The 60948-nt window shown below is 40.3% G+C and overlaps 1 protein-coding gene and 1 pseudogene across 1 annotated transcript; one reads left to right on the forward strand and one right to left on the reverse strand.

The window, feature by feature from the left end:
• Window positions 1–18915: 18915 nt before the first annotated feature.
• LOC105087194 (GTP-binding protein SAR1b-like) lies at window positions 18916–21239 on the reverse strand (annotated as a pseudogene).
• An 11301-nt stretch (window positions 21240–32540) lies between these two features.
• Window positions 32541–48890, forward strand: BIRC3 (baculoviral IAP repeat containing 3). The gene is made up of 9 exons (XM_031460640.2): window positions 32541–32661; window positions 36075–39156; window positions 39422–39521; window positions 41421–41499; window positions 42292–42340; window positions 43920–44162; window positions 47379–47633; window positions 47896–47937; window positions 48209–48890. Exons 2-9 carry the CDS (start codon window positions 38304–38306, stop codon window positions 48400–48402), a joined length of 1815 nt encoding a protein of 604 aa, XP_031316500.1. The 5' UTR covers window positions 32541–32661; window positions 36075–38303; the 3' UTR covers window positions 48403–48890.
• The last annotated feature ends 12058 nt before the right edge of the window (window positions 48891–60948 follow it).

Below are 60948 nucleotides of genomic sequence, written 5' to 3' on the forward strand. Positions count from 1 at the left end.
TACTCAGTTTCCCTGGGTCTCCATGTATATATAAGGTGTACATGTTGATAAACTCCTGCATTATTTTTTCTCTTGTTAATCTGTGTTTTGTTACGGAAGGTCTCGGCCAAGAACAAGGCTAGAGAGAAAATTCTTTTTCTTCTTCTACAGGTGTTTACAAAATGCAGTCCAAAGCACGGTCACTATCCTTATTTGTGACTCTTCTTGGAGGATTTGCCCCAGCCTGCCCTGGAGCGGGGTAGAGGTTAGCCTTGAGCAGAGTCTCTGCCTGGGATCACGCAGGATTCCACTACAGGCAAGCTGTTTCCATGAGTCTCTTTGTGACAAGCCTTTCTTTCCTTCTGGGTGAAGGCAGTGACTTCCTCTGGGATGTGATTTCAGAAGTGGGAGTCTACCTGAGGTTCCTGGAAGAAAGGCTTTTGCCACCTGCTGGCTCCCTGAGGTAAATCTTCATTCCTTCTGTTAAAATGCAAATCCACCCTACAGAATAGTTAAAACTGTTTGCTGCTATAAGTCTTTTACATTATAGTAAGAATGAGGCTCTTATTTACCCTGCATATATGCTTTAGTTAAAAAGTGGAAGCGAAAGGAGCATGAAGGTATTGAGATCTTGGCAAGAGAAAGAAAGGGAAAAGGTTGGTTTACAAACAATAATAATGGTGAATAGACTACCATGTAGAGAGAAAAAAAGGCAACTGAGTGTGTGTTCAAGATCACTTTCATTACAATTTTGCCTAAGATGATGCCAAATGCAGTGTTTCCCTTTCAGCAGAAGGGTTAATGCATTCATTCAACAAGCATTTATTGAGCCTTCTAGAGAAAGAATGATAATTCGATTTTTAGAAATTTTATAAAGGCAAATAAAAACCAGTACTAAAAATATATGCCATTTCCCCCCCAGTGGTTCAGTTATCAGAGGACAATCAGAACTGTGAGTGCAGAGTTAAGCTCCATTTTTCTATCAAGAGGTAGTTATAAGGCGCTAAGTCTAACAATGTGGTGTTTTTTTTTTTTTCTGAACAATCTTTCATCTGCTTCAAAGATATTTTCTGAATATGACTTACAACCACCTTTTCATTTGTTTGTTTGGTCAAGACACCAGCACTGTGACTTTAAGCAGTGTATCATCAGCATGCATTTCAAAGAATGTACTGGGGGAGGAGTCGCTCAGTGGTAGAGTACCTGACTGGCATGCAGGAGGTCCTGGGTTCAATTCCCAGTACCTCCGTTTAAAAAAAAGAAAATAATAATAATAAAATAATGTATCAGTTAAGGAAGAAATAGGATAATAGCGCATCTTTCTAAAGCCAGGGTTGGCAACATATAGCCTGTAGGTCAAATCCAGTCCCCTGCCTGTTTTTGCATGAGTTAAGAATGCTATTTACATTTTTAAATAGTTTTTTTCAAACTCAAAAGAAGAATAACATTTCATGACAGGCAAAAATTGCATGAAATCGAAATTCCAGCATCCATTAACAAAGTTTTATTAGGACACAGCCACACCCATCCGTTTACATGCTGTCTATGGCCGCTTTCAAGCCAAAAGGACACAGGTAGCTGCAACAGAGCCTAAAATATTTTCTCTTTGGTCCTTTGCAGAAAAAGTTTACCAGCCCCTAGAGTGGTTCCCCAAGTGCGTTCTACGAAATAGTCTCACCAGGTGCTCTGCATAAAAAAGACTTCGACGGTCAAATAAGTTTGGCAGAGTCTGCATCCTACCACTCGCTTTCAGATAATCATGCCTACGTTGCCATAGTAAAGGATCTGAGAAGTCCTGAAGGAAAGAAATTCTGCTGAACTATTTTAAGTCCGTTTCCAAAGCTTATTTGATCTCGGAGCAATCTCTCCACTCCCTTCTCTTTTACACCTATAAACTTCCCATGGGACTAAGAGAAATTCTAGCCTAGAAGATTTGCATTGGGACCTCCTGACAGGTAGGAAGTATTTCCAGGCAAGGTTCCTGGTGGTCCCTTGATTTCACATGCTCCCACGTCCTCATTATCTTTCTAAGAGACTTGGAGATCATTTTGTCCATCATCTCATTTTACAGATTGGAAGGTGGAGGTGGATCACGACCCTATGGCTTGCTATTTCTTTTTCCTCTGTCTTGATCGTCTGTCTCTTCCAGGTTGTTGGTTCAGATGTCACCTTCCTGGTGTGGGGTCGGGTGGGGCGGGTCCTCTGACCACCTCAATGAAAACTGAAACCCCCTTCCTAGCACAACCTGCCCACCTTGACGGTGGCATTTTGTTCCACAGCATTTATTACAATCACACCTGATACTGGCATATTTTTCAAAAGTTTTATGTCACCCCTCATTAGAATATAAACTCCCAGGGGCTCTGGTCTGTCCTGTGGTATCGCAGGGCCTAGAATAGCGTGTGACTCATGTGGATTGCATTCAGTGTGTATCATTCGTATGCAGTAGTGGCAAAACCAGAGCTTGTTCCCAGGCCTGCTGCATCCTCAGGCAGGAAAGCGACTGGGCTGACAGAATGCATGTGAGAGTTTAGCTTCATGTACGTTCAGATTCCAGTCCTAATTTGGCACTAGGTGGCGGTGGCAGTTTGGACGCAGTTTTACCCGATCGCAGGGATAAAACAAGGCACGGTTTTATTTGTTGTTCTCCTGTGACAACGAGGTCAGGGCTGATTGGCGGCTTGCAGCCATCAGGGGCCCAGGCTCCTTCCACCTACTCGATTTATGCCCCTTTGGACATGGCTTCCCTTCCCAAGGTCCCCCCACTGGCGTGGGAGCTCCAGTCACAACATCCGCTTTGCTGGCAGGAGAAACTATGTAACTTTGGGCAAGTTACTCAGTGAAACCTACCTTGTGGAGGGTGTTCATTTCCTGGGCCGCCATAACAAAAGGCCAGCAACTGGGTGGTTTCAAACAACAGAATTCATTTTCTTGCACTTCAGGGGACCAGAAGTCTGAACTCAAGGTGTCAGGAGGAGTGTCAGTGGGGCCGACTCCTTGTTGGAGGCTCTGAGGGAGAAGCCTCCTGGTGCCTCTCTCCCAGGTGCTGCTGAGGGCAGGAAGATCTTCCCTCCACCTTCATGGCGTTTCTGGCTGGGTCCGAAAATTACACTGACAAAGCCAGATGCACAGGAGGAAAGTGTACAGATTTGTTCACTACAAGTTTTATGTGACTCAGGAGCCTTCGTCTGGAAATGAAGTCCCGAAGAAATGATTCAACTCGTGTGTTTTTACGCCAGATTTGAAGAGGAGGGAAGATGTAGCAGGAAAGAGGATGAGGCACGTGCAGTAAACTGGGGCAGCTTGGCGAAGCTGCTGGTTTGGATCCTTGGCGTCCCTTGTGTTTGGAGAGAAGGCTGTCCCTTCCCTTTGAGTCTAGAGAGGGCGTCGCTTACAGGAGAGATTTATGATTTGCTTCAGGGGAGAAGGGCCTGGTGGTGGGGGCAGGTCAGAGTGGCCTTCCTTTTCTGCTATTTTCTCAAAGTCCTTCTGTTTACACCAAGGTGCTGGATGGATACACGAAAATGTGGGGCGAGAGGATGGCCGTGTCCCAGGTCTCGGATGAGCCTCTGGCACAGGCTGTGCCACGTGGGTCCTTGGATTCGTGCAGGAAGGAATTCAAGAGCGAGCCACAGTTGAGTAAAGGTAGATTTATTCCAGAGAGATGCACACTCCATAGACAGAGTGCAGGCCGTCTCAGAAGACTAGAGGAAGGCCATGAAGCGTGGGGGTCGGGTGCTCCGTTTAAAGTAAGGTGTACGTACTCCGTGGTGAGGTCCGACTCGCTCAGAAAGGAAAGCGGTCACGAGGTGGGCTGTTAGTTTTCATGGGCTCCGAACTTCCTGCGCTAACAAGTGGGAAGATTATTCCACCTCCTTCGGGGAAGGGGCTGGGATTCCCAGGAACTGGGCACTGCCCACTTTTTGACCATTTACGGTCAGCCTCAGAGCTGTCCTGGCGCCTGTGGGAGGGCCGCCTACCATGCTAATACATCACAGTGAGCGTCTGAGGCAGCTCAAGGCCTCCTGGAAATCAAATCTCTGGCCCTCTTAGGCTTCAAGGTCTGTTGGGAGGTGGATTTTTCCGCCACCTTGGTGTTAATGGCTGTGTCATTCCTTGAATGGCTGTGCCCTGCCCCCTCGCTTCCTGTCTCAGTCTTTTGGAGCAGTGTGTCCTGGACCCCGTCACAGACCGTCTTTGGTGGGCAGGCCCGTTGCTCCAATCTCTGCGACATCTTTTCTTCTTCTGTGTCTTCAGTGTGTCTTTCTCTGTGCCTTGTCAGGACACCCTCAGTGCATTTAGGGCCCACCCTGCTCCAGCATGATCTCATCGTGATCCTCACATCTGTAAAGTCCTGCTTCCGAACAAGGTCATATCCTGAGGCTCCAAGTGGACATGGCTTTCGGGGGGGACACTGTTCAGTACACTGCAGAGAGTCATTGCACTAATTAAAGATTATGGATATAAAATGCTGGCACAGGCCATCATATCAGGAGAATAAATCTTTTTACTGAGGCACGAATATGAAACTACATACGTATCACAAAATTCTTTTTGGAAGTTACAGTATGAGAAGGGATTACCTTTTCTGCCTTTCTTGTGCTTATTTATAGAGAGTTTCATGCACATATCACAGGCTTTTAGTTTTACCACATTCAGGTCTATAATCCTGAGGATTAAACCTGGGGAAAATTAGCTGTTGGACTTGAGAAATATCGTTCATCTGTATCATGTAAAAGAATTTAGGGAAGTTAGTGGGCGTGCCGTGGCAGGCAGGTGCTTCTTGGGTGAATGCCCTGCTTAGAATCATTCTACCCTTTCTAGGAACTGCCAGCAGCTGGCCCAGTGCTACAGGACTACCCGACTCTAAGGATGAATCCTGATCCTGGCCTATCAGATTCCCTTTTTAAAGTATCTGGACTCTTAAACTGCAGATGTGAGTAGGGAGTGAGTGGAGCCGAGCCTTGCTGCTGCAGCCTTCTGGTCCTGCTTCCTACTTGCAAACCCAGATCTTTGCAATTCATTTGTGCTTGAAACTGGTCTGCTTCATTTTCTGCAACTCGAAGAATTTTAATGCACTGAAGTTTCAGGATATTAAACCCAACATACAAAGGACAGTATACAAATTACAGGTTATATCTGCTCTCATAAGTTTTCTATTTAAATAACCCAATCTATTTAGTTTTTCTGACCTTGAAATCACTGATAAAGAATACAAACCTGATTTTAAAGCAATCTTCATTTTTTTTTGGAGAAACATTGGCACATCAACACTCTTAAAGGAGGAGGGTATATCTCAGTGGGAGACAGCATGCTTAGCATGCATGAGGTCCTGGGTTCCATCTCCAGTACCTCCTTTAAATAAAAGAAAAATACATAAATAAAATAAACTTAATTACCTCTCCCCCCCTAAAATAAAAACAAAAAACACACTCCTTAGAGTGTCACTGGGCCCTTAAATGTCAAGCCTTCCATTTTTCCAAACTCAGGGGAGGTGGAGCTAAAAGAGCCAGGGCAGGTGCAAATGGAACTGGTAGACGCTGGGATTTATACTCAGATCTGCATGTTCCTTTAACGTTCTATTATTTGGCTTGAAAAATCTGTGGCCCAGAACAGAAAGACAAAACAGAATGGAAGCTAAAGTGACCAAGTTTTATAGTAAAAATCTACACCAAAGTCTTAGTCTGACATTTCCTCAATTTGGAGCCAAGAAATTAAAGAAGAAAGGGCCACACAAGGTATTTTATTTCTTAACATACGTATGTATTTAAAAATACTTGTCACTGCATTTTGACTTAAATCATTTAACATAATGATATTTGTTGGTCTTATTTTTACTAAAGTAGAAATAAAGGTAATTTTTGCTTTGGCAACGTATTTCCTTCTGGCATCTCTGAGAGTGAGGGGAGGGAAGGTTACTAAGGATCTAAGAAAATTCTGGTGTGGAGTGCGTTCTCTTTAGCCTAGCCGCGTCCTTGAGAGCGCGCCTGCTGCAATGAATGCTTCTCAGGTTTACGTGTGATCGCCGGGGCTACGTGGTCTCTCCAACAGCATTTCCTTTCCAGTCACAGTTTTGTATTTTTAAAATCTGCTTCAGGTAGTGAGGATAAAGCTCCAAATCATTCTGTCAAAAGCATCTCCCAACCTTTTTAAACTGTTCCTAGAGAGTAGGTTCTTGTCTCTTCCCAGAAAGAATTCAGAGATGAGACTCAGAGGTCAAGAAAGTAAAGTGGTGATTTATTAAGGGGTGGGTAGTCCACTCTCAAGGGGAGAGCGGGCAGGCTCAGGGGAGCGGCTGCCCTGTGTTTCTTTGGCAGGTTGGTTACGTAGGGTGTAATAATGAAGGGGTGGGATATCCATCAGGGAGGGAAGGGTTTGGGGTCTTATTCCCTGATTTTCATCCTAAATCCACCTTCCCAAAGGGAGGAGGGATTTTGTCCTTATTTAGTCTGGATCAGTGCATGATGCGTACTTCTAATCTGCAAGGCTAATTTTATTGTAATGAGGGCATAATGAGCAAAAGTTTATGTTTGGATGCCAGAGATTCCTGTCTTTTCCCACCTTTCTTTGTTTGCCTCCAAGACACTTGTCATCCCCAAATATGTGGTTTCTTATCAGTCCAGAGGTTCCTGCTTTTCTTTGTCCGCCCAAGATATATGGTCTTCTGCCATTTGGCTGGTGGCCACCTTTCTATCGGCCTGCTCTAACAGAACCTCTTGCCTTACTGCTTTTAGTGGATACTTTTATTTAGATTATAAAATATATTCTGTAGATTATGCTCAGATTAGTATTTAATTATAATCATGTATAATATACTTTCATATTTTAAGAAATAGGTCTGTGGCCACCACACAGATGTGGGACAGACCCTTCCGGTTCCCCCAGATTTAATTTGGGTGTGGAGACTTTAATCCATTCCTGCACCAAGAGGGTAGGATAAGTTTTTTTTTTGTCTGTCTGTTTGTCTTTTTTATCACTAGGTAGCTTTGATGATGATGATGATGATGATGATGATGATGATGATGATTATTAATTATTATTAATTTTCACTGAGTTATAATTGACATATAACATTATATTAGTTTCAGGTGTACAGCATAATGACTTGGTATTTGTATATATTGTGGAATTTTCACCACAGTAAGTCTAGTTAACCTCTGTCACCAAACATAGTTACAAGTATTTTTTTTCTGATGATGAGAACTTTGAAGGTTTATTCCCATAGCAACTTTCAGATATGCAACACAGTATTATTAACTATAGTCACCACGTTGTACGTAACATCCCCATGACATATTTTATTTTATAACTGGAAGTTTGTATCTTTTGACCTCCTTTACCCATTTCCCCCATGATCCACCCTCCTTCCTCTGACAATCACCAATGTATTCTCTGTATCTAAGGGTTTTTGTTTGTTCGTTTGTTTTTTTAGATTACATATATAAATGAGATTGTATGGTATTGCCTTTCTCTGACCTATTGCACTTTGCATGATGCCCTCAGTCCATCCATATCGTCACAAATGGCAAGATGTCCTTGTTTTATTCAGTTAAATAACATTTCATTGTGTGTGTGTTTATATATACATATCTCACATCTTTATGCATTCATCTGCTGATGGACACTTAGGTTGTTTCCATATCTTGGCTGTTGTAAATAATGCTGCAATGAACATGGGAGGTGTATGTATATCTTTTTGAGTTAGTGTTGTCTTTTTCTTCAGCTAAATTGCTGTCCAGTTTTCCCAAAACCATTTATTGAGAAGAATGTCCACTCCCCACTGTGTATTCTTGGGTCCTTTGTCATAGATTAATTGCCCACATAAGTGTGGGTTTATTTCTGGGTTATCTATTCTGTTCCATTGATCTATGTGTCTGTTTTTTATGCCAGTACCGTACAGTTTCAATTACTATAGCTTTGTAATATAGTTTGAAATCAGGGAGTGTGATGCCTCCAGCTTTGTTCTTCTTTCTCAAGATTGTTTGTAATGGTATGTAAAGCACATAATGAGGCTTTCTGGGGAGAACTGAGTGGCTTCCAGGCAGGTCCAAGAACGGCTATCCCAAGAGAGCAGGGATAGGAGACTGACTGTGTTTTTATTGTGATCAGGAGGTGGGGTTCAGGGCTTGCATGCTTTGAATGTTCCTGCAGCTAAAGGAGGAAGTACCCGGGATTTTTTATAACTTGCCCAGATGTGGTGGGGCAGAAGAAGAAGGAAGTGGTAAGGCTTGAAAGCTGTCAGCAAACATAAAAAATGAAGTCAGACTCTTTATTATAAGAATAAAAGACAAAGTCTATGTTCATTAATAATAAAATACTTAATTTATAGTTTATTCTATTTTCCCATGATGTTCTATAAGATAAGAAAACCATTGAAGCACATTTAAAAATTAGTAAATGGTCTTAGAAATATTAAGAATCAAGGAAAAAGAAAGTACTTGAGATAGTATAAAGCAGTTTAAAAATGTCATACAAAGGGAACTTTCAAGCTGGCTCATTCAGAAGCTGTTTAACCCAATAGGTAACGTGTCTATCTTTTCTCTATTAAAAGAAAACTTTCCTTAACAAAAAAGTGAACAAGTAATGTATTATCTTTATTTTGGGCCTCCAAGATTGTGACATCTGAGCTGAATCAACTGCTGACGGCTACATTCCCACTGTGGGGCTTGGGACTAGTCTGTCCCCTATTAGACTGTAAGTCCCACTAGGGCTGAGTCTTTCCCGCTCACTGTTCACCGTTGAACAGTATTTGGCACCTAACAGACGCCTTAAAAATAATTGATGGATGGATGGTAAGTTCAAGCAACTTGCCACTAGGTGGCGATGTTTTCTAGGATCTGTGCAGCCAATCGTCACAGCATCGAAACAGTCCGAGGGCAGGTGGTGGTGATTCCTCCACAGGGTCAGACCAATCACACGTGTCCGAACCTCCGTGACCCAGCCTCCTCACAGCTGAACCGTCTGCCCTCACCAGCCCTCTAAGATGCTGGGGGCTGCAGAATCATACAAGAGCTTCTCATTGTAAATCATCTCAGATGTTATCTGTTCTGTTCCAACCCCGCCCCCCCAATTTTTCAAGCCAACATAAAGGGGGTCAGCCAGCCCTAAGCCCCACAGCGGCAGTGTAGCCTTCAGCAACTGATTTAGTTCAGGTATGTCACCTTCAGGAGCCCAAAATAAAGATAATACACTGACCTACTATATGTATGATGTATGATACATACATATGCACACACACACACACACACGCGTATATACAGATACACGATTTAGTACATTTCCTGGGCCACACTAGGTGTTCAAAAAATGCTACTTCCTTTCCCCTTCTCTGTAATTGAGGTAGAAACAAAATTTCATGGGGACAGAGGAAGGAGCAGTCACTGTAAGAGTTCATTGGTGGGGAGGGCAGAGCTCAGCGGGAGAGGGCGTGGTTATCATGCACGAGGTCCTGGGTTCAATCCTCAGTACTTCCGTTAAAAAATATAAATAAAGAAAAACAAACCTAATTACCTTCCCTCCCAAAAAAGAATTTAAGAAAAGAAAAGAGTTTCTTGTAACCTCTTCTAAGAAAGTGGTATTGCAGATTGGAAGACTGAATGGAATTTGGAGGCGCAGAAGGAAGAGAAATTTCTAGGCGGAGAACAAAGCAAACACAGTGTGGAGGGCCTCTGGGAAGCAGATGCGGAGTCGGGTTGGGAGCGCCCTGCCCTGCGGGCCCCTGGCCCTGCCTCGCTCCCTCCCGATACGGCTCGGTCCGTTATTTCGTTATTTCGGGTCTCAGCTCAAATATCAGACATCCTCTGAGGGGCTTCCCTGACTATTTCTCTAGAGCAGTCGCTGCCCTCTACCTCTCACCCTGGTCTCTCTTCTTGCCGCGCATGTCCGCTGCTTGTTTATCTGTGCATTGGTCTGTCTCCCCAACCACAGTGTAAGGTCGCTGAGGGCAGGACTTGGCCTGCCTTCTTCGTGGCTGCATGGTCGGTCCCTAAAACAGAGTCCTTAGTAACGCTGATGAATGAATAGGTGACCGACTGAGTCTGGGACACAGAGGAAGGGCCACAATGCCCGTAACAGAAGGGAGCACCCTCTGCCCAGCAACCACTGTCCTCTCTATCAGAAGCTGCCTTCGGGAAAGGAGGGGGCGGCTGGTACAGCCTCCTCCCCTACAAGTGGCCACCATGCTCTCTGCTGTGAAGGGCATGTTCTGAGCCAACTGGAGATGAACGTCTCATGTGTCCTGCGGGACCTCTCACTGCCTCCCTGTGGTGTCAAGGAGCGGGGAGAGGTTACCTGAGCTTCTGGCGAGGAGGCCCATGCTGGAGACAGACAGGACAGAGCTAGAGGCAGGGAAAACGTGCACTCAAGTCCACTCATGGTCATGGCCCTACCATCGTCCCAGATCCAGTTCTTAGGATAATACAACCCTCTTACGACATTTTTAAGGTCCTAAGCAACTAAGAAAAACTTAGGAGAAGGCTTCCCCACGCAAGGGAAATATCTGATTAATTATGCCCAGTGTCTGAACCGCGTCAGAAAGAACATCATCGTGGCGTTTAAGTCGTCTCACTGTAACGCAAGGGCAGACCTGGGGTGCTGTCCAGGGTGGGGGATGCTGCTGGCAAAGCAGGAGGAGAGTTCTCCTGCAGTACTTTCCAGTCTTAATAAGGCCAGATTTTCTTCCTTTTGTTACTAAACGTGCCACACCACATCTTCTATTCTTGTTGCCAGATGGATGTGATTTAGCCTAACACCATCCCGTCAGCATTTCTGTTCAAACGTCAGTCAGTCTAATGCCGAGCTGGAGGCGGTATAAAAAGTAGTTAACCACAAGGGCAATTACAGTTTAGGCAGTTGCTTAAAAATCTGAGACACTGTGAAAAGTTACCATTAAAAAAAACAGAACAACTACAATTTTCCGAAATATCTTGACCTTTTATGACCAAACTACAATATGTGATTTCATATTTATGATGAAATTATGCTCCGAATTGACTTCATACTATTTTAGGTTTTTTTTTTTTTTTTTTGGAGTTTCACAGTCTTTCTTTGCAGCTATATTAAGAAAAGGAAAGAAAAGTAAAAATACCATAAGTTATAAATTATGTTTGTTTTCTTTAACATAAACAAAACAAAACAAAAACAAAACCCCCCATGAACCATCATGGCTAGGTTTTGCTTTTTTACCACTAGTAGGCACTAACATCATCTTAAACAAAAATCACCATTTAATATTTCCAGTGTGACAAACTATGTGAAGCCTGGTGAACCCATGGAGAAATGAATTATTGTGTTTATTTTTGAAAAAATTAACTGATGGCAATGTGATTTGAAAAGACAACATATAAAGTTCTGTTTTTTTGCTCTAATGGGAAAAACACCTAATCATAAATGTTACTCGTGTTCAATCTAAAAAAGTAATATAAACAAGGAATACATACAAAATAAATAAAACCATCTCTTAGTCTCTCAAATATATTAAAGTAAACTGAGATGTATTCTTGGTACGTTGAGATGACTCTGTGACAACGCTTCTTGAATTTTGTAACAAGGTGAAACATCAGACAAGTGAAAAGAAAATAAATGAATAAGATGTTCATCCCATCATTGTTTAAAATCCTGTAGAATGGCTGTATTTTATATCTTCACATAGCGGAACACTGTGTCATCATAAACGTGGTGTAGATCTGTGCTGATTGTCATGGAAAGCTACCCTGCAATATTATTAAGTTAAAAATGCAGGTTGCAAAATAGTGATTCAGTATCTCATTGAAAGAATTTAATGATGGAAAAAGCATGGAAAATATTCGCCAAGATGATGATTGTCTCTAGATGACATGATTATTTGTTACAGTTTTTGGCTGTGTGATCTTGAGAAATAAATGTAGCCACTTCGTACCTCTCAGTTTCATCAGTAACCAGTGGAGGCAGCGCTACTTCATAATAATATATGTAAAACACAAGAGTGTTGAGCGTAGGATGGAAACTCAAAATATATTAGCTATCATACTCATTATCCTAACTGTATTTTATGATGTTGAGTGTGTATGTGTTAATGTTATAATCAGAAAAGATAAACTTTTAAAAAGATGACTCACATGGGGCAGGAGGGAACTGGATTTATTCCCAAGTATAAGAATAGTTAAGTCAGTTCCCATTTACAGAAAGTTAAATGGTCAGATCTTTTTAATGTCTAATCTTCTGACTCTTCTAAAGAAGAATGCACTTACCATTTGTGGATTAACTCCAGCATTAGGTTTTGTAGTATCAATCCAAGCTAAAGGAGACAAATTAAACATTGCTAAGGTCTGGCATACAGTAAGAGCTCAAAATACGTTGTAGGCGTAACAAAATGCAATTTAAAATATCACATTGACACTTTGCACCACAGCTCTTGATAGGGAAGGGGTCATTTTTGCTTGGAACAAAGGCACTTGGGTAAATGTTTGGGTAAATGATGGATAGCGAAGCTTGGGTTTGACTGGGTCAGTGCTTTGCAGGGGAAAGGAGTTTGGTGCTCTTCAGTGTGAGGGGAAAGATGAGAAAAGGGGAAAGTTAAGGGCAGGAGAAAAGGTGAGGGAAAGAGAGTGGAGGGAAGAGTGAGGGAGGTGAGATGAAGGGAGGGAAGGCGAGGGAAGAGGTTGGAGAAGGAGGCTGGTTGGAGGACTGGAGGAAGGAAGTCCGCACAGGACTTTACAGAGGTATCCAAGTCACCGTGGGCAGGTGGTGATGGGATGGACCCCCGTAAGTCTGTAAAGTCTGTGTACGTTGGTTGCTGGAAAGTGATGAAAAGGGTAGATTTCACACCTATGTGGATGCGGGGTGGACAGACTTAACATGTGTAGATGCAGGATTTTGGGAGCTTAAGGGATCATGAGACCACATAAATTTCCAGAAATTCATAGAAATCTTGGATACCCCTAAGGCTATGAAACTTGGGCTCAAGGCAACCAAATCTCCAGGAATGAGGGGTGGAGGGCTCCAGGTAGCTTCATCCAGATTACACAGAGGGGTGTGTGTGTGTGAGAGAGAGAGAGACAGAGAGAGAGAGACAGAGAGAGAGAGAGAGAGCAAGTAAGGACAAGAGACAGAGAGAAATTCACATAAGGGAAGAGAATTGGGAAATGGAGAGAGAAGTCAGTTGTGCTTATGAAGAACCCAACTACATTTCTCTCTGTAATCCTGTAAGAGTCATATTTCATGGAAATGGAGAATCTCCTCTGGTTCCCTCCCTGCTTCCGATTAGTAGTTGAATGTATTGCCCAATATCCCTGACAAGCGGATATCTCAAGTCATAAGAAACAAGGCTTTGTGGGGAAGTCCTTTCCATTTTGAAAAATGTCTGTGGTTACGAAGTTCTTCATATGAAACGAAAAATGTCATTCGTTCGTTCATCTAACAAATACTTACTGAGTGTCTACTATGCGGCAGGCGCTGTTCTGGGTCGTGGGGGTGCAGGGCAGCTGCTGGTTCAGTGTCCCGGCAGGAGTGGCAGCAACAGCAGAACTTGTCCCCAACAGCAGGGCAGAGGCCACGAGGAGGCAGAGCCAGATCAGTGCCGGCTCCTGAGGGGAACTTGACTGGCCACTGGGAGGAAGGAACGCCACCCCGCAGCTGCCCAGGGGAAGGGTCTAGAGTTCCAGTAATTGCAATAACCGGAGACTGCTCTTCCCATGTCCCACTTGCCAGAAACTGCACACCCTTCTCACACCCTACCCCACGCTGGTACAGCTGGGTTAACCCAGGTGACCCTGCAAATCACACCTACGCCATTGTATTCTTGAGCTGTTTTATGCCGAGGTAAGGTCAGTTTATACCACAGATCTCACCTGTTGAGATCTTGAGTTCCAAGCCTCTTGTCTAATGTACTGGCTATCAGTCTGAGATTTCCACCCCTTGTGAGCAGTGTCTTCGTCCAGTCTGTTCTTCATTATACTCACTAAAACACTGTGAAGGACAGATCTGAGATCAGACCTCAAGACGTCATACAGATCTGCAGGGAGGAAAAAAAATCTATTTGACAAACATCAAGTTGGATTGAACATCAGATACAGATCAGCACCACTCATGTCATCCTCCAGCTGGTCTCTGTTCGTTTTGGCACAAAGACATCACAAGAGACGCTTGCCAGGCTTTGATGAGATTCAGATGCCTCAGCTTCAGCCCTGTCTCCTGAGCTTATCAAAACAGGAAGAGGGCGTGTCGGGGCGCTGATCCTCTGATCGTCTCTTATGATTGCAGACTGTCTCACAGTGATCACGTCTCCATTTCCTAAAAGCTTACACACCACCCTTTGACTAATTTGTAGTAGAATTTTGCTTAACATGGGTATGACATTTATTTTCTCTGAGTTGCCCACAGAAGTACCTTTCTTCCCTTTTAGGAAAATTAGAATGTGAGCTCATTTCCAGTTCTTCCACTATTTTGTGTGATTTTCATCAATCATTATCTCAGTGGTTAAGTAATACGTTCTGTAAGGTTTTTTTTTTAATTGAAGTATAGTGTTGATTTATAATGTGTTAGTTTCTGGTGTAGAACATAGTGCAAGCTTTTTTTTTTTTTTTTGAAATTGTTTGTCCAAGATAAGAAATAGAATTATTGAGGGTTACTACTTGATTTTTAAAGCCTCCTCATTATCTTGACCTCTGTTTTCTTCTTACTAATATTCGCCCCATCCTGTTCCCAGCCTCCTGCAGGGGATTCAGTCTTGAGTGGGAGAACCAAGAAGCAAGCAGCTGCTGCCAGAGGATGGAACCGAAAAAATGAAGCGAAGGTCAAAGTTGGGACCAAAAGCAAGCCAGGACCAAGCAAATACGGGGTAAGGCTATTGTGTCAAATTCGGGGGCCGCTAACCACGTGAGCTCTCTAGCACTTGACATGTGGCAAGCACCACTGAATGTGTAATTTCAGTTTCATTTATTTTGAAATTTAAAAATTGAACCAATGTACAGTTGTCTTCATTGACTACAGCTCCATTGTTTTGAGAGGACTGCATGGCATGTTAGCTGCTGCATCGCGTAAGATGTCATGGTGGTGCTGTGGTGTGCGTCCCGGGCACGCGTCTTTTCAAGTATTTTGCAGAAACATCACCAGTCTAGTTGGTGTCAGGAAAATGATTTAAATGATTTTTCCTACACGTCAGTGTAACATTGCTATGTGATTATTTGGCTGTTTATGCAGAAAGCACACGTTATAGTGATACCTATGTAAACTGAAATGGATAATCAAATGGAAAGTTGTATTTTCATTATAACATAAGTATATTATTGTTCTAATTCAAAATTAAGTATGGACAAACTTAAAAGTTTAAAACTAGAGTGTGCTAGTGATACAAAATCAAGTGGAGATGCAGGGGCCAGTCCTACAACCAGAGCAGTAAAGGAAAAAAAAAAAAAGGAGAAGATACATCTCAAATTTCACAATGTGTGGCAGCTGCACTTTTTTGTGATCAAGCAAAATGAAAAAGCTCTTTGCTTGATGTATAAATTTTCTTTAAGATAATAAAGCAGACGATATTAGAGACATTATCAGAAAATACAAAATGAATTTGGTAAGTTTCCTCTCAGTAGTCAAAAAAAAGTTTTGAAAAGCATAGACTAAGTCAGTTGCCTGAAATCAGAAATAAATATCCAACACAATTTTAAAAAATTATGTTTACTAGGATCTGAGCTTGTACCCTTAGCTAGCTATTAAATGACTTAGACTCTTGCACAAAAAAGAAAATCAGTTTTAGGTAGTGACGTGGTAAAAGGAATTATTAGTTCAGTTATGGAAATGTAGTTATAAAATTATTAGAAAAAGAGTAAATATCATATTTTACAAAAAGTAAAGTATCTTCAGTGAAGTCAGCAAACAATTGCCCATTGAATACAAGCCCTTTTTAAGGATATCAAAGATCCTTCGATTCCGAATTGGAAAGATTGCAAGGACCTGTCTTTAGCACATTTCAAGTGCTCAGGAGGAGTCATGCCCGGTCAATATGTTCATTACCTTTAGTCTCAAAGGATTTCCAAACTTATGAAGAAGTGTTGTCAACGCATAGACTAACACATCAAACTTGTGGTGTAGATATATTTGAACTTTTTATGACTGTCGAAGAAGAGTTTCAGCCAAATATGAAAAAAATTAGTTTCTATCATAATGGAGGTGCTTTTGCTGTTAGGTCAAAAATCTGGATTTATAGGAATTTAAAATAAGAGACCAACGTTTCCCTTATTGCTTTGTTCCACGAAATGATACATATTGAAAATACTTGTGCTCAGCTTTCTGAATCAGACTCATGGAAAGCATCATGGGTACAGTTATTAAAAGTGTCCACAACATAGACACCAGTGCTATGAATCAGCACCAGTTTATGGAACTGTTGAAAGAAGTAGAGACACTGAATTTAATGATCTTGTGTTACTTTACCAATGCTCGTTGGTTGAGTTGTAAAAGAATTTTACCAAGATTTTCTTGAAGCAAAAAGAATGTTTGCCGAATTTTCAATAATGGAAGACAGGACTTGGCAGTTATGATTTATATTTTTTCAGTCATATCACACTGCATGTGAACAAGCAAAACTTGAAGGCCCAAGGAACAGAAGAGCTTATTTGTAACCAAGCTTTACAGAGATAAGAATTAATGTTGATATTGAAATTTTTCATAATACTAGTCAGTAATGATTTTACATATTTTCCCAACATGAATTAATGTACAGAATATTTTCATTATAATCAAGGGTGTTATGTAAATTGGTGAAAAGAAACTTTAAAAAATTGAAGAACACTTTGCTACTAATGATGAATTTAGAGTTTCTTTGCTTCCCCCCAACTTTATTGAGACATAATTGACAATAACACCGTGTAAGTTTAAGGTGGGCATTGTGATGATTTTGCAGGGATTACTGCAATAAGGTTGGTTAACACATCTATCACTTCATATAATTACCTTTTTTTGGTAGGGGGAGGGTGGTTTTGAGAACATTTAAGACCTAGTCTCTTAGCAACTCTCAATTGTACAATATAGTGTCATTAATGATAGTCACCACACTGTATATAAGATTCTCAGAACTTATTCATTTTATAACTGGAAGTCTGTACCAACATAGAGTTGCTTTCAATTTATGCAGTTCCCCTTTGAGTTTGAAGTTAACACTCAATTGTCTGAAGTTAGTGAATTTGCTAAACTTCGACAGACGTAGTTTTGAAATTGATGTGCTTTTTTAAAAGGATGCCAAATATTAGTACTTGTTTTATTGCATGATGTTTGCATAAGAAAATTATTGAAGACCGTGAGACATCATACAGTCATCACTCAGCTCATTATTAACTGTACACTTAAGACAGGTGGACATATAATCTAAAATGTAAAAACTAGTTTCAAGAAAGTACACAAAACGTTTAACATGATGAGCTTTGAAATACAGCTTATATTTGCAGTTTCATATTGTTAAAAAGTGCTTCAAATGTACTGCTGGAAAGTCACTCTTTATACTTTCAATGACGCTCGCTGGGAGCTAGGGCACTCCGTCACACCACGCACAAAAATCAACTCAAAATGGATCAAAGACTTAAACATAAGACAAGACACAATAAACCTCCTAGAGGAAAACATAGGCAAAACATTATCTGACATACATCTCAAAAATTTTCTCCTAGAAGAAACAAAAGCAAGAATAAACAAATGGGACCTAATGAAACTTACAAGCTTCTGCACAGCAAAGGAAACCAGAAGCAAAACAAGAAGACAACCTACGGAATGGGAGAAAATTTTTGCAAGTGAAACCGACAAAGGCTTGATCTCCAGAATATATAAGCAGCTCATACGACTCAATAAGAAAAAAATAAACAACCCAATCCAAAAATGGGCAGAAGACCTAAACAAGCAATTCTCCAAGGAAGACATACAAATGATCAAAAAGCACATGAAAAAATGCTCAATATCACTAATTATCAGAGAAATGCAAATCAAAACTACAATGAGGTATCACCTCACACCAGTCAGAATGGCCATCATTCAAAAGTCCACAAATGACTAATGCTGGAGAGGCTGTGGAGAAAGGGGAACCCTCCTACACTGCTGGTGGGAATGCAGTTTGGTGCAGCCACTGTGGAAAACAGTGTGGAGATTCCTCAAAAGACTAGGAATAGACTTACCGTATGACCCAGGAATCCCACTCCTGGGCTTGTATCCAGAAGGAAATCTACTTCAGGATGACACCTGCACCCCAATGTTCATAGCAGCACTATTTACAATAGCCAAAACATGGAAACAGCCTAAATGTCCATCAACAGGTGACTGGATAAAGAAGACGTGGTATATTTATAGAATGGAATACTACTCAGCCATAAAAACCGACAACATAACGCCATTTGCAGCAACATGGATGCTCCTGGAGAATGTCATTCTAAGTGAAGTAAGCCAGAAAGAGAAAGCAAAATACCATATGAGATCGCTCATATGTGAAATCTAAAAAACAAAAACAAAAACAAACAAACAAAAACAAAGTGTAAATAAAGGACAGAAATAGACTCACAGACAGAGAATACAGACTTGTGGTTACCGGGGGGCAGAGGGTGGGAAGGGATAGACTGGGATTTCAAAATTGTAGAATAGACTACACTGTATAGCACAGGGAAATATACACAAAATGTTATGATAACTCACAGAGAAAAAAATGTGACAATGACTGTGTATATGTCCATGAATAACTGAAAAATTGTGCTGAACACTGGAATTTGACACAACATTGTAAAATGATTATAAATCAATAAAAAATGTTAAAAAAAAATGATGCTCGCTGGGGTTCATATTACACTGTAAACTGTAAAAACTAATTATTTTAATGAAATTGTAAAGCTAACATTGTGATAATCAAACTTACCTGAATCAGTTTTCAATTCTCACTCAAAATAAGTTGATATACTATTAATAATCTGACTAATCTACCAACAAAAGTCAACTGAATTCAAGTTGAATGATTAGATCTCTGAGTAGGACCAAATGGTGAGACCTGGAACCGGTTCTGGTTGGTGTTAATGAACTCTGCTGTGATCGGACACCTGCTGGGTAACCTTATCTTCTGAGCACTCTGCACATGGAAACTTAAAGGGTCTGCATCCCGTTCTTTCAGAGGTACCTTGCCTTTCCTGCTGTCTGACCACATCAACCGAAACATCTCTTGTAACCTCTCTTAACTGGCTTCAGGCCTGCTGACTTTATTCCCAAGAATCAGGATAGACACATTAGAGATGGTTTCCTCCATCATTAGTGAATCAAGTTCTCCTGATTCTAACAACCTTTCTGATCGGCACAAGCCACCAGAAGTATGATGCCACTGACAGCAGGAAGGTGGTTTTTCCGTGCTCTTCAAGCTTGAATACGTTCACCCAGATCAAAAGTTGCAAAGGTCCTGCCAGCAATGGTTAGTTCTTCTGAAGTGGGATGAGACGTCGGGGCATGTGGTGCAAATCTGTCATCTTTCAGCCCGTACAGCAGTGGTGTTTTCCCCACATTATCCAATCCAAGAAAGACCAATTTGCCAGTTTTCCTACATCATTCTGAAAACTGTAGGGCTGTGTTGAAACCATCGTAAATCCAATCAAATATGAGTACACATCTTGGAGTCTACAAGTGGACAGGACATTGATCCTTGCTTGTCATCGGCCCTGCACCCTCTCAGACGTAACTACAAAGTGTGAGAGCTGTTGATAAGCTTTTGCTTCAGAGTCAAATCAATTCTTCTTGGACAAGATGGACAAATTTTATCAATGTGGATGGAAATATTGAAAGAAAATTAATTAATTAATTTTCATATTCAGTTTAGCTATCTGAAAATTTTTAAGCTGTTTGGAACAACCTGGGTATGTGACTCAACTTTCTCAACTGTGAATTTTAAAAAATCTAATACAGTTCAAGTATTTTGATGTAAATTTAGCATCTGAGTTGACAGGTGCTGTAAGTATAAAACACCCATGGTATTGAAAATGTATTCCCAAAACAGCAAAATATTTTTATATTCATTACATGTTGAAATGTTAATATTCTGGGTATATTGAGTTAAATAAAATGTATGACAATTTCACTGTTTTTTACTTTTCAAAAAAATGTGGCTACTAGGAAATGTTAAATTACATACATGGCTTACATTACATTTCTATCAGGCAGCGTGAGTCTAAGGCTCTTGTTATGAACAATGTAGGAGTATCAAGAACTCACCTTTTCTTTTCTTTTTTTTTTAAACTGGAAAAAAAAACTCGCATTTATTCAAGTTTATCCAGGTAATTAACATGGAAAAAAAATGAAAGGAACTCAACTTTTATACATATATGGGAATGCACAGCTATTTCAAAGGACCAGAGGCAGAGTAGACAACTCTACACCTTTCCAGATCTGTTGGATTGTCAGCTCAAAAGTAGGACGCAGTGTTGTGCTGGTACGAATACTCTCACTATGGCCCATTTCAGGCTCCCAACTGGACGTTACTGGGAGTTTGGAAGAAATACTGCTCATTGGCTCTGGCCAGTAGGTAGCAACCAGCTTCAGTACACCACTAGCTGGGACGGTCATTATTCTTCATTGTTTCTGCAGAGTCTTGCACAAAGATCAACAAAGAGTAAGCCCATTTTGAGCATCTGTTGAATGAACGATCGCTTCCGCTAGCTGCGTATCTCCTGCTGTTTCGGTTTCCCCCGATCCTTTAACCTTTCCTGACACGTGCATTTCTAAAGAGGAGGGTAGATGTATGCCTGCAGCGAGCATCCTCGTCCTTGGCCACTGCAATGAGTGTGTAGTGTTCTCCGGATCAGCCCTTAGTTCTGAGCCATTCACGACCCCAGCTGCTGGGAGTGTTAGCTGCCGATGGTGCTCAGCTGAGACTCCGAGGAATTGCAGGGATCTGAAAAGGAGCTGCCTACACCATGGTTTCCCAGGCAGCTCTCTGCATCTCCTGACTGATGAATGTGGGAGTACAGGTCTGGCCCCTGCAGCTGCAGGCATTTTTGAAGTGTCATCCCAGTTTCAGAGTTTCCTGTGAGACCTGTCTTGACCTCTGTGGCAACTTCACTATGATTCAATCCAGCCTCTGCTCAGCATTGCTTCTTTCATTCCTTTCCGGGCGTGATCTCCACAAGCGCTGCTGCCCTGAAGCCCACCTGCCCGCCATCTCCATCTGAGGGTCTGTTTGCCAGCGAGCGCAATCTGCAACAGGCACAGCAAAGGCAGCTTCGCTCCTTTCTCTCAAGGTCCGTGGTGTTTTTTACTTCCTCGACCAGTTCTTCCATGTTGGTTACAGAGGGGACCAGTGCTTACCACTTCCTCTGTCTTAGATGAAATTTATTAGCAAGGTGAGTCAAGAAGTTATATTTGAGAATATTCCTAAGAATTTTCACTGTGGATGCATTAAAAGCATGAGTTTCCTATCTGAATAGTTAGAATTCTCATAACTAAGATGTCTTAATACTTTTGGTTTACTACTTGGAATGTTGTGACTTTTTACTATGTTGTAGTAACTATTACTTACTATGATGTTTGACTCAGCCACGTTCAGCATTTTTTCACACATCAGAACAGGAATAATTGCCCAAAGTTGAAGCACGCCTAAATCGTATCAGATGAGGGCTATTTTCAAAACTCCTTTACTGATAAAACCTGACACCCCAATTATTCCCAGTTTCTGAGTCAATATATTGTGCTTTTAATTTGTAGAAACTAATGTTTCCATTTTAAGAGAAAATGTTTCTCAATCTACCCAAAAAGCAAATGTATATACTTTTTCCTTTCCAAATTCCTGTTAAGTATAAAAACAGGATAGCATAAAGTCAGGCAGTTCTATTCAATTATTGCATAAAATTCTGCAGACCATTTTGGAGAGGTCCAGTGCATGAGTCAGAATTCTTATTTTTACTTTAACAATGCATTTTGCCACAGATTAGATTAAATGGTATTTTCCTAATTTGATCTGCAGACTAAAAGGAAATTTTATGAAGTGAAATAAGAATTTGCTTTATTTTCTGATTTCTGATCTTTATTAATCATAAATGAATATTACCTTCTAAACACTTAAAAGTCATTTTGTCAACATATTTGCCAAACATCCAGAGGAGTGGTCTCTTATTTATTATAAGGTTTCCCATAGTACCAGCTAAGAGGATACAACTGAGCAGAATATGTCAGAATGTCCTCCATAAACTCACTTGATTAGCAAAATAGCTCCAAATCTGACATGTACTCTCATTTTCATAATGTACTTCTAGAGAAATCAAAGTTTTTATTGCTGATTGTAAATGACTTTTCAAATACGTCAAAGAGACAATCTGCTATTGAAGAGTTACTGGTGATTCCCATTTGGTTGTGACTTAATAAGGCAGCCGCCACCTTAAATGACTGGCTCTGAGGCTGGTGTCTTTCAGCCTTACTGGAATAGTCTCAGCCACTGCCTGTCTATATTGGAGCCTCCTGTCCCTTTCTTATCTCTGTCTGGATCTTGAATTCGACAAATATAAGATGTGTCCTCCACGTCTAACAGTATTTTCATTTTTCCATTTCTTCGTCTCTCTGTGTGCTGCAATCTAGTAGTTTCTACAGGTCGCTTATCCAGTTCACTAATTATTTCTTCATTATCAGTTTGATTGTTTCATTAAGGTTTTAATATCAATAATTACGTTTTAGCTTCCAGCAGTTCTGTGTTGCTCTTTGACAAATCTGGCTGTTCGTTTTTTATAATCTCTTGCCCCATACCCATGTTTTCAATTCCCTCTTTTATTTCTTTAAACATATTGGATGTACTTTTATATTTGATGACTCTAATGTCTTGTGACTTCTATGTCTAAGTCCATAGTCACTGGGGATCTAGCGAGGCCCAATTTGAGGATGCATTCCTCCAGAGAGAATTTGAGTTTTCTTCTAGTATACAGTTTATTATTTTTTTAGTAGCTGTACAGTGTTCCATGGTCTAGATATATAATTTATTCAACTATATATACAAAAATCAAGTCAAAATGGATTAAAGACCTACTTATAAGCCCAGATACCATAACTCTTAGAGTAAAACATAGGCAGAACACTCTTTGACACATATCAGAGCAATTTTTTTTAATCTGTCTCCTAGAGTAATGGAAATAAAAACAAAAATAAACAAATAAGACATCACTAAACTTAAAAGCTTTTGCACAGCAAAGGAAACCATAAACAAAACAAAAAGATAACCTATGGAAAGGGAGAAAATATTTGCAAAGAATGCTACTAACAAGGAATTAATTTCAAAAATATATAAACAGGTCCTACAGCTCAATATAAACAAACAAACAAACCAAATCAAAATAGGCAGAAGACCTAAATAGACATTTCTCCAAAGAAGACGAATGGCCAACAGACACATGACAAGATGCTCAACATCGCTAATTATCAGAGAAATGCAAATCAAAACTACAATGAGGTATCACCTCACACCAGTCAGAATGGCCATCATTTAGAAGTCTACAAGTAATAAATGTTGGAGAGGGTGTGGAGAAATGGGAACCCTCTACACTCTTGGTCAAAATGTAACTTAGTGCAGTCACTGTGGAGAACAGTATGAAGATTGCCATATGATCCAGCAATTCCACTCCTGGGCATATATCCAGAGGGAACTTTAATTCAAAAAGACACATGTACCCCAATGTTCATAGCAGCATTGTTTACAATAACGAAGACATAAAAGCAACCTTAACGTCCATCAACAGCTGATTGGACTGATCATTGCCACATAAAGAAGATGTGACATATACATATAATGGAATACTACTCAGCCATAAAAAAGAATGAAATAATGCCACTTCCAGCAACATGGATGGACCTAGGGATTATGATACTGAGTGAGGTAAGTCAGACAGAGAAAGACAAACATCATATGATATCACTTGTATGTGGAATCTAAAAAAGATACAAATGAACTTATTTACAAAACAGAATTAGACTCACAGACATAGAAAACGAATTTATTGTTACCAAAAGGGAAAGAGGGGGGAGGGATAAATTAGGAGTTTGGGATTAACAGATAAATGATACTATATATAAAACAGATAAACAACAAGTTCCTACTGTATAGCACAGGGAGCTATAATCAATAACTATAATGGAAAAGAATCAGAAATATTATATATACATATATATATATAAAAAATTGAATCACTTTGCTGTACACCTGAAACTAACACAGCATTGTAAATTAACTGTACTTCAATTTTTAAAGATGGCTTTAAAAAGCTAAACTTACTGACTCTGTGTGTCAGAAACTTTTTGTCGTACCTCATAAGTATCAAATCGTCTAATCTTCACGACACCCTTAAAAGGTGTGAACCATTATTATTCCAGTTTTGTAGCTGAGGTTCAGACTGGTGCACAGGGGGTGACCTGCTCTAGGCATTATGGTGTTAGGCTTTCTGGAAGCATGGGCTAGCACAGGGATTCAGGAAAACAAAATCTCCTGCGACTGTACCCACTACTCTTCAGGAAAGTCTGTAGGAACTTTGGCAACAGGGTATGGCGGTGGGGGGGGTCGAGCTGAACAAGGAAGGGCCTGGCCTGGCCCACAGTTGGAACAGCAGGGGGGGAATGGTGGCGGCTGTGGCAGTGGTCTCAGACTCAGGCCAGTGCTCTAGAGAAGGTCACAGGTACAAGCTGTTAGCAGCTCCGAACCACCCGGAGGTAAAGAGGATCTGGGCTGAGCACCAGCAGTGTCTGCTGCAGTCGCGCTGCTGGGAAGGGGAAAGCGGGGCCCAAAGCCAGATCCTCTGGCTCCAGAGTTGCACCACGGCCACTGCAGGGCCTCCTGGGAACTCTGCTTCTGCTGCCTTCAAACACCTAAAGCAGTGTGCATCCGGAAGCTCCTGCCTGGTCAAGCCAAGCACTGCGTCCAATTTTCCAGAGAGATTAGAGCCTTTTCTTTGGAGAACATTTTACCCCCATTTAATTCAGAAGTTGCAAGACCAATTCAACAAGAACTCTCTCGTTTCCACTGCTGCCAATTTAGAAAGGCCTATTAAATGCATATTTTGCATTTGCCCAGGACTAGGGTACACAAACCTCCTTAAATGCCAGATGTGCCTTTCCTAACTTGCCCCAGCGCCCTTGAGAGAGGGGCTATGATCCTACACCCTCTCTTCACACAACAGAGAGTCCGCTTGGCCCTAAGAGTTTCCCTGTGGTCCTCTTCCTATGCTTTGTCACTGGGGAAAATGGTAGACTGAAGAAGGTAGGCATCTGGAATTGACCACTTCAGCTTTTGAAGCTTGTGGGCTTTAGGGATGTACTCCACACAGGCATGGAGTCGGCAGTGGAGGGCTGGAAAGCTTTGAGAATAGGGCAACTAGTCTTCCTGTATACATACAGCTCTTTGCCTGTTACCTCCCTCCTGCAGCCTCCTCTAGTCTTAGCCTGGTTTTTGTTTGTTTTTGCTCTGAACAAGTTTCCACACGTCTGAGAGTGCTGTTCCCTAGCTACCATAGGGGACTGTCAGTCCCAACATTTTCAGAGAAATCATGTATTCAGCTGGTTTGGCTCCTATAATAATTATGCAGATCTTAGGGCAGTCACCTAGTGTTTTTCAGCTTTCAGTGATATTGGCCCCAAATGTGGGAGCTGCTAACTGCTTTTATCTGTGACTTACCCCAGAGCATTACCCTTGGCTGATGTGGGCCTGGGGCCACGGCCATAGCTGCCATGGCTGTAAAATTCTGCTGGGAAGTAATACTTACCTCATGGGATCAAATGTAGTAAGTAATTTTATCACGTGTTTCTCTTCATTCAACTGCACAGTAATAACATTTAAAATAAATTGTTGACTTTCAATTAGTTCTTACCTTCTTTGCAAATTTATATATTTTGTTCTAGTGATATCTTATGTTCTCTTGGTATCTTGACTATCTTATCTCTATTTTTTCCCCTTACTGCTCTTCTTTTCCAAAAACTACTATGAAGTTAAATCCAGGAATATATAATGAGGATATTATATCATAATCAAGTGGAGTTTATCTTAGAAATGCAAGATTGATTTAATGCTTATAAATTTATGTGACTCTCCATATTAATAGAATAAAGAAGAACTACATGGTCATCTCTATAGATACAGCTCCCATTTATGACTAAAAAAACTCTTAGTAAACTAAGACTAGAAAGAAACGTCCTCAATCTGATAAAGAATATCTGTGAGGAATCTATGGTTGACATCACTTTTTCGCTCAGGTCAGGAATAAGGCAAGGAAGTTGACTCTAATCAAGCCTGTTCACCGTTGTGCCAGAGGTCCCGATTTGAATAATAAAGCAAGGAAAAACTAAAAGGGATTAAAAATAGGAAAGGAAGAAATATCATAGTTTTTACCTACCAATGACATGATAGTTTGCCAAAAAAAAAAAAAAAAAAGAAGAATCTAAAAAATGCCTAGAATGAGTGAATTTAGCAGGGTAGATCCTGATACAAAAATCAGTTTCATTTCTACATACTGACAACAAACAACATGGAATTTAAAAATACTATTAACAGTTGAAAATCTAAATTAAAAAAACAGTATTTAAAATAGCTTCAAGACATAAAATACTTAGGAATAAACTTGACGAAAGATGAGAAGGAGCTTTGTACTAAAAACTGAACAAAAAGAAGACGAGGTGGCGGGATATACCGTGCTCACGGATTAAAAGACTCAATAACATGGAAACGTCAGTACGTCTCACGTTGACCTGTAGGTTAAATGTAACGCTAATCAAATTGCCAGGAATTTAAAAACTTAAAAAAAAAAGATATTCACATGATAATTCTCAAAGTTATATGAAAACAGCCAAGACAATTTTGAAGGAGAACAAATTAGAGGACTTATGCTATCTGATATCAGCGCTTATATAAAGCTCCAGGGATCAATATGTATGTTACTGACGTAAGGATAGACAGATTAATAGAACAGAATAGAGTCCAGAAAGAAACCTCCACATGTAAGTTCAATTGATTTTTGACAAAGACACTAAAGCAATTCAACGAGGGAGAGGATCTTTTCAATAAATTGTGTTGGAACACACTGAGAGGAAAAAAAAAAAAAAAAAAAGACCACCAACTCAAACCATATGTTAAAGTTAATTTGAGATAAAGTATACTCCTAAGTATAAAAGCTAATATCACAAAGCTTCTAAAAGGAAACACAGAAGAAAATCTTTATGATCTTGGGGTAGGTAAAGATTTCTTAAATGGGATGTAAAATGCACTATACATAAATTGAGACTTCATCAGAATTAAAATAGTCTATCCTCATTAAAAGAAACTGTTAATAAAGGCAAGAGGCAAGTCACCAGCTTGGAGCAAATATGCACGATGCACATATCAAAGGACTCATATCCAGAATATATAAAGAACTCCTTTAAATCAATAATAAAAAGTCAGTTGATTCAATTTAAAGGTAGACAGGGGATTTGAGCAGACACTTTACAAAAGATGATGTCTAAAGGCCTCAAAAAGCATATGAAAATAGATTCAACATCAGTAATTATCAGGGAATTAAAAATTAAAAGTGTAATGAGATACCACTACATACTCAAAAGAAGAGGTCAAATTTAAAAGGTTGATAGTAGTAAGTCTTAGGAAGGATGTTCAGCAACTAGAATTCTAATATTTTGCCAGTGAGCGTGTTAAATGGTGCAAGCACTTTGTAAAAGTTTTTGGTAGTTTCTAAAAATAATAATAATAAATATACACCTCCAATGGCAAGCCCATGTTCAGATATTTATGCAACAGAAATGAATCCATAGATTCACAGAAAGACTTGAACTGAAATATTCATAGGTTCAGTCTTCATAAGGGATCAAACCAGGAAATAACGCAAATGTTTATCATCAGGAGAATGAATAAACAAACTATGGTGTATTCAGCCAGTGGAATACTACTTGGCAATAAAAAGAACAAACTACTGATGTATGCTACAGTGTGGATGAAATTAAATATATGTTCAATGAAAGAAGCTTTATGAGTAAAATTGCATTTATATGAAGTTCAGAACAACCAGATTTATGGTGATAGAAATGAGAACAGTGGTTGAGGCAGGAGGATGAGGGATCTAGGTGGGTATTGACTGGAAAAAAGGCATGAAGGAATTTTCTGGAGTGTTGGAAAATGTTCTTGATCTTGACCTGGTTGCTGGCCATCCAAGTATAATTTTAACATTTGTTAAAATTCGTAAACTACACTCAAGGTGGGTCTATTTTGGACTACGTAAATTATATGCCATTAAAGTACTGCCAGGACAAAGAAATCAAAAGTAAGGGCAAATTTCATCACATTGAGACCAGGTCTATCTACATTAAAAGCTATTTCCTTGTTTATTTCCTTACTGGCACGTGTTCAAGGCTGATCTAATTGTATTTTATTTGAAAGATATGAAGTTGTCAACAGTCTTAGAAATCCCCAGAATTTACAATGACTCTCCATATTTACTTTGGGAATAGAATGGCATGTTCCCTTTGTTAGGTTTCACTTTTACTTTCAATTCTAGATTCCTGGGGATACTCTTTACTTATTTCTTTAATGAAAACTGTAAAAACTTACAGTGAAATAGCATTAAGCTGGAACTGAACTTCTTACAGCATGATTATTAGGTGAAATTCCTTCCAGAGAAAGAATATTTTTTATAATGATTACCCTCAAGGGAAAAAGTACTTTAAAGTTGGTTGTTTAGTACCAGGATATTGAGAACACACCACTGTTAAGAGTTACTTAAGTTCCAAACCAGGGATGGGGTAGAAAACAGTTTTACACACTTCTCACACTTGCTTGCACATTGAAAGAAGTAGAAAACTGGCAAACTAGAGAGATTAGTGCCATCTGTGTCTGCCTTGTCACTTTCCTCAAAAATTTCCTTGCTTAGCCCTATCTCTAAAGAGTATTTGGGGAGAAAATATATTTAAGGAAAGTTGGATGCTGGGAGGAAAAAGGGAGATTTTGCATAAAATATTTGGGATAGTCAAAGAGTTAGAGGAAAAATGTAAGGTATGTTACACTATTAAAATTTTGAGTGCAGGTTTGGCATAGAGAACGCCCAAGCAGACAGACTGATTCCATTTTTGTCAGTCATATTTTGAGCACCTTCTGTTTGTAGATACTAGTGCTAGAATAAGGTAGTGAACAAAGTGTATACTGTCCTTGATCATATGCAACTTAGAATTGGTACAGGAAAACAATTGCTTTTAAAAAATCAGTAAGTAGGGGAAGGTGTATAGTTCAAGTGGTAGGGAGCATGCTTTGTATACACAAAGTCCTGGGTTCAATTCCCAGTACCGCCTCCAAAATTAAATAAACCTAATCACCTCCCCTATCACCAAAATTAAAAAAAAAAAAATCAATAATTAAAATTGTGCAAAACTTTGCAAAGGAGACATATTGATCCACTCCAGGCCCTGACAGGTCTGATTCCAGCCTCTTACCACTAGTTTGAAGAACGTGGGAATCCTAGTCAGGTCAGGATTTCTTAGGCCATGCTCTTTATTTTGGATTAAATGTTCCCTTGGACAAGTTTGCCAAGTCTTTACAAAGATTTAGCCATGGGTAAGTGGGAACTCTAACAGCTTTAAGGGAATTAACAAGCTAATACTCAATTTCCACATGTAGTTTTTCCTAAAACGGATCTGCCTGAAAACAAGAGCGGTCATGGTTGTTCTGTCTTCTCACCAACCTTTGCACAATGATTCTCTCTTCTTAAAAAAGGCAGGCCCACCTCTCACCCATTTTGGGTTTTAAAATTGTATAGTATTGCCCCTGGGTATAAAATCTTCCTGGAGGATTAGAAATAACTGGTATTAGTGTTGAGAACATAAATAACTATAATATCTGAGTCTAGAGTTATCAGATAAAATATAGGTCACCCAGTTAAATCTGAATTCCAGCTAACCAATGATTAATGTATTCAATGAATAATGTATTGCATGGAACATATTTATACTAAAAAAGTATTTGTTGTTTATGTCCAATTTAAATTTAACTAGGGGTCTTGTATTTTAATTGCTAACTCCGGCAACCCTATCTGGGCAAAAGTCCTGTGGTTTTCCAAGTCACTGATTTCAACAAAATTGAATTGTCTACTCATCACCAACTATATTTTAGGATTAAAGGATCACTAATTTGAGGGCTATAAAACAGTTGTGAAAAATTGATACAATAATATTTCTTCTGGGCCTGTCTACTTATTTATGTGGAAAAGATTTTTCAACACTTATAATCTTTAGAAATGAAAAAAAAAAGGGGGAACAGAATCTATGCTGAACCTATAATATTCTAGAAATAGGTAATATTCATGAACATACACTTGAACAAATTGTTCAAATATATACTGCAACCCCATAAAGATTGTATTTATAATAGAATTTTACTTGTTATCTTTACTAATTATCAACATTTGTATTGATATTGTTCTGACCAATTGTGGAATAAGTACTGAAAGTAATAAATATAAATGAAAATGCAATCAAGGGAAACATTTTCTTTAACACAGCCTTATGATCACAGGAAAAAACCCTTAAATTTCAATGAAAAAAATATATTTCCAAGTACATCATTTTTCTTTTTCTTTTTTAATTTTGGGGGGGAGGTAATTAGGTTTTTATTTATTTTAATGGAGATACTAGGGATTGAACCCAGGACCTCGTGCCTGCTAAGCACATGCTCTACCACTGAGGTACATCTTCCCCGCTAAATTTCAATTTGTACACACATGTTTCAGGAAAATGTGCCAGAGCGATCATAAAGATGCCCATTATAAACATATATTAAAATTCCATGGGGGAAGTAGAATATTCGAGGACAAAAGGCAATGATACGGCATTTCCAGTTACTAAAGAAGAGCCGATGCATTCATGATGAAGGGTGTCAAATGGCTATGGTATTTGCAGTCCATCGAGTACGTTTAAAAGAATGCTGATCTATTTTATTCTATTACGTCGATGTGTACATTTTTTAGTTCCTTGGCAATGACAGTAACTTTTGCATTTTAATATTAAGTTAAATTGAGTATACGATCAAAAGTATCTAAGGACCACAAAATGTTTTTTATCATCCTTTGAATAAAAACACTGCAAGCCATATCATTAAACAAAGAATGCTGTGTCCATCAAGTCATCAGCTGCTACCGCCAACTCAGGATGCAGACAAGCAGGCAGCCTAGCTTCCGCAGCCGCCCCCAACAGTGTCCCCCCTACCCCCACCCAGGGGACTCAGGATATGGAAAAACAGGACACTGGCCCTAGGTAGCTAAGTGCACATCAAAGGAAAGATTACAATAAGCCGAGACCTTTACGCCTTCCCATACATAGAAAAGCACTAAATTCCTTTGCTTGAGCTATCTGGTTTTCTTTAATTAATATCTTTTGATGTTCCGACTACCTGGTCTTTGTTGTAAAAACTCTATAAATCCTGGCTCCTCCCTTACCTCTTCTGAGCTGTCCCTTTGCATGATCTGAGAGGCTGTCATCCTGGACTAGAGGGGTTCAGGTCCTCAGAAATGTCCACTGACTAAAACATCTCTCTCAACTTTTAGGTTGTGCAAGTATTTCAGTTGACAGTCTCAAAGGTGAGTTGAAAATGGCTTATGAAGTTTTGAACTAAGCAGGCTCAAAGATGGATTGAAATCTCCACAAGATAGGTTAACTTAATCTTTTTTGACATCATTCTAACTGGAATTCTGATTGCTGTGGGCAGCCTGACGCGCCCCATCCAGCACATTGTGAATGCACTGCCTTCTTGTTCCACAGGATGATGAAGTCCTGAGTAATACTATGGGTTCTGTCTTTGGTGCCCAGTATCCTGAACTACTGGAAGACAGGAAAATCAGATGAGCTCTCTCAATCCATCTGTCACCCTGTTACTGTCTTTAGATAAATGTGCTCAAATTTGCTGTTTAGACAGGGAATGTTGAGGAAAGTACGGCAGTGCAGTTGGACTCAGACTTCACGTTTCCATGACTGTCATCGTCACTTAGACATCTCTGTGAGACAGAAGGCTAAAAGGAGGAATTCGTTTTATAGCCAACTCCACCCTAGTTATAAGAACAACCAACCCAAAATTTTTTGCACTATAGGAAACTGATATGGTAACCTCAAACTCTTAAAACACTAAAAGTAACCTGAAAAGGAGAATCACGTGATTTTTTTACATACATGCTCTACCTTCTCAATTAGAACAAAATGTAGTAATTATCACAAAGATTTCACAAAGTTTTGGATTTTTTTTTTGAAATACGTGGGAGATGGACCTTTTCCAGTCAGGCTAACCAAAGATCATCTTCCCCTCACGGATTATCAAGATTTCCTCTGACCCATAAACAATAAAGCAAAGGTCTTTCTGTAAATGCCACTCAGCTACGCCCCGGTGAAGAAACAGTCACGCTTGTAGGGTCATGGAAATCCCCGAGTGGGTTTGCCAGGCCACTGATTAAGGGGAAGTGTGTGTGGTTATTACCGCTGGAGTTCCCCTAACTCTTAAGAGGAAAGCACCAGCGCACATGCAAACCGCTGGCAGGAGTGCGGGCCTCGCCGGGTGGGGTGGGGTGGGGTGGGGTGGGGGTGGGGAGAGCGGGCGGGGCGAGGACGTTAAAAGGCAGCGTGCGACTCCGGCCCGCACGGAACGGCGCGGGCGGCGGGTGCCCTCCGTGAAACCGGGGCCAGGACGCCGTCGCTGGCGCGCACCCGCCTCGGGCAGCGGTGAGTGAGCGCGCGCGCGCATGCGCGTGTGTCTGCGCGCGCGCCCTCCCGCCCCGTCCCGGCGCCCGGGCCTCCCACGCGGGAGGGAGCGACGTGTGCGGCTGGCCGAGCGTCGCCCGGGGCCGGGGCGGCGGAGGGCTGGGGCGCGCGGGGCCGGGGCGGCGGAGGGCTGCGGCGCGCGGGGCCGCGGTCACGAAGCCCGCTGCAGGGCCCCGCGGAGGGCCCAGGCCTCCAGCCGACCGGGGAGGGGAGGAGAGCGGGAGCGCGCGCGGCTCTTCCCGAGGGTCCCCGCCGCCGCGCAGACTTGCTCCCCCGCCCGCTGGGCCCCGCCGCCCTCGCAGACCCTCGCTTTCCGTCTGCCTGCCTGCCTGCCTGCCTGCCTGCCGGGGGTGCGGTTCTGTTTCCCTTTCAGAGTGAGCCGGGGGAGGGGGCAGGCTTTGGCAGGTGCTTTAATTAGCTTGCCAGGAGGTGTCACCGGGCGGTGGAGGGTGCCAGGTATGCTTCCGGACGGGGCCGAAAGTGGAGCTTGGGCGTGGGAGGGACTCAGTGAAATCTTTATCTGATGGGCAGATGGGGGAGTGTTCCCAAGCGATGGCAGAAAGAGCAGATTTTTGGTGGTTTTACTGGTGATCCGATGGGAACCCTGCAGTGCTGTTAATCTAGTTAGTAAAGGGCTGGAGCTATTTACCTGGTGCTAATCTAACAGTAACAGTAACTTTGTTTGCTATTATTTATTGCTGACATTAGGTATCTCTAATACCTACTATATTCTTGGACCCCACCCCCACCCCCAGAAGACTGTGTGTGTTTTTCAGGTTTAATGCTCTCAGTCCCAAGAAGCAATTACCTAATTTATCTCTTTCGGCAATGAGGAAACTCAGGCTTAGAGAGATTTACTTGCCCAAGGTCACACCTCTGGTATGGGGACACTGAATGGTACTGGAAACCCAAGATATGTGACTCCACAGCCTGGTATTAAATCATCACTGAGCAGACTTTGAAGTCATTACATTTATGTCCTTAATACCATGCAAATGAGGGCGCTGTGGTCCTGGGGGGGCTCAGTCAAGTTTGCTAACATTCTCTTCTCAAGAAAGAGTCTTAGTGTCTGCATCACATGCCACGCTGCATGGATGTTGCAGGGACAGGAGGGCTAGTACAGAGCAGAAATGTAGTTCTGCTGTGAAGGAGCTAACAGACTAGGGGGAGGCAGAAAGAAAAGGCACACTTAACGTCCAGTGTCAGAGGCATGGATGTGCTAAGTGCCCAGGAGGGCAGAGATACCCAACGTCCCTGGGAACAGGGAGGTTGCCCGCTAAAAATGATAGGGTAAGAAGAGACGAGGTTGGGGACTTGACCCCATTGGAGAAGGAACTACTAGAAAGGAAAGAGGAATTCCAGGAGAGTGGTATCAGAAGCCAAAGAACTAGAACATTTCTTAAGAGGAAGTGGGCCCCAGCGTCAGGTGCAAAAAATTCCACTGGTTTGGGGGAAGAAACCATTGGTGTTACTAATACTGAGAGTGGTTTTAAGTGTTGCTGGCTGAAGTCAGCGGTCGTGGGAGACTTCAACTATAGACACTTGTTCAATCCACTTGGCTGTGAAGCAAAGATGAGATAAGGATAGTTGCTAGAGTGGAAAGTGGGGTTGAAGGAGGAGTGGTTGGTTGGTTTTCATTTGAAAGCTGAGACAGACTTAAGCATGCTTGTTATATTGGAGGAAAAGAGGTAGTAGTGTTGGGGAAGGGATAGCTCAGGTGGTAGAGTGCAGTGTTTAACATGCATGAGGTCCTGGGTTCAATCCCTAGTACCTAACTCCAAAGACAAAATTTATCTCCCTTACCCTACAAAATAGATACATACAATATTAAAAGGCAAGTAAGAGAGTGAGAGTTGGAGAAATGAAGAGGGATGGGGTTAAGAGCAAGATTTCTGAAGCCAGTGGAAGAGGATGGGATTCCATGAAACTGCAGTCCCCCTTAACTGCGGCAGCAAGTGCATTGTGAGTGAACGAGGCATGAATTTAAGAATGTGAAGGGATTACTACTCAGGGATGTCTCTTTTCCTTTGAGGAATATAAGGCCAAACAGTCTACTGAAAGTGAGATGGGGAGTAGTGGAGGAGAAATTGAGGAAGGTGTTGAAGGTGTAGGACGGCTGCCGAGGGCAGTGGGCCAGCTAGGGTGAGGTGGAGTTGCTCAGGGATGGTGAAGGGCCAGCAGAGGTGGAGTCTGAAGTCATGCTGGCGCGGTCTGCAAGGATACAGATTTTCCCCAGCAACGTTTAGAAGTCTAGGTGTTGGAAATTGTTGGGACAGAGTTTGAATTGATCCAGGGTTGGCATCTTGGCATGTTTTTATATATTTATTGTACAACTGTTACCTACATTTCTACAAACATGCTTTGTTTCCACACCATAGCGTCTTTCGGGTGAGGTCTGTGGAAGGGATTTATAATAATCAAATGCATAGGAGCCAGGCAGGTGACATAAATGACCAAAGCTATGAGTGTCTCTTAAACAAAAGCATGCTCTGTGTACATTTAACATGTAGGAATAGCCTTCCTTTCCACAAGGAAATATGCTCTCATTTTTCTTAAAACACATGTGCCTCTGTCTACCTTTTATTTTTGTTACGTTTGATAGACACAGATATTAGAACAATTTCATTTTCTTTATAATTCTGTTATAAAAACAATAATGCCAGCTGAGTGACAAGTAGCGACTGATAGTCAGTCCCATATCAGAGTGCCAAACGGGGGCGCATGTGCCCTCTCTGAAGGGTACAGCCGGTGCTTGGCACTGGGGAATTGTTGCCATGTAGAAATATGGGCCCAGTATAGCCAACCTTCTGAGTTTTCAAGGGAAAGTTGGAATCTAGAATGTCATGGGAAATCTCTTACTTTTTAAAAATGTTGGTAATTAACTAAAACATTTGAAAATACTGCAGTCCAAGAAAAATCTTACTTGGAAAACTGGTGAAATTCAAATAAAGCATATAGATTAATAATCAGCCTTGTATCAATGTTACTTTCCTGTTTTCTATAATTGCACCCTGCTTATGTAAGATGTTAATTTGGGGAAAGTTGGATGCAGGGTACTTGGCAATTCTTATTTTTGTAAGTTTTCTGTAGGTATAAATTAATTTCAAAACAAAAAGTTTAAAAATTTAATGAAATGCTGGAGTCCCATACTGTGCAAGCCAAGCATAATTCCTCTGCTGGCCACCAGGGTGAGCCTTCTGGTTTTTATCTGGGATTTCTTGACTGCTCAGTGCCTCACACAGCACCTTGTACATGGTAGACATTCAGTGAATACTAGTGCTCTGCTTGGGGGAAAATGTTTAGAAAGGGATCATTGTGTCACATCTATGCATTATTTGACTTTTAAGACAGTCTTTTTTTTTTTTTTTTAACAGGTTTTACAAAAGAGACGAACTATTCTACTTCTTTTAGATTTTTTTCCAGTTTTTTCCTATAAGTCAAAACATCTCAAAATGGAGGCCTAAAACTCTTAAAAGGGACTTAGTCTAATCTCCGGGAGGTAGTTTTGTGCATGAATAAACAAAGTCGTTAACTGGAGTTTTTGGTGTCCAAAGAATCTTAACTGTATAAATAGTATAACTATAAAGTAATAATAAGTTTGATACTGAATTTGACTTGTGGATGTAAAGGAGTGACTGTAGCTGGGACATACTGTTGAAGTTGTCCAGGCAGCTCTCTCACTGGCAGCTGTGTAGAACAGAAAAAAAAAGAACCTGTGTTTGGTAAAGGTTTAAAAATGAGTGACAGTTTTCTGGAGCAAAGAGTCAGTGTTCAACCCTCTGCTAAATTAGAGAAACGTGCATATAGAACCTTTGACATGTTAAAGGATTCCTGCAAGGATAAAGAAATGCCAAGAAGAGAACTTTTTGACAGGTGCAACAAATCTAGAGAAAATAGGAAAAATAACTGTGATGATTGGTAAGGAAATTAACCATTTATAAGACTATTGATATTTTAAAAGCCAAAAATCTAGTTTGTTCAGATGGGCTATTATTACCTCTGGAATGATTAGAATGAGAATGATGGCTGGATGGTTACATTTTGGTAAATGAGCAAACTTATTCAGAAAAAAAAAAATCACACAGCAACAGTAAAAAACAAACAAACAAACAAACAAAAAAACCACCAAGAAGGTGTTTATAACCATGCGTAAAATTTTTGACTAAGGAAAAGAACTGAGGTTAGACACAATAACTCACCTTGGAGGGAAATAATCAGTGGTACTGAGATATGTTTCTCCTGCTATCTGGAAATAGGGCATTCAAGTCTGCAGCAGGAAGCCCCAGCATTTGTGGGACCCAGGAATCATGCTTGCAAATCACTTCTAGAAAAACCATGACCTGTTTATTGGACACTGTTGATTTTGGTGCATATCCTACTTACTAAGAGCTAGTTATAATTGAGAAATTCTGAATTTTGAGGTTTCTGCTATTCAAAAGAAGTGGATTGTGACAAAGTAAATTTATTAGTTTTTGTCATGATAAATTCTGATTCAGGGTATGCTGTGAAATAATTGGACCAAAGCCAATTTTTTTGGTACTTTTTTTTTTTTTTTTTGATTATCCATCTTCGCTTGCAGACTCAGCACTCTGACTTTTAACTGTTTTAAAAAATAAATCCACTAGCAGGAGATTTGATGTTGGCTCTCAACAGCTGATCCAAAAAGCCCAAGTGAGCAAGTACATTCATCTCTGATAATTTATTTGAAATAGAATGTTTAATTTGTTAAGATCTAATGATACCGCTATGACTAAGCAAGCAGGTACCGGACCATCTACTGGGAAGTAATCATTATTTAATAAATCTTGAAACCAAGTCTTGAGATGTATCAGCCAATCTCTTACTATTTAAGCTCTTTATTTGGAAGAAAATTTTAGATTGTTTTGTTCTTATTAAAATGATTGTAGGAAGAAAAATTACCTAATTTGAGCAAGATTTAGCATATACCGTATTTCATTAACTAAGATGTCATTTGTAAAACACACCATTATTTTATCTACCTCTAAGAAATAAAAATGCTATTAAAATGATATACCGTTAATTGTAAGATTCCTCTCTGTAACAGAGATATTAAAACGTGCATCTTAGAATCAGTGAAACATGGTCTGAGGTGGATCTTATGCCTTTTTTTTTTTTTTCTGGCTGCCAAATTTCACAGTTTAAAAAAAAAGCAAATAGGAATAATTTGAATATTTTGTGCGTCTAGAACACTTACACAGCATAGCTTTCTACTGTGTGAGGCATTTTTTCTTCAGGCTGGCCAAGTGTCACTGAAGCATGCTAGTGGAGAGGGTGACCCACCTGTGGAGATGCCTGACACTAAGTGGCATCTTGATGACCTAAAGCACTATTCATGTTTACATTGTATGTATAAAGAGTATACAAAGGTGCAGATTGTACATAATTGTCCCTTGCAATGTGTCAGTATAGAATTTACAATCTTGCTGTGATGAAATCCTAAATGCATAGAAGAAAAAGAATGACAGATTTCCTGTTCTAAGTGAAGATAATGAAATTAATAAAAAAAAAAAAAATCAAAAGCCATGCACAAAACTACCTCCCCAGAGAAAGGCTAGTCCCTTTTCCCCCATATCCGTTTTATTATGAACATAGTGGAAAACAGCATGTTTTTATCAAATTTGATGAAAAGTGCCAACACATTTGAATTGAAATACGACTTTTCATGTGAGCTGTACCGAATGTCTACGTATTCGGCTTTTCCTGCTGGTGTGCCTGTCTCAGAAAGGAGTCTTGCTCGTGCGGGTTTTTATTACACCGGTGTGAATGACAAGGTCAAATGCTTCTGTTGTGGCCTGATGCTGGATAACTGGAAACACGGAGACAATCCGATCGAGAAGCATAAAAAGTTGTATCCTAGCTGTAGCTTTGTCCAGAGTCTAAGTTCAGTTAACGTTTCGGGAGCCACTTCTCAGCCTCCTTTTCCTTCGTCAGTAACAAATTCCACACATTCATTACTCCCAAGTTTGGAAAACAGTGGCTATTTCAGCGGCTCTTACACAAGCTTTCCATCGAATCTTGTAAACTCCGGACCAAACCAGGATTTCTCTGCCATGAGGATGAGTCCCTACCGTTGTGCAATGAATACTGAGAAAGCCAGATTGCTTACTTTCCAGATGTGGCCATTGAGCTTTCTGTCGCCAGCAGATCTGGCGAAAGCAGGCTTTTACTACGTAGGACCTGGAGACAGAGTGGCCTGTTTTGCCTGTGGTGGGAAATTGAGCAACTGGGAGCCGAAGGATGATGCCATGTCAGAACACCTGAGGCATTTCCCCAACTGCCCGTTTCTAGGAAATCAGCTTCAAGACACTTCAAGATACACTGTTTCTAATCTGAGCATGCAGACGTACGCAGCCCGCTTTAAAACCTTCTGTAGCTGGCCCTCTACTGTTCCGGTTCATCCTGAGCAGCTTGCAAGCGCAGGTTTTTATTATACGGGTAAGAAAGTTAATCTGATAATGATAATAATAAAAAAAACAAGTATTCAACATGTTTTTTTAAAAACTTTTTGTTTTTGGCGGGAGGAGGGAGGTAATTAGGTTTATTTATTTACTATTGGAGGAGGTACTGGGGATTGAACCCAAGACCTTGTGCATGCCAGGCATGCACACTACCACTTGAGCTATACCCTCCCCCTTAGTATTCAACATGTTTTTGGTCAAGTCCTATGTATTCATCAGTTTGGGTCCAAACTTAATTCTAGGTAACAGTGATGACGTGAAATGCTTTTGCTGTGATGGTGGGCTGAGGTATTGGGAATCTGGAGACGACCCGTGGGTGGAACATGCCAAGTGGTTTCCAAGGTAATTGTTCTGAAATTTTCTTTGCGTGTGTTTATTGTGAAATGAAGTATGTGTGTTTATCTTATAGTCAGCTGTTACTTTATTCTGTCTTTGTTTCAAAAATACATTTCTAAATAACTTTAGGATGGATTACTAAGAAAAATAATTACTTTAAGTAAGAAATAGTTTGGGGTTTTTGTGTGTAATTTATATATATGTATATTTATATATCACATGCTCATTATAAAACCCAAGTCACACATTGTAGAAAAGTACAGAGACGAAAATTAAAGTCTCCAGAAATCTCACAGTTAAAATTTTAGTGAACACCCCTCCAGAGACATCTCTTTATGCATATGCATATGTGCATGTATAGATAAATGTATACAATTTTACATGAATTAGATATTGCATGACCTGTTTTGAAACTTTTTTCAGTCATTGTGTCTTGAACATATTTCTGTTCATTTAACACTCAGTAATATTAATTGATTACCTATTACCACGCACTGTTGTAGGTACTTAAAATACCTAGGATGAACAAAACCAAGACTCCTGGTCTCACGTGCTAGACTTACAGCAGGAGAGGATAGTTAATAAAAACTGAATAAATAATTTAATGTATCATGTTGGAAAATAATAGATGCCATGGATAAAAAGAAAAAAGAGAGTTGGGTAAGGGAGATCAGAAGCACCAGGCTGGTTGCAATGTTAAACAGGGTGATCAGGGTAAATAAAGACTCATCTCATCTTTTTTTTTTTTTTTTTTAATTGAAGTACAGTCAGTTTACAATATTGTGTCAATTTCTGGTGTACAGCACAATGTTTCAGTCTTACACATACATACATATATTCCTTTTTCATACTCTTTTTCATTATAGGTTACTAGATATTGAATATAGTCCCCCTGTACTATACAGTAGAAACTTGTTGTTTATCTATTTTATATATAGTAGTTAGTATCTGCAGATCTCACCTATTTTGTTCACTACATAGTATTTTATTGTCATGGCTTTTTTTTTTTATTGAGTTATAGTCAATTTACACTGTTGTGTCAATTATTGTCATGTCTTATACTTTTGATTATTCTATGCTTGTTTACAGTGTCCCTTTTTAATTGAAATTAGGGAGCCTATAATTATATTTTTCATGGTCAACACTTTTAGTATCTTTAATGTTAATGACAAAACTTCGTATCCTGACTTACTTGCGTAAATTTTTAATATAATACTATGTCTTCATTTATAGCAACATCGCACACCCCACATATTTCAGATTTTAAAAATTATTGACGACTATAAAGAACACCTTACATAGATGTTTTTAAAAGGTTCTACTGGCTTTCCATTGTGGCAATTTTGTGACTATATAAAACAGAATTGTAAATTTGCTTTGGTAATGTCATGAATTCATTTTGTACTTAAATTTGTCAATGGATATATATTATCTAGGAGCTGCCAAAGTTGTGAATCTCTGACTTATGTGTTCAGCTTCCTCATTCTTTCTCTCGCTGTATATTTTTAGCTTTTGAACTTACAAAGCCTATGTGTGAACAGTATCATTTATTAGGGAACTTTCTACATGTGTCCTTGGCTTGTTCTTAATGTTCAGAGTGTTTTTAGGAATCTTAGAATAGTTGAGGAGAGCAGCTGGGAACTCTTGAGTGGAGACAGCCTTACTTGTCTACGGTGGACTGAGAGCCTCATGACTCTTGTCCACATCAGCCTTGTCAGGTTACCAATTACAGCCTCCTCTTCCTTACATCGTCTTGCCCTTGACTGCAGTCTCTCTTACCTCTTCCCATGTGCTAAATGAATAATCGAGTGCTTATAATTATGTGTACGTTATTTGAAATATCTAACAGTCTGCAAATGACCAGATTAAAATAACCCCCCAAACTTAATTTTGTTCACATTTTAGGTGTGAGTACTTGATACGGATTAAAGGACAAGAGTTTATCAGTAGAGTTCAAGCCAGTTACCCTCATCTACTTGAACAGGTAGGGACCATTTTTTTGTTGTTGTTGTTTTTTTAAATCATTGGTTACATTGATTTTCTGATAAATTGTTTTCTGATAATTACAGAGAGTAATATTTAGTGAAAAGAAAAGTGTTTCCTTAAAAATACGTTTTGTTTTTCAACACCTAACATGATCTTAGAGAGTGCTGTTCTTTGGAAAATAGCAGATCCAGAATTGGAAACCTCCTGAAAAATAATACTTAAGTTATGTTTCTAAGCATTTCTCCAATAAAGTTGCATTAAATTAAATTATTTAAGGGAAAAAAATTGACTGGATAGTAGCATGTAATAGTTTTACTACATACATTTTTCTTAAAATTATTTGAGAATAATTGTATTGCTCTTTCTAATCTTCCCAGAGAAGCAAATAAGAACTTACAGAATAGTTTGAGGGTCAAATGCACCTTAGCCATAGTCAGTGGAACTCATATAGGGTCTAGCTTATCCCGAAGGATCACCCAGAAGACAGAAGATCTTTGGGATGATAGATAATGACTGTCTCATAGATCACTGAAAAGGTGTAGCCCTTTTCCAGCCTTAATGAAAATGGATTTTATTTGTTAATACACACACACACACAAAGAAAATCTATGAATTTGTGGCTTACAGAATTGTTAAATGTAAATGAAATTCTGCTTTTGACGTAAAAAATTATGTTGCCAGTAAGCCAGTCAGTTTGAAATGTATTGAATGAATTTGGTCTCTTGGTTTTCATTGCAGTTGCACAGGGCAAGATTTAAATTTTAATGTATATACTTCTATTTTTCTGTAGCTGTTATCTACTTCTGACAATCCAGAAGATGAAAATGCAGAGTCACCAAGTAGGTATAATGATAAATGACCACATTTAAATATTAGAACCATTTGATATTGCTAAGGTTGAAAGTTGATGATGGTAATAATGTACATTTGTATTAGGATTTATAACTCATGATGCATTTTCAAATACATTGTTGGTATTTTTCAAACTTTAGTTCATATCCTAATTGCCTGAGGAACTCTAAAAAATACTACAGATTTCTAGTGTCCACTTTAACCCTACTGAATTGAATCGTAGTATCTAAGGGTGGGGCTTGAGTATCTTTAGTTTTACCAAACTACATAGATCCAGCCTAACCCTTGTTCTCGGACCAGTGTGGGAACAGGTACACTATGACGTGAGATTGCTCATACTTTCTTTCTGCGAAGTGGAGAGGGTAGAAAAATAGCATTCTTGTTCTTTAAGGCTCAGAGAGGTCAAGCGACTTGTCCATCACCTTAAACCTGAAGGGTGAAAAAGCCAGTATGTGAACAAGCTCTTCTCCATTACCTAGTGTTCAGTTCAAATCAGTAAATATTTATTGTGCTTCGCTATTCGGAGGAAAGGCTGGAGAACAGGATAAACATAACGCCTACTCTCCTGAGCCAGTGGTCTCAGGGACACAGGCAGATACACAGATTAGAGAACAGCATGGAACGTGAAGTGTGCTCTGAGCGAGCGTGAGGGACAGTTAGCCGAGACTTGGACGATCAGAAAAGGCTTTCCAGGGGAACTATTTGTCTTAGCCCAGAATCAAAGGGGAGAATAGGAGTTAACCAAATAACAAAGGGAGGAAAAGAATATTCTAGGCAGAGAGAGCAGCTCCTCGAAGACCTAAGTGACAGAAGAGAACAGGCACGTTTGAAGAACTGAACAAAATTCTGTATGGCTGGAAGTGGGAGCTGCAAACATAAATGAATGAAGCAGGCTAGCTGTAGGAGTGGCCAGCACGGCAGGCAGAATTTGACTCAAGAGCCATTCCCTTGTGATTTCTGGGCTAGAATATAGAAAGCAAATGAGTAAGTGGCAAGAGATGAGGCTGAAGGGGTAACCAGGGTCCAGGCAGGGTAAGATCTTGTAAGCCACAATTGAATGTTACCCTAAAAGCAGAGGAATTGTTGATGGGATTTAAGAAGGAGTCTGACATATTCCAAATTTGTGTTCTTAAAAAGTTGTTCTGGTTACAATGTTGAGAATGAATTAGACAGGAACAATATTGTAGGAAGCCACTGCAGTAATAGAGGTGAGTAATGACAACTGGCCTTTCCAAAATTATGTGAAACATACTTGATCTAGAAAGCTCATTTGTTCATTCATTATGGGGAAAAAGGAATCTCAGTGCTGGTGAGGATGATCCCCAACATTCTGTTTCTTTCTCCCACTCATAATGATGCCAGATAATGCGTATGTTGTGTCTGAGTGCCATATTCCATGTTCTTATTTTAATGACTGAGCATGTATATTATTTTAAATTTCAGGAAGTTAATACAAAATAGTGCTTACATATTTTCTGGGTCTTATGTTTTTGATATTGTAATAACCTGCAATCTAGAAAATATACAGACCATCCCAATGTGTGTTACATTCTTTATTCCGCATAGTTATTCATTTTGGACCTGGAGAAAACCATTCAGAAGATGCAGTCATGATGAATACACCTGTGGTTAAAGCTGCTTTGGAAATGGGCTTCAGTAGAAGGCTGGTAAAGCAGACAGTTCAGAGCAAAATCCTAACAACTGGGGAGAACTACAGAACCGTTAGTGATCTTGTGTTGGATTTACTTAATGCAGAAGATGAAATAAGGGAAGAGGAGAAAGAAAGAGCAACCGAGGAAAAAGAATCAGGTACACATATTTCTTAATACAGTCCCGTTTCCATAAGGATTCGATGTCACTGTACATAAGTTATTGAATAGATGCTCACAGTTAATACAATCAGGTTTTAGATTCAGTATTCTGCAGTTGAATTCTAAAAAATTTCTTCACATTAAAATATTTTTGAATTGCTTATTAGTAAACTGAAAATGTATATATTGAGGAAAAGCATTTTTTTCCTGCTTTTTAAAAATTTCTGTTTTTACTCTAGATAGTTGACCATGTATGTAATTATTCATGGCACATTTTTGATCCCAGACTAGTTGCTCACTCCTCTTTGCTGTAAATTGGGGTGGGATCAGGGATAATTATTAATTTTAATATTAGTGTAACAGTATGTCTCAGCCTGTGACTGTAAATTAATGTAAAAACTGTAGCTAAGTTTCCTGTTTGCCCACGCAGAAACGGAGTTCCCCTTCCAGGCATCCCTCTGTTGTTGAGGGGAGCGCGAGGATACTGTTTCACATACTCTCAAGACAAGTTATGCATGTCCTTCCCTGCCAGCCTTGTCTGCTACCTGCTGCCTCTAGTCCGTGCCCTTCCCAGAAACCTCTCCTCTGGCACATCCATTCTTACCCAGTTGTTCTGGCTGCCATCATCCCTCAGGCCTAGACAAAGAGAAGTGTCCATCCCTCCTTTGCCACTCTTTCCCAAGCATGGACCAGATCCAAGAGTCCTTTCAACACAGCGGAAAACAGGCAACAACTGTAACGAGCTCTTATGGAGATTTAGGGATAACAGAAGGGCATCAGACCACAGATGGCGACTGACAACCAGAGCCATGTGTGGTCTCTCTGGGTGCCCCTAAGCCCATCCTCATGAACCTCTCTGCCTAGCTCCCAGTTCATCTCTCTGTGGCTCTGGCCAGTTTCCACAAATGACTAGGGAAGCTGGCAAAGCTCAGACCTCCATGTATCCACAAAGCCCACAAAGAGAAAGATCTGCCCCATATCCTTGTCCAAGGCCACCTGGGACCTCTTTCTTCCCAGGATGGTTGGTGGTGAGATTATTCACTCCATTCCTGGATTAACCTAACCCTGACCAACCAGACAAACACATCAGACTGTGGTAACACGGCCTCCTCTATTTACCAAGGTGTGAATTATTCAGTTCTACACAATCTCAGGACAGCAGCAGTGTTCATCTCTGCCCGGCCTAGTCAAGTTCTCTTTGTCACTGGGAAGTGAAGATGAGGCCGCGTGTCCTTCCTGTAGTCCTCTCAGTCTTAACCACCCGTTATTGAAGAAGAGCATTCCATCCCCACAATTGTTTGTAGACTCTATGAAATCTAAAGCCATCTAGCTATAAAATATTTATTTTTCTTCCAAAAAATTTAACAAAGTTTCCAGAGATGACTCCAAGTCAACAATATACAGTAGCTTACATTGTCCAGAAGATCTGTTCACTTCTCGGCTCACTGTTACGTCCGTTGCCTAGCACAGCGTACAGTCTGTGTTCAAGAAATATTTTTTGAATGACTGAGTTGAAATACTTATGTTTACATTGCTGATTACTTTATAGTCTCCCAGAACAGTAGGTGAGGAATTTCTTGATAGGTGTATAAATAAAGAGGCAACTTAGGGTATTTTTTCCAGAATAAAAGAATAATATACTTCAAAGGTATATTCAAGTCTTCACCTCTTCGAAGCTAGAATACAGTCTATGACTTTGAAATGAGACTGTTTTCCTCAGCTACTGGCAACCCCATTTTAGAAATCTTAAGAATTGCAAAGAACTTATTGCACTGGGTTAAGTAAAATATAATTAGAAAAATAAAAAATTGAAAATTAATATGCTTCAAGTGTAAATTATATTTCAACTTTCTGATACACCACTACTTCTTTAGCACAGACTATTTAGCAGCATGTTAAGTTCTGATTCTCCTGTCCCTCTGGCTGTTAACTTCTTTGTTTCTGCTGCTCTTTAAATGGCTGAGGCTTGGTGGTTCATTTGTTTAGCAGGTGTCCGTGAAGCATTGACTTTGTGCCCGACACTGTTCCAGGTCCTGGTCCATCTCTCAGAGCTTCAGTTCTCTTCAAAATGTGCACCTCAAGCCCTTTCTGACTAAGCACTAATTTTTTATTCCTTATTAAAGGGTTCTATTCATGTGCCCTATTATTAGACAAAGTCAGTTTCTGAAATCTGACAATCATCTCCCTCCAAATAATTCTTTTTTGGACAGTCCAACTTCTCATTATTTCATAGAAAAGCTTTATGGGTCATGGCAACATTATGTGATAAATTTTTATGTGGGGGAGGTCATCAGGTTTCTTCACTGATTTCCACATTTGGGAGGTACTGGGGATTGAACCCTTGACCTCTTGGGTGTTGAGCATGTGCTCTACTGCTTGAGCTATATACCCTTCCCCCAACACTATATGGTAATTAATTAATAAACTTAGATGCATAAGTCATATTCTAAAGAGATAATAAAATTACAGATGTAAAATATTTTTACTAATAGATACAAAACTTAGATCTCAAAAGAGAATACAGTGACCCCATAGGACAGGAAGGTGTCATTGACAAGTAGGATTTCTTTTTCAACGTGCTGTGAGTGCCTTTCTCCCCTTACTATAAAATGTTTAGGTAATGGCAACATCGTGTCTAATTTGGGGAAGTGATAATTCATAATTTCATCTTAAAATGGAATTTTAAAGAAATTTTATGAGTGAATGATAATTGAAGAAAAAATATTCTATCATTTTAATTCTCTTGCTTTTGCCTTCCCCCCATTTGACTAGACTGGATTGAAATTTCAGTTTTATTAGGTTCTAAGTTTTATTTGCTTAAGGGCTTAGCAATGTTGCAGAATGGTTGAGAGCACAGATTATGACAGCAAATTGCTTCGGTTTGACTTTTGCTTGGTTGTGTAGCAATTTACTTGCCTCTCTATGCCTCTATTTTCTCATCTGCTAGTTCAGGGTACTGGTACCTACCTCAGAGGGCTGTGTGAAAAGATGAAATGAGTTAATACATGGAAAGTATCCATCAAAGTACTCTGTGTTAGTTCTTATCATAAGTGGTGTTATTATCAAGCACAAGGGATCAGGTCCCCCCGAACCTAGCCATCAGCGTCAGTGCCTAACTGATTATGAATTATGGCTGGTTTTAATTCAGTTATACGTGTAGGAAGTTTGTGGGCGGAGCCTGAACGTGATTGTGTTTGTTTTCTTTGCTGTAAAGGTGACCTGTCATTAATCCGGAAGAACAGAATGGCACTTTTTCAGAATTTGACTTGTGTGCTTCCAATCCTGGACAATCTGCTAACTGCCAGAGTGATTAATGAACAAGAACATGACGTCATTAAGCAGAAAACACAGACATCTTTACAAGCAAGAGAACTGATTGATACTATTTTGGTAAAAGGAAATTTTGCAGCCACCATATTCAAAAACTCTCTACAAGAAATTGACCCCATGTTATACAAGCATTTATTTGGTGAGTGCTGAAAAACACTTTTGAAACTTTCTAAGTCAGCTGAAAATATGCTCTTATCAATAATTTATGATTATTGCAGATAATTCAACCTAATGTATAAAATGTAATTGTACAAAAAGATTAAAGACTTTCATTGCCTTGACATTCTGCAAATCATTTATAGTATTTGGCCAGAGTCGAAACTGTTAGTTCAACTGTATAAATTCTGTGATTAAATATTAACCTTATTTGCCATGGTAATGTTCTTTCTTTTCTCCCGCAGTGCAACAGGACATAAAGTATATTCCTACAGAAAATGTTTCAGGTAAAATAGTACTGATAATTTTTTTTTCTTTTTTTTTCTTTTGTGGGGGAGGTGACTAGGTTTACGTATTTATTTTTTTAGGGGAGGTACTGGGGATTGAACCCAGGACCTCCTGCATGCTAAGCATGCACTCTGCCACTTGAGCTGTACCCTCCCCCCAAAGTAGTACTGATAATTTAAACCAGTAGAAAACATTATACTTTCTTTTCCTAGCTTTTCCCTGGAGGAGAAGCAGCAAATTGCCTTTTATTAAAATATTTTTTCTTCTTAGATTTACCAATGGAGGAGCAATTGAGGAGACTACAAGAAGAAAGAACGTGTAAAGTGTGTATGGACAGAGAGGTGTCCATAGTGTTCATTCCTTGTGGGCACCTGGTAGTGTGCAAAGACTGTGCCCCTTCTCTAAGGAAATGTCCTATTTGTAGAGGTACCATCAAGGGCACGGTCCGTACATTTCTCTCATGAAGATCTAAGATTTTGTCTGAACTTTAAAATTAATGGATTAAATGTATTTAATTTTAAGTTTTATACTTATTTGGCTTCGTCAAGATTTTTTATTTATTTACAATTCAGAAAATTGTGTTTCCACAAAATATGTATAAATATTTTTATATAAATCTAAAGCATGAACATGTGTATTTTAGATAACAAGGGAATGACAGACTTTTGTTCTTGTGAACAAAAAATAGCAATAGCACTACAAGCACAATACTAAATAGAAATTGCAGCACTTTTGAAATTGGAAGTACGGTAAAATTGCAGATTTTTGGACTATTTTAGAATTTTAAATATTTTGGAGTTGTATTAAGGGTCAAGAACATGAATTCTCTTTTTGGATCAATGTCATATACATAGACATAGAAGGTCTTGATATTTGTTGAATGACATTTTGGGGACATGCTATTTTTGTAAAGAATTCTGCGAGGAATATTTTAATAAAGCAATCAAAATCACTCTTGTTCTTAACACATTTATTCTGTGATATTGGATAGTTTACTGACCCCCAGGCTCCTTCCATACCTCCTCAAGACTGGAATATTGAACGACAGTTCAGGTCCCTTTATGTAAGGTGCTTCTTCATTTATATGTGTAGAGCACAGGGGTCAACCACACCTGGCTTTAATGTGTAGGTTTTTATGGGATGTCTAAGTCAAAATCAGATAATCCTCCCAGTAAATTTCCTGGTTCGCTTTTCTGTTGCTTCATTCAGGAAGTCTCATGCCTGCCCTGTTCACTGGGAAGAGCCCCTGGTTTTATCCTCCACTTTGGTATTAATTCTGGGACTTAGAAGGCACACTGGTTAGCAGCCTTTGGAGCAAACAGCTTGTTCTGGTAAATCAGTTTGTTCTATGCTGCCACTGCAGCGAGATTTCCTCCTTTGCATTACTGTTTGGCACGCAACACGTTCAATTCAGAATTCTCTACCCTTTGTTTCCGGTAGAGTTTTTTGGGCTTTAAAACCAGAAGTAACACTATAATTGGGAATAACGTGGAGAGATAAGGAAAGACCAGTCGTCTAAACCAGTTCGAGATGTCTGCTAGAGTTCTCCAGAGAGAAAGGTTAGGAACCAGGCAAGGGGGGAGTGATTCCATCTCTTCATTCTGAGGCTGGGAGACCCTTGAGATGCAACTGATTTTACCTCTTTGTTAAAAGGTTCAGTCGGCTAGCCTCATGCTAACCACGGCGTTCTGCTGGCGTTTGAGGCTAAATTAATTGTGATGTTGCTTAGATGATTTGTAACTCAGCTATAAGATGAATATTTAGCTAGTATATACCCTTTTCACAGCATCTATTTTTTATCTGGTTCTTCCTGCATACTACACGTGGTATTTGAACTTGGCCATGTCCACCATGAAACTCTTGTTCATTTCTCATTTTGATTATATGTGCACAGATAACATAGCCATCTTATTTATTCTAATATTTTGCTATTTCCCTAAGTGTTAGTTAAGTTGAAATTTTGTTTTGGAAAAACTATAATCACTGTAGATAGTAATGGTAGCTCCATCTGCTGAAGGTTTGCCAGGCACTGTTTCCAGGTCCTTGACGTGCATTAATTCATTGGATTGTCTCCAACTTCACCTCCCATCCAACCTGGCCTTCAGTTCCCCAATAAGTGTTATAATTCAGAACTTTTATAATAAGTGTTATAATTCTGAACTTTTCAGTGGGCTTAGCTTCGTACTTGGGTTATGCTCATTATAACGTCCATCCACTCTTTTTATTCATTTCCCTCTGTTACTTGATACGTTTAGCCATTAGATTCCTTTGTGGAAACAGGCAATGTCATTCAACCATCTTTACTCCCTTGGACATCCTGCGCATGGTGGTAGCCAGGGTGGATGTTTGCCATGTAAATTCCAGGCAAAACTATCAGATGGGATGTTTAAGGGATTTTACTGCTTTAGAAGCAACATTGGTACCCTTGGAACAGAGAATATTAGTGGGTCAGGATTACTCATTCTTTTAAAAACTGTGCCCAGCCCCACCCTTCTAGATAAGAAGAGATAGACAAGATCTGATTTCTGGAGTTTGGAGTTTGTACTGTGCAGATGATAAGTAGTTCTCCAAATTGCACAACATGCCTGCTTCTTTATCACGTTCTGATGTGGCTTTGCATCGTTTTCAACCATATTTTGTGGCACTTTTCCTCTTGCTCTATCCCAGCTACCTTGGCTTCCTTAAGTTTCTAAACATGACAGAGTCTTTTGCTTCAGAGTGTTTGACTTTCATTCCTTTTTCCCTAACACATTTCTCCTCGTTCTTCAGGTCTTGCTTAGCCTAGATGTTACTTCCTCAGAGAGGCCTTCTCTGACTTCTCTCACCTGAAATAGAATTTCTGATGGCCTCTTTGTTCTTTTTCTTCATGACACATACCACAATTTGTATTTATACATTTGTTTAATGTCATGTTCTACTGTCAAAGTTCCATGAGAAAAGAAACCACGTGTTTTGTTAATCGGGACACATGAAGAGCCTGACACAGAATAGGCCCTTACTGAATAAACGAGTGGATAAGTGACTCTCTGTGAGGGGGTGGAATGCGAGGGAGGCCTTCCTCCTGCTCAGTTACCACTGCTGATAAAGCACTAAGGCATCATCACTGACGGAATCACAGGCCAAAGTCTGCCCTCCTCGAGAGACCAAAGGGAATTTCTAGAGAAGAGCGAGCAACCCAGTTAAAAAAAGATTTATGTAAGAGGTGAGACTGGGAGTTGTTTTCTGAAGGATGAAGCAAGGCATTTCAAGTTAGGGAACAGCATTTTAAAAAGGGTATGAACACAGGCGTTAGAATCTTAATAATGATAATAAACTGACACATTGAACTTGCATGTACTAAGTGTCTGTGCACCATCTCAGCTGAGGCTCACTAACAAGAAAGGCATATAGCACGGAGATTAAAAGTGCAGGCTGGGAGCTCACAGCACAGCTGAGGAGTTTGGGCAAGTTATTTAGCATCTCGGTGCCTCCTGAGTGCCTCTGTGTGCAGTGGGGACAACAGCAACATCTTACGTGATTGTGAGGATTTAAAGGGCTGTTACACAGACGGTGCTTTGATGCTCAGCAAATATTAAGTCGATATCGTTCTTGTTTTTTAAAGATGAAAACACTGAGGCTTAGAGAGGTTTAGTATCTTGCCTAAGGTCTCACAGCTGGTAAGTGAAAGAGGAGGAGAGCCCGTATTAACTACCACCCTAAATTGGAAGAGACCTTAGGAGTTCTTTAGCAATCATCCTGCCACCAGGATATTTGAATCCCCTCTATAAGGAACCTCTCAAAAAGTGCTCATGAGTCAGCTTTAAAAGGCAGACACAATAGAACTTAGGTTGTGCCTAAAAATAGTGATCCATATGTTTTGTTGGGTCAAAATCCAGTTCAAATTAGCGTGAAATATTATATCCTATCACACTATGATGTGATAGGATATAATATATCCTATTGTACCATTTTCCAAACACGTGTAGACACTTACACAAAAGAAATATCCATGGGAAAAGCATCGTAAAATTTACTCAAAAGAGCTTTTGCAGTATGATTTATCAATTGATGGATATTAAAAGTGTCCAACTATAATGTGAGTATTCTCAATATTTTTAGAGGTCTTCACACTTCCAAATATTGGGAACCATTAGTTCAAAGTAGATTTGTGTTGGCTAATATATTCATCCCTAGCTGGGCTATTGAGCACTTAAAATGTGGCTCAGTTTGAATGGAGATGCCCAATAAGTGTAAAATACACAATAAATTTCAAAGACCTAGTACAGAAGAGTACAAAATGTCAATAATTTCTGTTAATTACATGTTGAAATAGTAATATTTTAGTTACGTTGGGTCATATGCTATTAAAATTTCCCTTGTTTCTTTTCACTTTCTTAATATGGTTACTGGAAAACTTTAAATTACTTATGTAGACCACAATACATTTCTGTTGGTCAGCACTGATCTAGACAAATACAATTGCTCTTAATTTTATCGTTTCAAGACATTAGCGACTCATCAGAGCATATTAAAAGGTAGTGTGTACTATGAAATACCCTCTCTGGAAAGCCACTCTGTGCCCTCCCCACCTTTCCCCCAGGCTAGGTTGAAAGCTTCCTTGTGCTCCTGGGTGGCCCCTGTGCTGGACTTTATGATGGTGCTCATCACATTGTATAGGGTTTATTCACTGGTGTCTTTTGCTAGTTTGTGAGCTCCTGGGAAGGGGCTGGTTTTTATTCTCCCTGTCCTTAGAATTTATGCACGTGGTATGTACTACAGTATTCATTTTTCCAGTTTTATTGATGTCTAATTGACATACAGTACTAAGTTTAAGGTATCCACCATAACGATTTGATTTACAGACATCATGAAGTGATTATCACAATAATTTAGTAAACGTCTATCATCTCATACAGGTGAAAAATGAAAGAAGTGGAAAAAAATTTTTGTGTATGATAAGTCTAGGGATTTACCCTCATGACAACTTTCATGTATAACATGGAGCAGTGTTAATTATATGTATCATGTTGTACATTACATCCCTAGCACTTATTTATCTTGTAACTGGAAGTTGGTACCTTAAAAAATTAAAAAAAAATTTTTTTGTGCAATTTATTTTGATTTACTTATTTTGGGGAAAGGTAGTAAGGTTTATTTATTTATTTATTTTTGGAGGAGGTACTGGGGATTGAACCGAGGACCCCATGCATGTTGAACACGAGCCCCACCCACTGAGCTATATCTTTCCCCCGGAAGTTTGTACCTTTTGACTATCTTCATCCAATTCCCCTCCTTCCCTCACCTCTCCTAAGCACAAATCTGGTCTCTTTTCCTCTGAGTTTCTTTGTTTGTTTTTGAAATATAGTTGACCTACAGCACTATGTTAGTTCCTGTTACATAGTGATTCGATATTTCTGTACATTTTAAAGAGATCACCACAGTAAATCTAGTTATGATATGTCACCATACAAAGGTGTTACATAGTTACTGACTGTATTCCCTACACTGTGCATTTAATACCCACGACTCATTTATTCTGCAGCCAGAAGTTTGTGTATCTTAATCTCCCTCACCTAGTTCTTCTCCCCCCACCCTCCTCCCCTTTGGCATACCCCTGTTTGTTCCCTGTACTGTAACTCTGTTCATGTTTTGTTATGTTTGTTCATTTGTTTCAGATTTTTAGATTCCACATATAAGTGAAATCATATGATACTTGCCTTTTTCTAACTTATTTCACTTAGTGTAATATCCTCTAGGTCCAACCATCTTGTCACAAATAGCAAGTTTTTTCTTCTTATGGCTTAGTAATATTCCTGTGTGTGCTCTGTGTGTGTGAGACAGGATGGAAGGGGGCAGGGCACAGCCATTCAAGGAATGCCACAGCAATTAACATCAAAACGGTGAAAGACTCAACCCCCAGTAGGCCTTGAGGCCCAAGATATGAGAGATTTAACTTCTAGTAGATCTTGAACTTCATTATATGCCCATTGTAATATATTAACATGGTGACTAACATGCCCACAGGCTCCATGGCAGTCCCAAGGCTAGCCACAGAAGGTCAAAGGGTGGGAAATGGCCAACTTCCTGGGAATCCCAGCCCCTTCTCCTTAGACTGGCCCTTCTACTTATTAGCGTATGAAGCCACCAGGCCCATGAAAACCAGCAACATCGTGCCTTGTGGGCACCCCTCTCTCTCTCCCTCCTTGGAGACGGCCCACATACCGTCTATGGAGTATGTACCTACTTTTAATCTGAGCACCCAACTCCTACACCTTGTGGCCTTTCTCTTGCCTTTCAATGTATCCCTCTGAATAAATCTACCTTCACTTAACTGTGGCTCGCTCTTGAATTCTTTCCTGCACGAAGCCAAGGACCCACATTTGGCGGGACACGTCCCAGGGGCTCATCCGAGACCTGGGACACGGCCCTCCTGGTGCCCCACATCTGTTTTCCTGCATCATGTGTGTATGTATATATCTCACAACTTCTTTATCCATTCATCCACTGATGGGCACTTGGCTTGCTTCCATATCTTGGCTACTGCAAATAATGCTGTAATGAACATAGGGTGCATATATCTTCTAATTACTGTTTTTATATTCTTTGGATAAATACCCAGGAGTGCTACTGCCAGATCATACGATAGTTCTATTTTCAATTTTTTGAGAAACCTCCATGCTGTTTTTCCATAGTGGCTGTGCCAATTTATATTCCCACCAACAGAGGGTTCCCTTTTCTCTACATCCCCACACTTGTTATTTCTTAGCTTTTTGATAACAGCCATTCTGACCAATGTGAGGCGGTATCTCATTGTGGTTTTGATTTTCATTTCCCTGATGATGAGTGATGTTGAGCAACTTTGCAAGTACCTGTTGGTCATCTGTGTGTCTTCCTTGAAAAAATATTTATTCAGAGGCTCTGCCCATTTTTAAATAAGTTTTTTTTTTTTTTTTTTGATGTTGAGTTTCATGAGTTCTTTGTATATTTTGGATATTAACCCCTTATCAGAATATCATTTGCAAATATTTCCTCCCATTCAGTAGGTGGCCTTTTTTATTTGCCTGATGGTTTTGTTCGCCGTGAAAAGGATTTTTAGTTTGAGGTGGTGCCACTGGCTTATTTTTATTTTTGTTCCCCTTGCCCGAGAAAACATATCCAAAAACTATTACAAAGAACAATGTCAAAAATCACACTGCCTGTGTGTCCTTCTGGATGTTTTCTTTCTTTCGTGGTTTCAGGTCTTACATTTAAGTCTTTAATCCACTTTGAGTTTATTTTCGTCTTTGGTGTGAGAGAGGAGTCCAGTTCGTTTCTTTTGCATGTGGTGGTCCTGGTTTCCAATACCACTTACTGAAGAGGCTCTGTTTTCCCCATTGTGTATTTGTGGGTTCTGGCCGGCAGAAGTCCCACCGAGACGGAATGAATTACTCCAGACTCTGTGGAAAAAGTCAAGAGAGCGAGAGGGAGTCGGGAGCTGACTCCAGGAGCCTCTCAAATGCTCCCACATTTATTGTGTATAATCAAAGGAAAAATCATTAACAGTTGTGTGACGGAATGCAGGAATTTAGGGAAAGACAGGATGGGATCAAGATTGCAGAAGTCACAACGAGTACCAAGGCTTAGTTTATCTTTATGGAAGTCATGGGGAGAGGGGAACAAGATACATTCTTTAGATACGCTAATTACAGAGCAGACCACCAGACCAGCCAGTTCCTTGTTTTGGGGATAATAGACTATCTAACAGCAGGCACTCCCAGCATTTAGCTGAGGGCCTGGGTCCTTGCTTTGCAAGGAGCAGAGTGCTATCTAAAACCTCAACTACGTAAGCAAGGCATTGTCTCTGCTTTTTATGGTGGCAAGGGGAGAGGTGCCTGCTTGCAAAGCAGTTACTAAGCACATTTGTTCTTCTTAAAGGTGACAGGCGGCTGGGGTCGGTTACAATTTGTTAACCCAATCATGGGCTCCCACATATATTCTTGCCTCCTTTGTCATAGATTCATTGCCTATATAAGTGTGTGTTCATTTCTGGGTTCTATATTCTGATCCATTGCTCTGTGTATCTGATTTTGTGCCAGTACCATAAGGTTTGATCACTGTAGCTTTGTAGCGTAGCTTGATCAGGGAGCATGATTCCTATAGCTTTGTTCGTCTTTCTCAAGATTGTTTTGGCTATTTGGGATCTTGTGAGTTTTCATAAAAACTTTAGAATTATTTGTTCTAGTTATGTGGAAAATGCCATTGGTGTTCTGAAAGGGATTGCATTGAATCTGTAGATTGCCTTGGATAGTATGGTCATTTTCACAATGTTAATTCTTCCAATCCATGAACACTGTATTTCTTTCCATTTTGTGTCATTTTCACTTTCTTTCATCAGCATCCTATAGTTTTCTCAGCACAGGTCTTATACCTCCCTTCTGGCCTGCAGTTTTTACTGAAAAGTTAGGTGATACCTTATGGGAGTTTGTTGCACAGAACTTGTTGTGTTTCCCTTGCTGCTTTTAATATTCTCTCTTTATCTTTAAGTTTTGACATTTTAATTGCAATGTGTGGTCCCCTTTGGGTTAATCCTTCCTGGACCTGTATGCCTGTTTCCGTCCCCAGGTTAGGGGATTTTTCAACTACTATGTCTTCAGCTAAGTTCTCTGCACCTTTTTCTCTCTCTCCTCCTTCAGGGACCCCTATAATGTGAATGTTAGTACTCCTGATGTCCCAGAGGTCTCTTAAACTGTCATTTCTTTTCATTCTTTTTTTCTTTTTTTTGTTCAGTGTCAGAGATTGCCATTATTCTGACTTCCAGCTCTCTGATCCATTCCCCTGTACCATCTAACCTACTGTTGATTCTTTCTAGTATATTTTTCATTTCTATTACTGTATTTCTCATCTCTGTCTGTTTTTTTTATGTTTTTCTAGTTCTTTGTTAAAGACTTATGACATCTCACTCTGTTCATCCAGTCTTGTCCTGAGTTCTGTGGTCATCTTTATGAATATTGCCTTGAACTCATTATTTTGTAGATTGCTTATCTTCACTTAGTTCTTCTTTGGGGGTTTAATCTTATTCCTTCATTTTGAACATGTTCCTCTGTCGCATCATTTTGCCTAAGCGCTGTTTTCATTTCTGTATTTTTGGTAGGTTGGTTACACTTCCTGATCTTGGAGGAGTGGCCTTTTGTAGGAGACGTCTTCTTATCCCAGCAGCATACTCCACTCTGGTCACCAGAACCATATGCCCTAGAAGTGCCCCCAGTGTGGGCTGCAAGGGTGCTTCTGTTATGGTGGGCTGACTACTGTGTGTGGTCTGGTAGGTGTGGCTGGCCCCTAGTTCAGTTGGTTGCCAGGTCCTACCCAGAGGAGGCTGCCAGCTGCTGGTTGGTGGGGCTGAGCCATGATGTTGCTGGCTGAAGAACCCCGGGGTTGGAAGGGGAGTCCCAGGGCTAGTGTTGGCCTGCCATTGGGTGGGTAGAGCTGGGGTGCAGGGTTGGGGTTCCCATATCTAATGTCAGCCTGCTGGTGGTGGGGCCAGTTCCTGACATGACTCACTGTGAGTTCTGGGATGTCCCAAAGCTGATGAGTGGGACTGTATCTCAGGGTAGCTGGCTGAGGGATTCCAGTTGCTTGGAGCTGGTGTTGAAGTGATGGTGGACAGGGCAAGGGCCCAGGGTTTCCTGGGGCTCATGCTGTAGTCAGTGGTAGTCAGAGCCGTGCGCAGGTTCTCTGGCTGCAGGGCCCTGGGGGTCCTGAAACTAGTGTCAGCATACCGGTGAGTGGGACCAGATCTTGGGGCCGCTGATGGGCCCAAGGTTCCCAGAGTCAATGTTAACCTGCTGGAGGGCAGGGCCAGGGCCCAGGGGGTCCTGGGCTGGTGCAGGTCTGCTGGTGTGTTGGTTGGATCCTGACAAGACAGTCTGCAAATTGTGGTAGTCCTGGAGCTGGTTTGGTCTGCTTGTGGGTGGGGCTAGATCCTGGGGCAGCTGGCTGATGGGCCCATGGCATTTCAGAGCTGGTGTTGGCCTGCTGATGGGCGGGGCTGGGCCCTGGAAGGTCCAGGGGCTAGTGCAAGCCCACTGGGGGGTGGAACTGAGTCCTGGGGTCTCTAAGTACAGGTTCTGGGGGTCCCAGGGCTAGAGCTGGCTCACTGATGTGTGGGGCCAGGTCCTTCATTGGACAGGGCCTTGTCCCAGGGTGGCTGTGGGCTCAGGGGATTTGAAAGCAGCCTGCTTCCTAGGGGAGGGCAAGGACCTGGGGCTAATTCCAGAATGGCACTTGTCAGCACCACTGTCCTAGTGGTAGAATGAGCTTGCGAAAGTGGTTGTTGCCAATGGCTGTGTCCTTAGGGCGAGCTCCAGTTGCCTCCTGCCTCTCCAGGAGGCTCTTCAAGATCAGTAGGTAAGTCTGACCCTGGCTCCTTTCAAATTACTGCTTCTGCCCTGGGTCCCGGAACCCGAAAGATTTCCTACTCTTCTATCTTGGCCTCTGGCCTCCATGATCGTAGATGAAACAGTTAAACAATTTGCTCAAGGACATGTAACTCAAGGAGAAACAGTAGAGATGAAAGCAAAACCTGTTCAACTTAATGCCCAAGTTTTATACGTTGTGACACGTTGCATATATTCAAAGATGAGAATGATTTTGCACTGTCATCTTTTAAGTGTTTATTTTCAATATTTAATGTAGTCCAGTTTCCCTATGTTGTGAAGAAACTCAACTTTCTAAGTCATCTAAAGTTTTATTTATTGTACTTTTCTAAGGCTTTCATATAATTCTTCTACAGATATAACTGGTCGGTCTCCATCGCTTTCTGGAAAATCACAGGAAAAACTTTCCTTGGACCTGCATCCGCTTTTTGGACCCTAGAAGTCTTTTATCTTTTCCTCCCTTGACGGGAAAAACGTATAGAAAGAACAATGTCCCCTGTGTCTTGTTTTTGCCAGGGTGACTTCTCTTGACTGTGTCTCCAATGACAAGGTGCTTCCTTTTGTTGAAGAGTCCGAGGATTTGGGGGCTTATTGAAGGAAAGACCACAAGGTGGCAGTAGCGCACAATACGCTTTATTTGGGCTGCGCTGCAGGCAAGGGGAAAGCCCCCCACAGCAGGCGCCCTTCCAGGGCAGGTGTGGGGCCACCACCAGGAGGGGAAGAGGGAACTCCCAGGCCAAAGGGGAAGCAGAGGGGAAGCTGAAGTCTCTCGGTGATGTTGCAGACAGCTAGTCGGGGATCAGCAGTGGCTCGGGTTCTTTTATAGCCTGAGGGTTTGTCTTGCGGATGCAGAGTATGCAAAACAGGCAGGCTCTAAACGTTTTAAAGTAAGGTTATTTGGGATTAAGTTAAAGTAATTAAATGTGTAGAAGTTTGAGTTTGGCACAGGCAAGCTTTTGAACTAGTGGTCTCAGTCTGCTGTGAGAACGTGAACAATGCGGGGCTGATGTGCCCAGGCCACCTTTGATCTGTTTATATATAAACCTTTATCATCCTAACTTTTAATTCACTGATTTTTGAAATTAGAGCTGCTGAGATTCTAATTTATATTAACCGATTAAAATTCACTAGTTCAGCTTTTAAATATGTCTGATATTTTAAAATGTGACTTTTGATACAAAATGTTAAGGCTGTCGTGAACTTTCAGAATCTCTACAATATCGCTCTTGAAATCTCGTCAGTAGTTACGTTGGTCAAGTCTTCATATGTAAAATAAATGGCTTAAACCAAGTGAGCTTTCAGATTCTTCGCAGTTCCAAAACCCCGATGAAGAGGGTTTAAGGAAAAAAATTCAAAATCTTAAGACAGACATATAGTGATTTTTTTCAACACGTGGAAAGGTGATACTTACGATGCTTGTAAGTAACTTAGAGAAGCTGGGGGAGAACGTTGTGATGTGGCCAAAATTTCCAAGTTCGTCATGTGTTGGGGTTTTTTAAATTTAATTTTTCAGATGAAATTTTTCATAAATTCAGGAAAGTACACATTTCATTCATGTTCTGAGGGGTACCAGAATATGCCATCCAAAAATGGACTTTTGGCATATGGATTATTTTGAGCTAAAGGCCATTAAGAACTATCAGGAAAAGCAGGGTTCTGAAAAACAGGGCACAAGTCTTAATTTCCTCAAGGAAATTTCCACTTAGAAAGTAAATTTCCACTTGTAGGGATGTCTCCCTCTTTAACAACTCTTATCAAAGGAGACGGCAAATCTGCATAACAAACCTTACTAAACAGCTCATTCACCATGCTTTTCCTGATTACTTTGCTATAACATGCCTCTCTCACCCAGAAGCCCCAAACCTCTTTTCCTTTGTTGGTATTTAAACACAAGTTCTAAACCTCTCTTTAAAGTTACTCATCACTGAGGGCTCTTATTTGCACATGTGGAATGCGCATGTTAATAAACCTGCCTTTCTCTCATTCATCTATCTTTGGCCAGTCTGATTTACAGGACCCCAGCTGGAGAACCTAAGATGGGCAGAGGAAGAGTTTTTTCCTTCCCTACAGTATAAACTGATGTAGAGGAGAAAAAAAAGAACTTTCCCTGTATGTTTCCTGAGTTCTTGGCTGTGACCCCTGCAATAAAAGATTAACAAGAAAAACAGAGTTTAACATATATACCTCGTGTGTACATGGGAGATACCCATGGAAAAATCAGTAACTCCCTGGGGTAGACTAAAACCACAGGCATAAATACCATCTTCGGCTAAAAACAGACAGGAGGATGTGTGGAGGCCAGTTATGGGGAGGTTGCCAGGAAAAGCAGGGTAAACAAGGGTGAAGTTTGTTATGCAGATTGAAGTTAGTGCTTTCTCATTTGTCACTTCTCACCCCATCTTTGGCCTGCCTGGCCCAGTCTTAGCAAGAATTCTGCTGAGTCATGTCAGTGAGAATCCCCCCACACTCGATGACTAAATTCTTTATCCTCCACATTTGATGTGTAAACCTCTGGTCAATCTTCTGCAAGAATCCACCTGCCCTTAACGTCTCCACTAAGCAATTTTACATCCACTGACCCCTTCACTCCACTGGTTGGCTATAAATCCTTAACTATAT

This window comes from Camelus dromedarius, chromosome 12 (assembly GCF_036321535.1).
Source record: "Camelus dromedarius isolate mCamDro1 chromosome 12, mCamDro1.pat, whole genome shotgun sequence".
Taxonomy (NCBI): Eukaryota; Metazoa; Chordata; class Mammalia; order Artiodactyla; family Camelidae; genus Camelus; species Camelus dromedarius.

Bases quoted from the DNA above. Each gene is read 5' to 3' on its own strand.
- BIRC3 (XM_031460640.2), top strand. From the start codon at position 38,304: ATGAACATAGTGGAAAACAGCATGTTTTTATCAAATTTGATGAAAAGT. The intron at 39,522-41,420 runs GTAATTGTTCTG...TTCACATTTTAG, and splicing joins CATGCCAAGTGGTTTCCAAG to GTGTGAGTACTTGATACGGA. The intron at 42,341-43,919 runs GTAGGTATAATG...TATTCCGCATAG, and splicing joins TGAAAATGCAGAGTCACCAA to TTATTCATTTTGGACCTGGA.